This window comes from Bubalus kerabau, chromosome X, assembly GCF_029407905.1.
Source record: "Bubalus kerabau isolate K-KA32 ecotype Philippines breed swamp buffalo chromosome X, PCC_UOA_SB_1v2, whole genome shotgun sequence".
Lineage (NCBI taxonomy): Eukaryota > Metazoa > Chordata > Mammalia > Artiodactyla > Bovidae > Bubalus > Bubalus kerabau.
Window position 1 is genome coordinate 8,296,439 of NC_073647.1, and position 72,089 is coordinate 8,368,527.

The window sequence follows — 72,089 nt, forward strand, 5'->3', positions numbered from 1 at the left end:
GAACAGGGAGGGAGGAGGGAGGAGGGTTCCAGATGGGGAACACGTGTATACCTGTGGCGGATTCATGTTGATATATGGCAAAACCAATACAATATTGTAAAGTTAAAACATAAAATTAACTTAAAAAAATAAATAAAATGAAAGAAATGTAAAAAAATTTTTTTAAATAAATTAAAAATAAATAAATAAATATATATTTTTTTAATGGTTAATTTCATGTGAATTTCTTCTCAATCAAATAAATAAATAAGTTATAAGGGAAAAAATGTAGACATATCAACCAAAACAAAAACAGCAAAATTGAAAAAAAGATGTCTACAATTTCAAAAAACAGGGGGCAGGTAGGCAAAAATAAGGAAGGAGCAGGCTGATGTTAAGAATCCTTATCACATGTATAGCAACCTGTCTGAACCTAGTTAAGCCACACTTCTCTGCTCAGTGGTTATAGCTGCCAACTGGAAAGGTTCTTAACATGTAGCACAAAGACTGGAATTCTAGAACTGTCTGCTATTTCTCCTTCCTGGCCATTTCATCAGAAATTGGGGTCATGAATTCAATGGCCCTATTGATAAACCCAGATTTAGGTACATGCTCTGGTAAGTACCAAAAGTACCAAGTATATTCCCAGGGACAATGGATTCTGCTCAAAAATCCAGGACATTTAGCTGTTAAAAACTACAGCTCTCTTGATGATTATTATACTCAAGGGATCAAAAGAATTCATTTTCAGAGACTTTACATGTAAATATAGTAAAAGAATAACTGAATTTCATTGCATTTGAAAAATACAGTTCATTTTTAATTCTACCGTGCTGAATAGCTGAACAGGCTGCGGCATCAGTGATGCCTGCACTCCTTGGGATTAGAGGACTCCGGGTCCCGGGAGTGCCGGGACCTTTTGTGCCAGTGGGATTTATCTTGGTGCCTACTTCTACTCCTGTGACTACGCCCCTCAGAGAGCACCTGTCATGCCGCCCCTCAGAGCGCCTGTCATGCCATCTGGAATGTATGTCTGAGCTTCAGCCCCTGTCTCTCTCCCTGTGCCTGTCTTCTCTCTCTTCCCTTCTGCTTGATGACTTGTGTTCGTGCTTGGACTTCTCCGTTCTTGGCTCCCTCTCTCGGTCCTCCATTCTACCACGGCAGGTCTTCCTGACCTCAGGGGAACTGGGGTGGGACTTCCGCACCTCCCTGGACTCTGACTTCTGACCCTTCTCTGCCTTCTCTGAGTGCTTGCCACTGTGCTTTTTAGAGCCAGGGTCATCCTTTTCCTTTATCATCTTGCTTCTGGGCAAGGAAGAGGAGGCTGGCTACTCTGCCTGTACCTCCCGGCCAGTCTTCTGTCTTTCTTTTTTTTTCTTTTCTTCCGTTTTGTCTGGAGGAAAAGAGGGGCACAATCAGTAAGAAAAAGAAGATGGAAAAGATGGAGGATATACAAAAGAAAAGCATGCTTGGCAGCAGCATGAAACACTCACGGTCTCTACTTCTAGAAAAGTGCCTCCAAGAATCCAAGCTGGATGTCTGTCACCCTTAATATGTCAGGTTGCTATATAAGGCAACTCCAGCTCTTAATTCTCTCTCTAAAGACCCTACCTCCAAACAGTCACGTTAGGCACCAGAGGGTTAGGACTTCAACATACACATTTTGGTGGCCAGAATTTAGCCCACAGCATTAGTCTTCTGCTGATACTTCTTCTTTCCCAGTTAAGGTAAGGTTCCCCACACCTGCCCCCTTCACACTTGAGAACTGACTACCAAATCTCAGTGAAGGCTAAGAAGAGCAAACATTAAGCCTACCCAGTGTCTTCTCATAGGCCTTAACCATTTACCTTTTTTGTGTTTTTTTTTGGTGGGTTTGTCATCTTCAGAGCCCTCAGATGAACTTGGTGGAGGAGCATGAGTCCCACAGCCCCTCTCCTGCAGCTCTCTGGTCACCTCATCCATTTCTTCTGAGTCCTCAGGAAGTCGATAGTTAGATACATGATCCACTCAGATAGTTCTTCCTTTGATCTAAGACAGACAGGCAATGCTTTGGCAGATAGCTAACTATTTGCTACCAAACACAGCCTTCCATCTATTTGAACCCAGCTGCAGAAATCCATGGTTTGAGCCATTCCCATTATCCTCTTGCTAATTCTGTTTCTCAGAAAATCTCAAAAGCAGACCTGCTCAAGTGATGTGTCACAGCACACATCCCTACACATTCGCTCAACCCTGGGGGCAGTCAGGTAGAGCCTGGGGCAGCTGGAGATCCTGGGAGCCTCATCAGTTTATCCCAGAGTTCTATATAAATATCTCCATGTTATAAGTGTGCCATGAAGTGAAAGGAGCCTGGGAAGTACTGCCCCAAAGCATAAGCAGCATGGAAAACTGCAAGAGTTTAGATGCACAAACATGAATTACCTTCCATCTGTAACATTAATTTACAGTGAAACACACTGTTAAGAAGCCTGGAAGCTAAAGGGAATTCCTAAAACTCAGCTCAATGCTACAGCTGCTTTCTCAACACAAATGGATGAGGCCAAAGCGAACAACAGCTGGGAGGGGGTAAGGAATCTAGAAAGGACTACTTTCTTTTCTCTTAAGCCCTCACTCCTTGCTCCACCCCCACCATACTGGAACCACTGGCTCATGCTGATACTATCACTGCGAATCCCAACTCTCCAGGTGAACAACAAAAAATTAAACCTTCACTTAAAACAAAAACATTCGGGCAGATACAGACTTATTCTATAGGCAATGCCATCAGAAATGTGAAATGTCTGGCTTTTACTGTTCCATTCAAGAGCAAGTTTTTACTCTTACCCCTAAGCCTGAGTACTTTCACCTATCCCATTCCACCATAAAAGGTGGAATAAAGTCACCTTTTATGGTGACTTCCTTTCACTGCTGGTGCAATCAGTGACAGATTCTCCAAGTCAAGAGTCACCCCTCCAACCTGTGACAATGCTCATTCAATGGCAGTGCTTTTCCTAAATGAGCACAGGGAGCATGTGGAGCATAGGTAACCCTGACTTGCCCCATCCCCTTTTCATGCCTCACTCTCATGTCATCACTCACCGTCGCACTTACAAGGGTGGAGGAGAGAGAATAGAGGACAGAAACCTTCAGAATGAGTTACTTTCATAGACTTTGTCATAAGATTTTAACTAGAGAATTTTCATGGCCCAGTACTGCTAAGTCAATGGAGACATATGAGAGACATACATGGCTAGGTCCTCAGCCACGAAACCATGATAGAACCCCAAATTCCCTGATACAGGACAGCATAGAACAGCAGTGTTTGCTAGTCTCTTTGCCCTCCAATACAGCAGAAACGAGAGTGGAGTGTGAGGAAGAAAAGGTGAAAAACAGACGCCTGGTTGGGTGCAAGATGAAGGGGAGTGGGGGGTCATGGTACCTATGCTCCTGAGGACATAGCTTGCTAAGTGATGGGGAAAAGAAACGCATGTTGACAGGGTCATGAGCCAACGGAATTATGTCCTGGGGTCATTTCCCAGTCAGTATGTCCCCACACCTCTGCAACCCAGCTGACCAGTACTGCCCTTGAGCCTGTAGTCATCAGCTGGGAAATGAAACTGACACCCTACCCAATGGAAAAGTTCTGCTCAGTAAGCATACTCACCTTGATCCCATTAAAACTGTCAACAGCCAGAGTTGTGCTCCTCTGGTCTTCATAGCAGAGGAAACAGAATCCTTTGGATTTCCCAGTCTTCTTGTCCGGTACCAGATTAATGTTAACAATCTCCCTGTATCTATTTAATTTATAAAAGAGTAAGACACTATTGACTTAAAATGTAAAAACTTTCAGATTGCATGACAAAACAAAATTCAAATAATATAATCTGTACAGGAGACACGCTGAGAACAAGATGACAAAGAAAGGTTAAAAATCAAAAGTTAGAAAAAGATATATCAAGAACACCTGATTTTAAAAATGGGTGGTAGCATTAAGATCAAAGATGAATTCAAGGCCAACCAAAACAAGACATTTAAATGTGACTAAGAGGGCTCTTTTACACAGAAAAAGGTCCTAATACATAAGTCATGAAATTTTATACATAAATAACACATCCAAAATTTTAATTAAAAATACAAAGAGCAACTAAGAGTTCAAGTTATTAGAGATTTTAACACACCACTTTGAGTTCACAACACATAAAATTGAGAAAAATAAGTCAGAGGAATTAATATAAAATTATATAACTACAAATAAACATATACTTAATAATATAACACTTACATTGTTAAAAATATTAACATCAGACTAGTAGATATACAGATATATTCGACTGTACAGAGAGTTTCTTCTCAAGAATCCATGAAACACATATTAAAACTGACTGTAGACTAGATCTCAAAGTAAACCTGAATCATCGCCAAAAACAGCACAGACCATGTTCTCCAATCATAATGTGAAACAGCTGAGAACAATAATTTCAAAACAAAAAATGCCCTAACTAGAACTTGAAACCTGTTCTCCAGGCTAACTACTGGATGAAAGAGAAAGTGAAATAAAATAAAGAAATCATGGTAGACTATTTAGAAAACAACAAAAATGGGAATATATACCAAAACTTGGTGTCTGTGTGTGTTAGTCGCTCAGTCTTGTCCGACTCTTTGCGACCCCAAGCACTATAGTCCGCCAGGCTCCTCTGTCCATGGAATTCTCCAGGCAAGAACACTGGAGTGGGTTGCCATTTCCTTCTCCAGGGGATCTTCCTGAACCAGGGATTGAACCCAGGCCTCCTGCATTGCAGGCAGACGCTTTACCGTCTGAGCTACCTTTACCTTTACTGTCTGAGCCCACCAAAACTTACAGGATGTGGCTAAAACCACACTCAGGAAAATCTGTGACATTAAAGAATGTTATTGTCAAAAAGGAAAGGGGAATTCCCTGGCAGTCACAGTGGTCAGGACTTGGTGTTTCACTGCCAGGGTTCAGGTTCAAACCCTGGTCAGGGAACTAAGATCCCACAAGCCACAGGGGAGTGGGGGATAGTAAATCTTAGGAAGGTAGGGGGAAGTTAGTAAAGACATAATTTAATGAAAAAAAAAAGAAAAAATTCTACCTTACTCATTATATAAAAATTAATTCCAGAAAGCTTCATAAACTTAAAACTACAGTCATAAAAATACAATAGTAGCTGATGGAAATGTTATAACATGATCACATACATATACCTCAGCCCCAAATCTAGCATCTTACTTAAAAGAAAACACTAGAAATGATTCAACTATGGTATATGGTATTCAGCTATTTAACACTATTTAATATTGTAGGTATCGGCCCATGCAATTAGACAGGAGAAAACAGATATAAAAAAAGAGTAAATATATGTGTATGTATAACTGACACATTTTGCTGCACAGCAGAAACTAGTACAACACTGTAAATCAACTATACTCTAATTTTAAAAACTAATTTAAAAATGAAAAAGTAAAGCTATCTCTGTATGAAGATTATATATGATGATATATATAGAAAACCCAAGAGAAGCAATGAGAAACAGTGTTAAAAACAAACAATATAACAGATCTGTAGGATAACAGGATATAAAGACAACAAAAATAAACCACCCTCTTACAAACAATAATCATAAGATATAAGGAAAGAGGAGCCCTATTTGTAACAGCAACAACAAAAAGATAAAATACTTAGAAATAAATCTAACAACAAGGAATGTACAAGGTCTATGCAAAGAAAACTCTTAAAAACTGCTGAAAGACACAAACACAGTTTGCAATAAATATAAAGACACCTCTTTTTCTTGCATAAGATGACTCAACATTATAAAGATATCAAAATCACCTCCCAAGTTAATACTTATGTATAAGGGTGACACTCCAATTTTCTGGGGGTAAATATGGAGTTTTAAATAAATGCTGTTGGGACAACTAGATAGCCATTTGAAAAAATATGAAATTGGGTCCATATCTCACACTACACATCAGAATAACTCTAAATGGATCAGAGATTTCAATGCATAAAATTGAAACCATACAAGTATTAGAAGAGAACGTGGATGGGTGGGAAGAAATACTTTCTAATTATGACTCAAATCCAGAAGCAATAAAAGACTGATAAATTTGACCACTGCTGCTGCTGCTAAGTTGCTTCAGTCGTGTCCGACTCTGTGCGACCCCATGGACGGCAGCCCACCAGGCTCTGCCATCCCTGGGATTCTCCAGGCAAGAACACTGGAGTGGGTTGCCATTTCCTTCTCCAATGCACGAAAGTGAAAAGTGAAAGTGAAGTCGCTCAGTCGTGTCTGGCTCTCAGCGACCCCATGGACTGCAGCCTACCAGGCTCCTCCATCCATGGGATTCTCCAGGCAAGAGTACTGGAGTGGGGTGCCATTGCCTTCTCCAGCAATTAGAGGACAGACTATACAGGGACAGCATGAGGGAGTTTGGGGGATGATGGAAATGTCCTTCATCCTGATTGTAAGGATGATTACACAAATCTATTCAAGTACTAAAAAGAAAAATCTCATAGGACTGTACATCCCCTAAAAAGTCAATGTTACCATAAGATCATTTAAACACATGAATAAATGAACGCATAAAAATTTAAAAATAATAATTTTGCAAAGAAAAAAAAATCACAATAAACAAAGTCAAATGACAAACTAGGAGAAAACGTCTGCAATTTACATCACAGATTAAGGCTAGAAAGCCATTTTTTTTTTCCTTTTGCTATAAAGGACATTACCAGGACAACTGGAAGTCAAATAAAGTCTATAGATTAGATAACAGTGTAACAGTGTTGATTTCCTGAATTTGATCACTATCCTGAAGTTAAATGTCCCGGTATTTTGGGAAATACACACTGATGAATTTAGGGGTAAATGTGCATCGTGTCTGCAATTGACCCCCAAATGGTTCAGAAAAAAAATAATATGCATACAGGTGGAGAGAAATAATAAAGCAAATGTGATAAAATGCTAACATCTGGGGACTCTGAGTAAAGGGGATATAGGTATTCTTCATTCTATTTCATAACTTTCCTGTTTTAACCCAGAAATTTTTTCAAGTATTTCAAAATAAAAAGTAAAAGAAAAAAAGAATACAGGAGCTGGCTTGACAGGATAACTACAGACCAAACTGGGACAGTTTGAGCATCAAGAAATAATAATAATGGCAATGTAGTATAACACATCAAATTAAAAAAATAAGTCCACAGCAATACAATACATGATAAAGTGTTAAAAACAATAAGTTAATATCCTTAATACATGAAGGGCTCTTGTAAAATCAGTAAGAAAATGAGGAACACACTAACAGGGAAAAACTAGGCAAATGATCTTAAAAGACAACTTACAAAGAAAAAGAATAAGGGCCTATAAATCTACGAAGAGATGTTCAACCTCCCGGATGATGAAATAAAGGCAAAGTAAAATAATAATGAGAAATCATATGGCAATATTTTCTTAAAATAACCATTACTGATTAGGATTCAGGAAAATGAGCATTCCAGTCAGAGTGAAAACTGATACAACCTTTTCGGAGAGTAATTTGACAATGTTTATAAATTAATTTCATGAAGGAAACCATCAGGGAGGCAGACAAAGATGTATATATCACAATGTACACTGCAGTATAATTCATAACAGCAAAATATTGGAAATAATGCCCGACATTGAAAAGAAGACAATAGACTTAGGAGTCTTGGGGCAATGGCTATGTACTACTTGGCTTAGAATTAGTTCGGCATTAAATGAACTGATGTGACCGCGCTAGTGTGCATGATTTTTTTGAGGTAATGTTCCTCATCTATGAAATGGGGATAAGATCCACTCTGCCTTCCTGCGCTATGTATATAAATATTCTCCGGGCATGGTAGAGCCCTGAATAACTGAAAGATGAGATCAGAGTTCTTGTTTTGTGGGTAAATGTGCCTCTGGTGGAGGAGGTGGCACTTTCCCAGTGGGTGAGGGTTCAAAGGGGCTGAGGTTGTGAGAGGGACTGACTCTACTCTCAGAGTACCCAGAATTTCAACAAAACTAAGAGCTGATTGTGGACAGTGGGGTAGGCCTGCCAGAAGAGAACTTTCAGCAGCTATTGGAGCCAGACTACAGGCTACGTATGAAGAGGACTGGAGCTCAGGGAAGACGAAGAGCTCATCTGCATGTTTAAGAAATTGGAGGCTAAGATGGCGGAGGGATAGGACGGGGAGAACACTTTCTCCCCCACAAATTCATCAAAAGAACATTTAAACGCCGAGTAAATCCCACAAAACAACTTCTGAATGCCGGCAGAGGACATCAGGCGCCCAGAAAAGCAGCCCATTGTCTTCGAAAGGAGAGAGAAGAAATCCAGCTCCACCCACCAGAACACCGGCACAAGCTTCCCTAACCAAGAAACCTTGACAAGCCACCTGTACAAACCCACACACAGCGAGGAAACGCCACAATAAAGAGAACTCCACAAACTGCCACAGTACAGAAAGGAAACCCCAAACTCAGCAATTTAAACAAGATGAAGAGACAGAGGAATACCCAGCAGGTAAAGGAACAGGATCAATGCCCACCAAACCAAACCAAAGAGGAAGAGATAGGGAATCTACCTGATAAAGAATTCCAAATAATGATAGTGAAATTGATCCAAAATCTTGAAATCAAAATGGAATCACAGATAAATAGCCTGGAGACAAGGACTGAGAAGATGCAAGAAAGGTTTAACAAGGACTTAGAAGAAATAAAAAAGTCAATATATAATGAATAATGCAATAAATGAGATCAAAAACACTCTGGAGGCAACAAATAGTAGAATAATAGAGGCAGAAGATAGGACTAGTGAATTAGAAGATAGAATGGTAGAAATAAATGAATCAGAGAGGAAAAAAGAAAAACGAATTAAAAGAAATGAGGACAATCTCAGAGACCTCCAGGACAATATTAAACGCTACAACATTCGAATCATAGGGGTCCCAGAAGAAGAAGACAAAAAGAAAGACCATGAGAAAATACCTGAGGAGATAATAGTTGAAAACTTCCCTAAAATGGGGAAGGAAATAATCACTCAAGTCCAAGAAACCCAGAGAGTCCCAAACAGGATAAACCCAAGGCAAAACACCCCAAGACACATATTAATCAAATTAACAAAGATCAAACACAAAGAACAAATATTAAAAGCAGCAAGGGAAAAACAACAAATAACACACAAGGGACTACCCATAAGGATAACAGCTGATCTTTCAATAGAAACTCTTCAGGCCAGGAGGGAATGGCAAGACATACTTAAAGTGATGAAAGAAAATAACCTACAGCCCAGATTATTGTACACAGCAAGGATCTCATTCAAATATGAAAGAGAAATCAAAAGCTTTACAGACAAGCAAAAGCTGAGAGAATTCAGCACTACCAAACCAGCTCTCCAACAAATACTAAAGGATATTCTCTAGACAGGAAACACAAAAAGGGTGTATAAATTTGAACCCCAAACAATAAAGTAAATGGCAACGGGATCATACTTATCAATAATTACCTTAAACGTAAATGGGTTGAATGCCCCAACCAAAAGACAAAGACTGGCTCAATGGATACAAAAACAAGACCCCTACATATGTTGTCTACAAAAGACCCACCTCAAAACAGGGGACACATACAGACTGAAAGTGAAGGGCTGGAAAAAGAGTTTCCATGCAAATAGGGACCAAAAGAAAGCAGGAGTAGCAATACTCATATCAGACAAAATAGACTTTAAAACAAAGGCTGTGAAAAGAGACAAAGACGGTCACTACATAATGATCAAAGGATCAATCCAAGAAGATATAACAATTATACATATATATGCACCCAACACGGGAGCACTGCAATACGTAAGACAAATGCTAACAAGTATGAAAGGAGAAATTAACAATAACACAATAATAGTGGGAGACTTTAATACCCCACTCACACCTATGGATAGATCAACTAAACAGAAAATTAACAAGGAAACACAAACTTTAAACGATACAATAGACCAGTTAGACCTAATTGATATCTATAGGACATTTCATCCCAAAACATTGAATTTCACCTTTTTCTCAAGCGCACACGGAACCTCCTCCAGGATAGATCACATCCTGGGCCATAAATCTAGGCTTGGCAAATTCAAAAAAATTGAGATCATTCCAAGCATCTTTTCTGACCACAAGGCAGTAAGATTAGATCTCAATTACAGGAGGAAAACTATTAAAAATTCCAACATATGGAGGCTGAACAACACGCTGCTGAATAACCAACAAATCACAGAAGAAATCAAAAAAGAAATCAAAATTTGCATAGAAACGAATGAAAATAAAAACACAACAACCCAAAACCTGTGGGACACTGTAAAAGCAGTCCTAAGGGGAAAGTTCATAGCAATACAGGCATACCTCAAGAAACAAGAAAAAAGTCAAATAAATAACCTAACTCTACACCTAAAGCAACTAGAAAAGGAAGAAATGAAGAACCCCAGGGCTAGTAGAAGGAAAGAAATCTTAAAAATTAGGGCAGAAATAAATGCAAAAGAAACAAAGGAGACCATAGCAAAAATCAACAAAGCCAAAAGCTGGTTCTTTGAAAGGATAAATAAAATTGACAAACCATTAGCCAGACTCATCAAGAAACAAAGGGAGAAAAATCAAATCAATAAAATTAGAAATGAAAATGGAGCGATCACAACAGACAACACAGAAATACAAAGGATCATAAGAGACTACTATCAACAATTATATGCCAATAAAATGGACAACGTGGAAGAAATGGACAAATTCTTAGAAAAGTACAACTTTCCAAACCACGACCGGGAAGAAATAGAAAATCTTAACAGACCCATCACAAGCATGGAAATTGAAACTGTAATCAAAAATCTTCCAGCAAACAAAAGCCCAGGTCCAGACGGCTTCACAGCTGAATTCTACCAAAAATTTAGAGAAGAGCTAACACCTATCCTGCTCAAACTCTTCCAGAAAATTGCAGAGGAAGGTAAACCGCCAAACTCATTCTATGAGGCCACCATCACCCTAATACCAAAACCTGACAAAGATCCCACAAAAAAAGAAAACTACAGGCCAATATCACTGATGAACATAGATGCAAAAATCCTTAACCAAATTCTAGCAGTCAGAATCCAACAACACATTAAAAAGATCATACACCATGACCAAGTGGGCTTTATCCCAGGGATGCAAGGATTCTTCAATATCCGCAAATCAATCAATGTAATACACCACATTAACAAATTGAAAAATAAAAGCCATATGATTATCTCAATAGATGCAGAGAAAGCCTTTGACAAAATTCAACATCCATTTATGATCAAAACTCTCCAGAAAGCAGAAATAGAAGGAACATACCTCAACATAATAAAAGCTATATATGACAAACCCACAGCAAACATTATCCTCAATGGTGAAACATTGAAAGCATTTCCTCTAAAGTCAGGAATGAGACAAGGGTGCCCACTTTCACCATTACTATTCAACATAGTTTTGGAAGTTTTGGCCACAGCAATCAGAGCAGAAAAAGAAATAAAAGGAATCCAAATTGGAAAAGAAGAAGTAAAATTCTCACTGTTTGCAGGTGACATGATCCTCTACATAGAAAACCCTAAAGACTCCACCAGAAAATTACTAGAACTAATCAATGATTATAGTAAAGTTGCAGGATATAAAATCAACACACAGAAATCCCTTGCATTCCTATATACTAATAATGAGAAAACAGAAAGAGAAATTAAGGAAACAATTCCATTCACCATTGCAACGGAAAGAATAAAATACTTAGGAATATATCTACCTAAAGAAACTAAAGACCTATATATAGAAAACTATAAAACACTGGTGAAAGAAATCAAAGAGGACACTAATAGATGGAGAAATATACCATGTTCATGGATTGGAAGAATCAATATAGTGAAAATGAGTATACTACCCAAAGCAATTTATAGATTCAATGCAATCCCTATCAAGCTACCAACAGTATTCTTCACAGAGCTAGGAAAAATAATTTCACAATTTGTATGAAAAAAACAAAAAACCTCGAATAGCCAAAGCAATCTTGAGAAAGAAGAAGGGAACTGGAGGAATCAACCTACCTGACTTCAGGCTCTACTACAAAGCCACAGTTGTCAAGACAGTATGGTACTGGCACAAAGACAGAAATATAGATCCATGGAACAAAATAGAAAGCCCAGAGATAAATCCACGCACATATGGACACCTTATCTTTGACAAAGGAGGCAAGAATATACAATGGATTAAAGACAATCTCTTTAACAAGTGGTGCTGGGAAATCTGGTCAACCACTTGTAAAAGAATGAAACTAGACCACTTTCTAACACCATACACAAAAATAAACTCAAAATGGATTAAAGATCTCAACGTAAGACCAGAAACTATAAAACTCCTAGAGGAGAACATAGGCAAAACACTCTCCAACATACATCACAGCAGGATCCTCTATGACCCACCTCCCAGAATATTGGAAATAAATGCAAAAATAAACAAATGGGACCTAATAAAACTTAAAAGCTTCTGCACAACAAAGGAAACTATTAGCAAGGTGAAAAGGCAGCCTTCAGAATGGGAGAAAATAATAGCAAATGAAGCAACTGACAAACAACCAATCTCAAAAATATACAAGCAACTCCTGCAGCTCAATTCCAGAAAAATAAATGACCTAATCAAAAAATGGGCCAAAGAACTAAATAGACATTTCCCCAAAGAAGACATACAGATGGCTAACACACACATGAAAAGATGCTCAACATCACTCATTATCAGAGAAATGCAAATCAAAACCACTATGAGGTACCATTTCACGCCAGTCAGAATGGCTGCGATCCAAAAGTCTACAAGTAATAAATGCTGGAGAGGATGTGGAGAAAAGGGAACCCTCTTACACTGTTGGTGGGAATGCAAACTAGTACAGCCACTATGGAGAACAGTGTGGAGATTCCTTAAAAAAAAAACTGGAAATAGAACTGCCTTATGATCCAGGAATCCCACTGCTGGGCATACACACTGAGGAAACCAGAAGGAAAGAGGCATGTGTACCCCAATGTTCATCGCAGCACTGTTTATAATAGCCAGGACATGGAAGCAACCTAGACGTCCATCAGCAGATGAATGGATAAGAAAGCCATGGTACATATACACAATGGAGTATTACTCAGCCATTAAAAAGAATACATTTGAATCAGTTCTAATGAGGTGGATGTAACTGGAACCTATTATACAGAGTGAAGTAAGCCAGAAAGAAAACCACCAATTCAGTATACTAACGCATATATATGGAATTTATAAAGATGATAACAATAACCCTGTATACGAGACAGCAAAAGAGACACTGATGTATAGAACAGTCTTTTGGACTCTGTGGGAGAGGGAGAGGGTGAGATGATTTGTGAGAATGGCATTGAAATATGTATAATATCATATATGAAACGAGTCGTCAGTTCAGGTTCGATGCACGATACTGGATGCTTGGGGCTGGTGCACTGGGACGACCCAGAGGGAGGGTATGGGGAGGGAGGAGGGAGGACGTTCAGGATGGGGAACACGTGTATGCCTGTGGCGGATTCATTTCGCTATATGGCAGAACCAATACAATATTGTAAAGTTTAAAAAAAATAAAATTAAAAATAAAAAAAAGAAAAAAATAATATTATGTATGTTAGTTAGATCTCCTAAGCAATGGTGGGTGTTTTACACGTTAAGCTTCATTTAATTCAAAAGAAAATCTACGAGGAAGGTGTTGTCAATATTCCCATTTTACAGATGAGGAAACTGAGGCACAGAGGCAGTAATGCAGTTACAAGAAGTGAAATGGATGATGTCTTTGAGACTGTATTTATCGACACTCAATAAACTTTGTGGGAAAGGGCATTGTCTATCTAGATTGTTGGAGAAAAAAACTCAATTTCAACTCTCTCTTCTAAAAAAAAGAAATGAAGTATTTTACTTAGATCTACTAAGTAACATTCTGGATGTGTCATATGCTCTGTTTCATTTAATTAAAAAGAAAAATACCACTCCCATTTTGTAGATGAGTAAACTGAGTCACAGAGGCATTCAGGAAGTGACTAATAAGTGAACGAGATGCTTTATGGTGAGAGTATTTATGGACACAGTAAAATTTGCAGAAATGGCACTGTTTGTAGATTGTTGGTGAAAAAGCTCAATGTCAACTCCATCTATTAGGAAAAAAACAAAATTAGGTATGATACTTAGATCTACCAAGCAAAGTCTGTCTTCTTTTACCTGCTTGCCTGCATTTAATTCAAAAGAAAAACTACACAGAAGGTGGAATCAATGTTCCCATTTTATATACGAGGAAACTGAGGCCCAGAGGTATTAATGAAGTAACTAGAAAGTGAAAGAGATGCTTCTTGGTGAGTGTACAGTCTATAATTAGGAAACTTTGTGGGAAAGTGCACTGTTGGTCCAGATTATTGGGGAAAAATCTAGATTTCAACTCATTCTTCCAAAAAAAAAAAAAAATTAAGTGTGTTACTTCGACTGCTAAGCAATGTCCTCGGTGTTTAGAAGGTCTGCTTCATTTAATTGAAAACAAAATCTATGAGGAAATTGTTATCAATATTCCCATTTATACTTCAGGAAGCTGAGGCATTAATGAAATTGTTAGTAAGTAAGAGAGATGCTTTTGCTAACCGTATTTATCTATAGTTAATAAACTTTATGGGTAAGGCCTCATCTGTCTAGAATGTTTAGGGGAAAAACTTGATTTCAATTCTATTAAAAAAAAATTAAGTATGTTACTTAACTCTACTAAGCATGTCCTCAGTGTTTTTCATGCTCTGCTTCATTTATTTTTTTAATTTAAATTTATTTATTTTGATTTGAGGCTAATTGCTTTACAAAGAAAATGTAGGAGGAAGCTGTTATCAACATTCCCATTTTATAGATGAGGAAACTGAGACACATAGACAATACTGTTGTTACTAGTTAGGGAAATACATGCTTTTTGTTGAGCGTGTTTATCTATTTAGTAAACTGTGTGGGAAAGGGCATTGTCTGGGTAGAATGTTGGGGAAAAAACCCAATTTCAATTCTCTGTATTAAAAAAAATTAAGTGAGTTGCTTAGATCTTCTAAACAATGTCCTGGTTGTTTTGCATGCTTCTCTTCATTTATCAAAAAGAAAATCTACAAGTAAAGTGTTATCAACATTCCCATTGTATATATGAGGAAACTGAGGCACAGAGGCTTTAAGAAAGTAATTAGTAGGTGAAAGATGATGTATCAGTGAGCCTGTTTATCTATACTTAATAAACTTTTGACAAGGGCATGGTCTGTTAGATTCTGGGGGAAAAGAACTCAATTTCAATTCTCTTAAAAAAATTAAGTATGTTACTTAACTCTACTAAGCATGTCTTGTGTATTTTACATGCTCTGTTTCATTTAATGAAAAACAAGAATCAGTAAGGTAAAAGAAAATCTACAAGGCTGTGGGGTAAAAATAAAGATTTTAACACTCTTAAAAGAAAAAAACCAATACTATGTATGTTAGTTAGATCTCCTAAGCAATGGTGGGTGTTTTAGACATTAAGCTTCATTTAATTCAAAAGAAAATCTACGAGGAAGGTGTTGTGTTGTCAATACTCCCATTTTACAGATGAGGAAACTGAGGCACAGAGTCCGTAATGAAGTTACAAAAAGTGAAACGGATGATGTCTTTGATAGTGTATTTATCAACACTCAATAAAGTTTGTGGGAAAGGGCACTGTCTATCTATATTGTTGGAGAAAAAATCGCTATTTCAACTCTCTCTTCTAAAAAAAAGAAATGAAATCTTTTTCTTAGATCTACTAAATAACATCCTGGATGTGTCATATGGTCTGTTTCATTTAATTAAAAAAAAACAGAGCAGACCAATTTTATAGATGAGTAAACTGAGGCACAGAGGCATTAAGGAAGTGACTGATAAGTGAAAGAGATGCTTTATGGTGAGAGTATTTATGCACACAGTAAAATTTGGAGAAATGGCACTATCTGTAGATTGTTGGTGAAAAAAGCTCAATGTCAACTCCATCTACTAGGAAAAAAACAAAATTAGGTATGATACTTAGATCTACCAAGCAAAGTCTTTCTTGTTTTACTTGATTGCCTGCATTTAATTCAAAAGAAAAACTACACAGAAGGTGGAATCAACGTTCCCATTTTATAGATGAGGAAACTGAGGCCCAGGGGTATTCATGAAGTTACTAGAAAGTGAAAGAGATGCTTTTTGGGGAGTGTACAGATCTACACTTAGGAAACTTTGTGGAAAAGTGCATTGTCAGTCCAGATTATTGGGGAAAAATCTCAATTTCAACTCATTCTTCTGAATGAAAAAACAAAATTAAGCGTGTTACTTAGACTGCTAAGCAATGTCCTCGGTGTTTTAGACGGTCTGCTTCATTTAATTGAAAACAAAATCTACGAGGAAATTGTTGTCAGTATTCCCATTTATACTTCAGGAAGCTGAGGCATTAATGAAATTTTTAGTAAGTGAGAGAGATACTTTTGCTAACCATATTTATCTATATTTAGTAAACTTTGTGGGTAAGGCTTCATCTATCTAGAATGTTTAGGGGAAAACTTGATTTTAATTCTATTTAAAAAAAAAAAACAAATTAAGTATGTTACTTATCTCTACTAAGCATGTCCTCAGTGTTTTACATGCTCTGCTTCATTTATTTTTTTTTTTCATTTAAATTTATTTATTTTGATTTGAGGCTAATTGCTTTACAAAGAAAATGCACAAGGAAGGTGTTATCAACATTCCCATTTTATAGATGAGGAAACTGAGAGACATATTACTGTCATTACTAGTTAGGGATATACATGCTTTTTGTTGAGCGTGTCTATGTATTTAATAAACTGTGTGGGAAAGGACATTGTCTGGCTTGATTGTTGGGGAAAAAACCCAATTTCAATTCTCTGTACTAAAAAAAAAAATTAAGTGAGTTGCTTAGATCTTCTAAGTAATGTGTTGGTTGTTTTGCACTCTCATGTTCATTTAATCAAAAAGAAAATCGACGAGTAAAGTGTTATCAACATTCCCATTTTATATATGAGGAAACTTAGGCACAGAGGCTTTAAGAAAGTAATGAGTAGGTGAAAGATGATGTATCAGTGAGCGTATTTATCTATACTTAATAAACTTTGTTGATAAGGGCATTTCTGTTAGATATTTGGAAAAAAACTCAATTTCAATTCTCATAAAAAAATTAAGTATGCTACTTAACTCTACTAAGCATGTCCTATGTATTTTACATGCTCTGTTTTTTTCATTTAATGAAAAATAAGAATCCATAAGATAAAAGAAAATCTACAAGGCTGTGGGGTAAAAATAAAGATTTTAACACTCTTAAAAGAAAAAAAAACAATATTATGTGTGTTAGTTAGATCTCCTAAGCAACGGAGGCTATTTTACATGTTAAGCTTCATTTAATTCAAAAGAAAATCTATGAGGAAGGTGTTGTCAATATTCCCATTTTGTAGATGAGGAAACTGAGGCACAGAGGCAGTAAGGCAGTTCCAAGAAGTGAAACGGATGATGTCTTTGAGAGTGTATTTATCTACACTCAATAATACCGGGGTCCAGCCCCAGCAGGATCTAGGGATACCCTTAGGATGAACAGCGTCGGCGAGAGAGATGAAAGTAAAAGGAGAGAGAAAGAGGCTGATATTCTTTGGCGCCCAACGTGGGGCAAAGATTCAGAGCACCTTTTCTCCGGAGTGAAGACGCAGAGCGCCTTTTCAATTGGGTCTTAGAAGCCCAGGCAGAAAAGTGAACTCAGAGAGCCTCTGTGCTCCAGGGAATAAGCCTGAAAAAAAGAGATAGAGAAAGAGAGAGAAAGAAAGAGAGAAAGAATGACACGGGGAGGCCAAGCTCTGATGAAGCCGGGTCTGCAGCTTTATTTTTAAAGGGAGCTTTTATACCCTGAGTTACACATTTCCAGACATGAAAGATACAAAGTCATGTAGAGTCAGCTCAACATTAGAGCAGTTTGACCTTCATTGGCACCAGGATGTTTTCTGCATACCTTTTCATTTACAAGGGTCTTTGTGTTATGTACATTATCTTTTGGCCCAGAGGCCTATTAACATATTTGTGACTCTTTCTTGATAAAGGTTGGTCAACCAGAAAACCTGCTTTCCCTTTATCTTTCCGGTCTGCAGTCCCCCTCAGGAAACACAGCTACATTCTTATGGAGCAAAGGTGCAGTGGGTTACAACAAAGAAAGAATGTATTAACTCAAGGGTCTTATGTTGTTAATTCCAAGGCTACTGCTTGTTTTTCTTGCATACCAACTATACTAGCTAATGCACTCCCAGGCGCACATTGGGTAAAGACAAGGAAACTCAGTAACAAACATTGGCTCAACAATGCTGTATTGTTTAATAAAGCTTTTTTATCGCTCGAAGGTTATGCTTGGGGTGTTGTGAACAATCCTGTGTGTTAGTTGCAAGAGTGTGGATAAACCTGCCAAGCAAACTAAAATAGTAACTGAGGGGTTAAAGTTAAAATACTCCTTTTAAGACCAGGACACTTATTAACTAGATCCTTAAGTTGATTTTCTTCAGAGAAAGGTGGTCGGAGTTAGCACCCTGTTAACGTCAGAAGAGTTGGTGAAAGGCATAATACAGTAAACAGTAGACAGACAGACTTTGCTTTGGGGGTCGATGCTCGAGCAGGTCCAGGCAGTCCCTCGAGTCCTGATCCGGCTTGCCTGTCAGGTCTCCTCAGCATGACCTTGTCATGGGTGGGATCTCCCGTGTTGGCTCCTGACACAATAAACATTGTGGGAAAAGGCATTGTCTATCTAGATTGTTGGAGAAAAAAAAACTCAATGTCAACTCTCTCTTCTAAAAAAAAGAAATGAAGTTTTTACTTAGATCTACTAAGTAACATCCTGGATGTGTCATATGCACTGTTTCATTTAATTAAAAACAAAGAGCACTCCCATTATGTAGATGAGTAAACTGAGGCACAGAGGCATTAAGGAAGTTACTAATAAGAGAACGAGATGCTTTATGGTGATCGTATTTATGCAGAGTAAAATTTGCAGAAATGGCACTGTCCATAGGTTGTTGGTGAAAAAAGCTCAGTGTCAACTCCATCTATTAGAAAAAAAAATTAGGTATGATACTTTGCTCTACCAAGCAAGGTCTGTCTTCTTTTACCTGCTTGCCTGCATTTTATTCAAAAGAAAAACTACACAGAAGGTGGAATCAACCTTCCCATTTTATAGATGAGGAAACTGAGGCCCAGAGGTATTAATGAAGTTACTAGAAAGTGAAGTAGATGCTTTTTGGTGAGTGCACAGATCTATACTTAGGAAACTTTGTGGGAAAGTGCATTGTCAGTCCAGATTATGGGGAAAAAACTCAATTTCCAGTTATTCTTCTAAAAAAAAAACAAAATTAAGTATGTTACTTAGACTGCTAAGCAATGTCCTCGGTGTTTAGATAGTCTGCTTCATTTCAATGAAAACAAAATCTACAAGGAAATTGTTGTCAGTATTCCCATTTATACTTCAGGAAGCTGAGGCATTAATGAAATTGTTAATAAGTGAGAGAGAAGCTTTTGCTAACCATATTTATCAATATTTGGTAAACTTTGTAAGGCCTCATATCTAGAATGTTTAGGGGAAAAACTTGATTTGAATTGTATTAAAAAAACAAATTAAATATGTTACTTAACTCTACTAAGCATGTCCTCAGTGTTTTACATGCTCTGCTTCATTTATTTTTTAATTTAAATTTATTTATTTTGATTTGAGGCTTTATTTACAAAGAAAATGCACGAGGAAGGTGTTATCAACATACCCATTTTATAGATGAGGAAACTGAGACACAGAGACATGACTGTCGTTACTAGTTAGGGAAATACATGCTTTTTCTTGAGCGCGTTTATCTATTTATTAAACCGTGTGGGAAAGGGCATTGTCTGGCTAGAATGTTGGGGAAAAAACCCAATTTCAATACTCTGTATTTAAAAAAATTAAGTGAGTTGCTTAGATCTTCTAAGCAATGTTCTGGTTCTTTTGCACGCTCCTCTTCATTTAATCAAAAAGAAAATCGACGAGTAAAGTGTTATCAACATTCCCATTTTATATATGAGGAACTGAGGTGCAGAGGCTTTAAGCAAGTAATTAGTAGGTGAAAGATGATGTATCGGTGAGCCTATTTATCTATACTTAATAAACTTTGTTGATAAGGGCATTGTCTGTTAGATTTTTGGGGACAAAAACTCAATTTCAATTCTCTTAAAATAATTAAGTATGTTACTTAACTCTACTAAGCATGTCCTGTGTATTTTACATGCTCTGTTTCATTTAATGAAAAACAAGAATCAGTAAAGTAAAAGAAAATCTACAAGGCTGTGTGGTAAAAATAAAGATTTTAACACTCTTAAAAGAAAAAACACAACATTTTGTATGTTAGTTAGATCTCCTAAGCAATGGTGGGCGTTTTACACATTAAGCTTCTTTTAATTCAAAAGAAAATCTCAGAGGAAGGTGGTGTCAATATTCCCATTTTACAGATGAGGAAACTGAGGCACAGAGGCAGTAATGCAGTTACAAGAAGTGAAATGGATGATGTCTTTGAGAGTGTATTTATCTACACTCAATAAACTTTGTGGGAAAGGGCATTGTCTGTCTAGATTGTTGGAGAAAAAAACTCAATTTCAACTCTCTCTTCTAAAAAAAAGAAATGAAGTATTTTACTTAGATCTACTAAGTAACATCCTGGATGTGTCATATGCTCTGTTTCATTTAATTAAAAACAAAGAGCACTCCCATTGTGTAGATGAGTAAACTGAGGCACAGAGGCGTTAAGGAAGTTAGTAATAAGTGAAAGAGATGCTTTCTGGTGAGCGTATTTATGGACACAGTAAAATTTGCAGAAAAGGCACTGTCTGTAGATTGTTGGTGAAAAAAGCTCAATGTCAACTCCATCTATTAGAAAAAAAACAAAATTAGGTATGATACTTAGATCTACCAAGCAAAGTCTGTCTTGTTTTACCTGCTTGCCTGCATTTAATTCAAAGAAAAACTACAGAGAAGGTGTAATCAATGTTCCCATTTTATAGATGAGGAATCTGAGGCCCAGAGGTATTAATGAAGTAACTAGAAAGTGAAAGAGATGCTTTTTGGTGAGTGTACAGATCTATACTTAGGAAACTTTGTTGGAAAGTGCATTGTCGGTCCAGAATATTGGGGGGAAATCTCGATTTCAACCCATTCTTCTGAAAGGAAAAAAAAAACAACACAAAGTTATGTGTGTTACTTAGACTGCTAAGCAATGTGGTCGGTGTTTTAGATGGTCTGCTTCATTTAATTGAAAACAAAATCTACGAGGAAAATGTTGTCAATATTCCAATTTATACTTCAGGAAGCTAGGGATTAATGAAATTGCTAGTAAGTGAGAAAGATGCTTTTGCTAACCGTATTTATCCATATTTAGTAAACTTTGTGGGAAAGGGCATTGTCTATCTAGAATGTTTGGGGGAAAAACTTGATTTCTATTCTATTGAACAAAAAAACCCAAATGAAGTATGTTCCTCTACTAAGCATGTCCTCAGGGTTTTACATGCTCGCCTTAATTTCACTAGAAAGAAAATGCATGAGGAAGGTGTTCTCAGCATTCCCATTTTATAGATGAGGAAATTGTGACACAGAGATATTACTGTCGTTACTAGTTAGGGAAATACGTGCTTTTTGTTGAGCGTGTTTATCTATTTAGTAAACTGTGTGGGAAAGGGCATTGTCTGGCTAGAGTGTTGGAGGAAAATCCCAATTTCAATTGTCTGTATTAAAAAAAAAAAATTTGACTTGCTTAGATCTTCTCAGCAATGTCCTGGTTGTTTTGCACGGTTCTCGTCATTTAATCAAAAAGAAAATCTACGAGTAAAGTGTTATCAACATTCCCATTTTATATATGAGGAAACTGAAGTGCAGAGGCTTTAAGCAAGTAAATAGTGGGTGAAAGATGATGTATCGGTGAGCCTATTTATCTATACTTAATAAACTTTTGACAAGGGCATGGTCTGTTAGATTCTGGGGGAAAAGAACTCAATTTCAATTCTCTTAAAAAAATTAAGTGTGTTACCTAACTCTACTAACCATGTCCTGCGTATTTTACATGCTGTGTATCATTTAATGAAAAACAAGAATCAGTAAGGAAAAAGAAAATCTATGGTCTTAAGATTACTTACGGTCTTCTCTGGTGGTCCAGTGGTTAAGAATCCACTTTCCAATACAGGGGATGCAGGTTTGATCTCTGGTCAGGGAACTAAGATCCTACATGGCTCGGAGCTACTTAGCCACATGCGCCCACAGCTACAGAGCCCGTGTGCCTTAATGAATTATCCCACATGCCGCAACTAAGACCTGACATAGCCAAATAAATAAATAAATAAGTATTTTTTAAAAGATTACTTCACAACCATGAATCATGTGCACAGTATCCATCAAGGGCCAATAAGAGGCCAGTAACTGTCCTGAGCTGACCAAGACACTGGGGCTCCCTGGTTCATCTCCAGATTCACCAGCAAAGGTGAAATCCAGGGCCATCACCATGCAGACTCTAGTGGGACTCTGCCAGGCTCCTCATAATCTGCTTCCTGACCCCAGATTAGAGTTCCTTAGCGGGGATAGCCCATGAATCTCCCTTGAGGCCCCGGGATTGAGTGAGTAGACCCAGAGATGTCTTTGGGAAAGCCCTTGCCCAGATTGCCCAGAAGAGGGCACCTGAATACCATTTTCATGTTATTCTTTCCGTTGGTCTGTGCTGTGCTGAGTTACTCAGTCCGGCCCTTTCCGGGCCCCCCCCCCCCACCAGGCTCCTCTGTCCATGGGGATCCTCCAGGCTAGAATACTGGAGTGGGTTGCCATGCCCTCCTCCAGGGGATCTTCCCAACCAGGGATCAAACCCAGCCTCCCACATTGCAGATGGATTCTTTACCATCTGAGCCACCAGGGAAGCCCATGAATATTGGTATGGGCAGCCTATCCCTTCTCCAGGTTATCTTCCTGATCTAGAAATTGGTCTGGGGTCTCCTGCACTGCAGGTGGATTTCTTTTACCAACTGAGCTACCAGGGAAGGCCCAACTTTTGCCACTTCTTCAGGAACTTTTTTTTTTTTTCTCCTTCTGTGGCCAGGAAGAGGGGAAAATTCTGGTTTGGGGCCTGCTGTGGCACCAGAGGTTCATAGCAGTGGATCTGATGGGCTCTGTGGGATTCAGGCAAGTGAGCAGAACTGAGGCCAGTCTCCAGCATCAGCAATATTCATAGCTCTGGAGTGCGTGTGCTCACCAGTGAGGGGCCATGCAAATCCTCCTTCTTTCGTGGCTGCCTGGCATTGACCCTAGTGAGGGAGAGCTCAAGACACATCGGTCCTTGTGGCACTGAGAAAATTCTCCCCGCTTCTGGGAAGCAGTGGGCTCTTTTTATTCCTCTACTTCTTTGTTCTGTCTGCTGTATTAGTGTCTTCATCATCTTCATGGTAGCAAATGTTTATTGAACACCTACATCTTGCCATGTTTTCTTCTGAGTGCTCCACGTGAGTCTCTTCATCTTCTTTTCAGCTCTATGAACTAACTACTATTAAGATCCCGTTGTACGGATGAGGTTCAGAAAGCTTGAACCAATCTGTTCAAAGTCACAGAGCCAGTCCATTGCAGAGCTCTGATTTGATTCTGAGTCCACAGTTTGTCTTCTTCCTAGGAAGCCAGCTGCCTCTCACACTTCCTCCTCCCCACCCACATGCCTCTCCCTCTCCAGGTCGTCTCAGCGGCACAGTCTCCGTGTGGGTCCTGGGTTTGTGTGCTGTCCTCCAGGCAGTGAGCTCAGAGATGGCACTTAGCCAAGCTCTTCCCTTTCTTTGTTGGGACGGAGGCATTTGTCTTAACGGGAGAAACCAGCCACTCCATATACAAGCACCATGGTTAAGGGAAGGGGCTCCAAACCTTGAAGGTTTCACAGACTAGTAATATTAGTAAAATAAAACTGGGTGTGGACAGAGGTCATAATCTTTTCATTTTACCAATTAAGACCTTGTCATTCTCCTCTTCCTACTAATATTAATAACAGAAATAATATCTGAAGCATATAGAGAAAGATTACCATGTACCATATACTATTCTCAAACTTTCAATGAATTACCTGATATTATCCTCACAAAAATCATATTCAGTAGGCATTGTCGTTTTCCCCATTTTGGAGGCAAGGAAAGTGACAAAAAGAAACGTTTTGTAACTTACTCCTGACTCTGCTGAAAACCATTATAGTATATTGTCTCTCATGTGTGTTTGATAATAGATATTTTTAAAAGAAACCATCAAAGTACTTCCCTGGTGGTCCAATGGTTAAGACTCTGCACTTCCACTGCAGGGGGCATGGGTTCAATTCCTGGTTGGGGAGCTAAGATCATGAGTGCCACAGGGTGTGGCAAAAAAAAAAAATAAGAAGAAGAAAAGAAAAACATTAACCATCAAGCACAGCCAGAGGCCCTGATCTCAGAATTTAGGAATAACCAACTAAAAGCACAGATGGTTCAGGGTTTGTCTTGGGCAAAGCAAATGCTGTCTCTCTCTCTCTCTCTCTCTTTTTGCATTTTAATGTGAAAGTACTAATATGTGCTTTGAGAAGTAAACGTCTAGATAAATACTGAGACCTTAACCCAGTGACTAGCACATAAGAATACAGTACATACCAGCTGCGACATTTATCATTGTAATTCCCTGTGGCACAACCCTGCAAACTAACCTCTTGCTGGGAGGAAACTGAGCAAGGCAACTCTAGACTCTTCCTGTTACTGAGGTCAGGTTAAGTTTCTGTAACTGACGACACCCTCCTTCCCTCAGCTGTCTCCAATTTCCCATCCTTGAATGAACTGAAGCAGAGGAGTTTTACTTCCCATTGATTGATACTGCTGTTGCCATCAGTTCTGTTCAATTGCTCAGTCGTGTCCGACTCGTTGCAATTCATGGACTGCCGTAACCGGGCTTCCCTGTCCATCAAGAACTCTTGGGGCTTGCTCAAACTCATGTCCATCAAGTCGGTGATGTCCCCTTCTCCTCCTGCCTTCAATCTTTCCCAGCATCAGGGTCTTTCCAATGAGTCAATTCTTCCCATCAGGTGGCCAAAGTATTGGAGCTTCAGCTTCAGCATCAGTCCTTCCAATGAATATTCAGGACTGATTTCCTTTAAGATTGACTGGTTTGACCTCTTTGCTGTCCAAGGGATTCTCAAGAGTCTTCTCCAACACCACAGTTCAAAAGCATCAATTCTTCAGAACTCAGCTTTCTTTACAGGCCAACTCTCACATCCACATATGACTTCTGGAAAAACCAGAGCTTTGACTAGATAGGTCTTTGGCAACAAAGTAATGTCTCTGCTTTTTAGTATGCTGTCTAGGTTGGTCATAGCTTTTCTTCCAAGGAGCAAGCGTCTTTTAATTTCATGGCTGAAGTCACCATCTGCAGTGATTTGGAGCCCCAAAAGATAAGTCTGTTACTGTTTCCATTGTTTCCCCATCTATTTGCCATGAAGTGATGGCATGCTCTTCCTTTTGTGATTGTTGAGTTTTAAGCCCGCTTTTTCACTCTCCTCTTTCGCTTTCATCAAGTGGTCTTCAGTTCCTCTTCACTTTCAGCCATAGGGGTGGTGTCATCTGCATATCTGAGGTTATTGATATTTCTCCTGGCAATCTTGATTCCAGCTTGTGATTCATCCATCCTGGCATTTCGCATGATGTACTCTGCATATAAGTGAAATAAACAGGGTGACGGTCTACTCGTTTCCCAATTTGGAACCAGTTCCCTGTTCCATGTCTGGTTCTAACTGTTGCTTCTTAATCTGCCTACAGATGTCTCAGGAAGCAGGTAAGGTGGTCTGATATTCCCATCTCTCGAAGAATTTCCCCCAGTTTGATGTGATCCACACAGTCAAAGGCTTTGGCATAGCCAATAAAGCAGAAGTAGATGTTTGTCTGGAATCCGCTTGCTTTTTCTATGATCCCACGGATGTCGGCAATTTGATCTCTAGTTCCTCTGCCTTTTCTAAACCCAGCGTGAACATCTGGAGGTTCTCAGTTCACATACTGTTGAAGCCTAACTTGGGGAATTTTGAGAAATACATTGCTAGCATGAGAGATGAGTGCAACTGAGTGGTGGTTGGAACACTGTTTTGGGTTGCCTTTCTTTGAGATTGGAATGAAAACTGACCTGTTCCAGGCCTGTGGCCACTGCTGAGTTTTCCTAATTTGCGGGTGCATTGAGTGCAGCACTTTCACAGCATCATCTTCAGGATTTGAAATAGCTCAGCTGTTGCCAGAGCAGAACTCAAACTTTCCATCTGAAAACCCTAGGGAACAGGGAGTCATAAACTCCTTCTGAGGCTTCTGCTGCAGCTGCTTGCAGGTTGGATGGCCACTCAGGTATTAATTTATTCATTTTTCACTGAAGGATAATTGCTTTACAGGATTCTGTTGGTTTCTGCCCAACATCAACATGAATCAGCCATAGGTGTACATATGTCCCCTCCCTCTTGAATCTCCTTCCCACTTCCCTCCCCATTCCACCCCTCTAGGTTGTTACAATGCCCCTGTTTGAGTTCCCTGAGTCACACAGCAAATTCCCAATGGCTATCTATTTTACATATGGTAATATATGGTTCCATGTTCCTCTCTGTACGCATCATGCCTTCACTAAGGTATTGAGGGTTAGTAAGAGAGGGCTCCTCAAAAGTCATCTGCAGTGGTTCTCCCCATTCATCACCCAGACCCCAAGCTTGACCATGCTCTTGACCTTTCACACCCATTCTGCCAAATAGCCTCTCATCGGGAAGGTAAAGGGAGAAAAGGAACTAGGAAAGGACAGGGCGTGCTGCTGTGCTAAGTCGATTCAGTCGTGTCCAACTCTCTGTGACGCCATGGACTGTAGCCCAGCGGGTTCCTCTGTCCATGGGATTCTCCAGGCAAGAATATTGGAGTGGGTTGCCAGGCCTTCCTTCAGGGCATCTTCCTGAGCCAGGGATGGAACCCCAGTCTCTTATGTCTCTGGGAGAGTTCTTTACCCCTAGCGCCACCTGGGAAAGGCCCTTAGGAGAGAGGATCAAGAATGATTTCTCTCACTCATATGTGAGAATAAAATCCCAGCCCTTTCCTTCTCATGTTGGAGCACGGGGCTCCACGGAGGGGGTTCTAGATAGGACCTTTGCATAAATAAACACTCTGCCTCATTAGCTTGGCCTTGGACGTCTTGGATTTGGCTCCAAGTCAATTCATCAAAAGCCATCCTTTTACCAAAAGTCAAGACACAATGACCAAATGAATAAGTGTGTCATTCTTTGAAGGATTAAGTTATTATACATGACTAATGTGCCAGAGCTTACCAAACTTACCGACCTACCGAAAACTTTATTGTTGCTTTATATATTTATTTCAACTTGCTACATAACATACAAAAATGCACATATTTAATGTATATATTTGGACAAGTTTGGACATATATACTGGAGAAGACAATGGCACCCCACTCCAACTCTTGCCTGGAAAATCCCATGGAGCCTGGAAGGCTGCAGTCCATGGGGTTGCTAAGAGTCGGACACCACTGAGTGACTTCACTTTCACTTTTCATTTTCGTGCATTGGAGAAGGAAATGGCAACCCACTCCAGCGTTCTTGCCTGGAGAATCCCAGAGACGGGGGAGCCTGGTGGGCTGCCGTCTATGGGGTCACACAGTTTCGGACATGACTGAAGAGTCTTAGCAGCAGTAGCAGTAGCAGGACATATGTACAAAACCATGATACCATCACAATGTTCTTATTTGTTTTAAGAGAAGAAATAATCTGTTTAAAATATTCTACTTATTTTTCCACGCTGGGTCTTTGTTGTGGCAGGAGAGATCTTCCATTTCTTTGCAGTGTGTGGGCTCTTTAGTTGCAGCATGTGAACTCTTAGTTGCTGTGTGTGACATCCAGCTCCTTGACCAGTGTTCCAACCCGGGCCCCCAGCACTGGGAGTGCAGAGTCCCAGCCACTGAACCACCAGAGAAGTCCCAATGCTGTTATTTTTAAATCCAGAGTTTAATGTGGTTTTCTTTGGGCAAATTGGCATGGCCAAGGGCTGGAGAGAGCCAGTTCCATAAGGTTCTGGGCCTGGACACTCCCCTTCCCCATTCTTTAGTCCCTCCTTCCTCTGGGATGGGCAACTGGAGGAGACTCTCTTCCTCTGCCAGCAAATGATCCCCTCCTCCACCCCAACCCCCAGCTACAACCCCAACCCCCAACTTGGCTGATAGCCTGCTCCTTCTCCTCACATACCCTTTCCTGGGTGGTTTCCACCTGGGAATTCCATTTGAAGAAGAAAGGCAAGGTCTTCCTGCTTCTTTTAAATAATGTGATTATCCTGCATCAGTGCTCAAGGGACCACTCTCCCTGGCTTGAGGCAGCAGACAACCAAGTGCCTTCTTTGCAGTATTAAATTAGCTGGAACCCAGGTTCTCCCCAGGATGTTGAAGGTGACAAAATATATCTGAAGGCCACATGATCAACTCTGAGCTGGGGAAGGAGGGCTAAGTTTCCACCTCTGGGAGAGGGGGAAAGTCGCACACTGGCCTAGACAGAGTTTCCTCTTGCATTTCCTCTACAGAGCCAGGAACTCCCCCTGCTGCTGGGGTAGTTTCTATCTGTGCCCCCACCCACCCCGCATATCCTCCGCAAAAGGGAAGGTGGTGAACAGAACTGGGAGAGAACCAGATGAACACCCAGCTCCCTCTCCTCCATAAAGCCCTATGAGCAGCCCCTGTAGAAGTGGCCCTTGGGGTCCTTGCCTCTGACCTCAGCACCATGAATGTGACTCAGGCCTGCCTTGGAACACACTCTCCTCCCTTGGAGACCCAAGTGACCCGTCTTGCACATCTAGGTGGTCCCAGTGCTGCAGGGTGGGGGAAGGATGGGTGTTGGAGATGAGGGTGGAAGCGAATGGATGGGTCTCGGTACACCCCTCCTGGGCACCTGGGATACTTCAGAGATGTGTGTGGTCTACTGATGGTGACTGTGGATCAGCAGTTTCCATCAGATGCAATAACCCCATGTGACACACAGAACAAATATGCAGAGAATTCACAACTTTATTGAAAACACAGAAAACGTGCCCTAAAATAGTGGGTCAATGACTCGGCACGTGTATGTAGCACACTTGGCAGGCACTTGGCAGGCCCTGTGTGCTTGATGCTGAGATATCAGAACTTCAATCTGGCTCAAAGGCACTTTCGACAAAGCTGTCATGGAGACCATTCAAGAGGAAACGGGGCTACAGAAAGGCCACTGGTGGTAGGGGACCAGGCAAGGCCGTGAGGGCAGCTGGAGTGAATGGAGGGTGGTAGAATCCAGGGCAGAGGAGGCAGAAACAGAGGGGGTAAGGGCAGCATGGGCATCAAGGGCGGCACAGGCAGCATCAAGGGGGGCACGGGGGGCACGGGCGGCAAGGGCATCAGCTCCAGGGTTATCGGCTCCAGAAGGACCCAGACACAATTCAGCTCCTGAATGAGGACGGTGTTGCAGGGTCCACCCCTGTTGCTGACCACACGGTGGGCCGGGAGCAGGGGCGGCGCATCTCTGAACCTCAGTGCTCTCTGATATTTCCTCCACTTGGCCCTTCTATGATTAAACCACACCTCCAGTCAGAGAGAAAAAGGGGGCTGGGTTAGTACATGGACCAGTTAATATCAGACAGGAAAAAACGGAGCAGGGAAATCTTGGTGACTTGAAGATGGGAAACTACACCAGGAGGAGAAGCTATTTCCTTCTGGTTAAAATTTTTTAGGACATTTACTTAAAGGCCCTCCCATCAGCTCCCCCACCCCCCACCCCCCGCAAGTGAGCACTGATGATGTGCCTGGCTCTGGACTGGCTTCTCGCCTTGTCTCTCCTCCCACCTATTACTATTCCTGGCACTAACCCCACTCACTAGGCAGGCGCACCTTCGTGATGGGGGAAGTTGAGCACATGATAAAGTGGGTGCCTTTTAAAATCATACTGAGAGGAACGGGACCCATTTTGAATGACCGGTCTCTGGTGCACAGTAAATAATCAATAGGCACGGGCTGGGTTTGTAAATAAAAGCTGTCCCCAGGGACTGCTGTGACGGTTCTAGAGACGGAGCTGGTGTTGCCAGTGAGGTTTGGTCGTGGGGGCCCAGGGACTCTGTGGCTCGTCTGCTGACACCAGTGGAGTTGAAGCCCTGGACACAGCCTTAGTACCGGACTGCAGATCAGAGAGGTTTATACCGCTGCTGCTTAGTGACTTCAGTCTGTCCGACTCTGGGCGACCCTATGGACTGCAGCCTGCCAGGCTCCTCTGTCCATGGAACAAACTCGGCCCAAATTGACTAACATTCTTAAAATCTCGGCCAGCCAAGAGATGGCGGGGAGGACGCAACCACCGTTGCCTTTCTCAACTCTGCACTCTCCACCCTGCCCCACCCTCCAAATTTGCCCAGGCTCAGGACCCAGTCAGCTCCCTCTGCTCTGGGTGTGGCTGCAGGACCTTGGACCAGAGTCTCTTGTGCCCCATAGCCCTGCTCTCTGGGCGCTGCCTCTCAACCAGGAGAGCCTCATTGTCCCCTCATGATTAAGGCAAGAGCATGCAACCTGCATATTAGGAAGAGAATTGATAAACACGTCGGTCAGGATTCACAAAATGGCTCCTTCCGAAATATGAGCCAACTTTCAACAACTGAAAGAAAAACCTGTGCTGTGGGTGCCACTGCTCCCTCAGCATCCCAGTTGTTGGAATTACATCATATTTAATGTTTTTGGATGTTTTCACTCTGCAAATTTTACATGAAACCAAAGGCCTCCTCTCTCTATCGCCTCATTTTTCCTCTCCCATCTTAGTATCTGGGCCCTTCTGATGCATGAATAGGTAGTCTTAAGGAGCCACGTTAATAAAGCTCACTTTGGAGCGGGGGATAGAGTGTACCAGGGATCAAATCTGCATAAAGATAAACAAGATGTAAAACTGGCTAACTGAAGTGCTGGCGGCTACTACTTCCATATTCCCAGTACTGCTTTCATAGAGTAACTCTTGCTGTGTGTGAAAACAAGGGGAGGTGTCCATTAAATATTTCTTTGGGAAATTCGTGCCATAGAATTTGGAAATAGATGGGAACATTCTCTCTTTTCCCTTATTTGTTTCCTGTGGGTCCTGTTCCCCTTCAGAACTCCACTAAGAGACCACTATGTGAACCCCGGAGGAGCATGTCACCAGGTTTTCTCTCCCAGTGAGCTTGCTTTGCCTTCATGAGAGAGCAGAGGCCCGGGCCTCCCAAGCCCTGGCCAGACCTGACTGTGAGCCCAGCCCCTGGCCTTAGGCTCCCAGCCTTGCTTTGCAGACCCCCACCCCCACCCCCACCCCGACCAGGTCTGCAGCCCGCATCCATCACTGCCCTCACACAGGGGCTCGGCAGCAAAGCAAATAATAAAACCTTCCTGATTTTTCTTCCTTTCTTTCTTAATTTTCTACTTTGAAAAAATATTCCCTTGATACAACTTACTCTGTTCAAAGAACAAATATTCACTTTCTGTGCCTGGAGGCACCAAGCAGTCATTACCATCTAAGTAAATGGGCGAGTACTTCAAATTAACACAAGTAAGCTACTGGCTGAGAGCCATGGACCATGGACAATCAGAGAGAACTTCTTCAAAACCAATCCCTGAAAACAGTATGAAAAGGGCAGGAAAAAATCCTTACACATAAGAAATTGCTAAAAATAATATTCACTCATATATCTGGTAGTTTCATAATGCTGCATATATGCAGTATCTCCAATAAATATATTAATAGTGCCCAATTTTCTCAGACTCAACTTTAAAATATATATCGACAAATTCCTAAGGGTTGCAAACCTTTCCTTCATCTCCATCATAATGCACAACCTACTATGTTAGCAATGTTTTCAGGCTGCACTTCAAACAATTTCAGAAAATTAAAATTTACAGCTGAAACTCTACACTGTTGTGAGTGTGAGTATGTGTGTGCTCAGTTGTGTCTGACTCTTTGCAACCCCACAGAGCCTGCCAGGCTCCTCTGTCCATGGTATTTTCCAGGCAAGAATGCTGAAGCAGGTTACCAATTCCTACTCCAGGAGGTCTTCTTAAAATAGGGATGGACCCCACGTCTCTTGTGTCTCCTGCGTTGCTCTACCAAACACACAAAAACAACAGCAGGAGGATCCAGCACTTGGAATTTTAAATGATGCCCCTCCCCATCAGTCTCAGCTAAACTAAACGTACATTTGTTGCTCATATGTTCCGTCCTGAGGTGAATTATTCCCTTACCCAAATGGCTGAATACTTGAAAATTCACTCCTTGCAGAAAGAGCTGATGCCTGGCTTAAATACTTTAAATAATTTACTATACTTGGACCCCCTTGCATGCTTAGTCGCTCAGTCGTGTCCGACTCTTTGTGACCCCATGGACTGTAGCCCACCAGGCCCCTCTGTCCATGGGGATTCTCCAGGCAAGAATATTGGAGTGAGTTGCCACTCAAGGGGTGGACCCCCTTAAAACCCAGCTATTTGGTGCATTAATTTGAATAATTCCCAAGTCAGACTCAGCCCCAACATGAGTCCACAGAGAATTGCCCCCTGAAGGGTATCAGTGTTAGAAAGAGTTTACTTTACTGAAGAGGTATCTATTCTGGCCCCAGAGTCCAGAAGTTCCAATCTTTCTTTCCAAACATAGTGAAGGCTACAAACACAAACCAATGTGAGAATGTCCAGGACAAGGTATCCAGTTCCCGAAGTGGGTTTTAGAATGGCTGTTACGCCAAACTGCTTTTTTCCAGTTTACTCACCTGCATTCTATCTTCAGTCACTCCCATGCGTCTTGCAAGCTCCTGTCTGAGGGGGAAGAATTACAAATATTCAGCATTTGACATTATGCATGAAATGAAATAATGTTGTACATGTCTCACTATCTAAGATATTTACTCAGAGAGTAGCCAAGATAACAGCATAAGAAAACTCTGAGCTTACTTCCTCCCTTGGGCACACCAAAATTACAACTATATACAGAGAAGCTATTGATGAGAATGACCTGAAAGATGAGCAGACAAGATCTTCCACAACTACAGATATGAAGAAGGAGACACGGTAAGATGGACAGGAAGGGTGGAGAAGGGGTATAGTCAAGACTCACACCCACAGGTCGGCAACCCATATGTCCTGGGCTTAGTCGCTCAGCTGTGTCCCACTCTTTGGGATGCCATGGACTGGAGCCCACCCTGCTTCTCTGTCCATGGCGATTCTCCAGGCAAGAAAACTGGAGTGGATTGCCAAGCCCTCCTCCAGGGGATCTTCCCAACCCAGGAGTCAAACCCAGGTCTCCTGCATTACAGGTCGATTCTTAACCATCTGAGCCACCAGGCAACCAGTATACAGGAGGATAGAAGAAAATGGCAACCCACTCCAGTATTCTTGCCTGGAGAATCCCATGGACGGAGAAGCCTGGTAGGCTACAGTCCATGGGGTCACAAAGAGTCAGACACGACTGAGTGACTTCACTTACTTACTTACTTACTTATAATTGACGAGATTCACCACAAGAAGCAAGGAGTCTGAGCACACTAGATTTCCTAGCCTGGGGTCCTGAGCTGGGAAGATAATCCCTCGGAACATTTGGCTTTGAAGGCCAGCAGGGCTTCCTTTCAGGAGACCCAGGAGCTGTGAGAAACTGAGACTCCACTCTGAAAGGGTGAACCCAAAATCTCACATGCTCCGGGACCCAGGGCAGAAGCAGTGATTTGAAAGGAGCCTCGGTCAGACCTACCTGTTGATCTGGAGAATCTCCTGCAGAGGCAGGAAACAACTACAGCTCACCCTGGGGACACAGATGCTGGCAGCAGCCATTTAAGGTGCTCGTTGGACCGTGAGCACTCTGCTGCTGGCAAGGGCCAGTTTGAAATCCTCCCTCTAGATTATTAGCACTGTGACCCAGCCCTCTCACCAGTCTATTGGCACTAATCCTGGCACACCCCAAACCAAGCAGCTAGCCAGGCAGGGACACAGCCTCACTCACCAACAAGTCATTTGCCATAGGAGCTTCTGAGTCCCCAGTCACCCAAGAACCACACTTGCCCACCAGAGGTCCCAGGACCCAGCCCCAAACACCGGTGGGCCAGCAGCCTATGCACTAGGCAATGCCTGGTAACCAACAGACCAGGGGTCCACCCATGGTCCTCAGCCCACCACAACAGAAGGGCTCATGCAGCCCATATAGAAAACACCCCTGGAGCATATAGCTCTGATGACCAGAGGCAGTGACAGAGTATATTTAATGTGATCAAAGGGGAAAAATCTACAGCAAAGAATACTCTACCTGGAAAAGCTATCATTCAGAGTTGAAGAAGGGATAAAGACTTTTAGAGACAAGTAAAAGCTAAGTGTTCAACACCACAACACATGCTTTACAAGAAATGTTAAAGGAACTTGTCTAAGCGAAAAAGAAAAGGCTATTAACACAAATAAGAAAAGAATAAAAAGTAAAGTTATAAGCTTTTACACAGCAAAGGAAGCCATAAAGAAAACGAAAGTCCATAGGTTTACGGAATAGAACAAAGTCTTCGCGAATGATGCCATTGACATGAGCTAAATTTTCAAAATATGCAAACAGCTCATACAACTCAATAACAACAACAAAAAACAACCCAATCAAAAAAATGAGAAGACCTAAATAGACATTTCTCCAAAGAAGACATGTGTGCATGTGTGGGCACATATGTGCTCTATCGTGTCCAACTCATTTTGAATGTATGGGACTGTAGCCTGTCAGGCTTCTCTGTGTGTGGAGTTTCCAGGACAAGAATTCATGTGGTCACAAAGAGTTGGACACAAATGTGCACACACACACACATGTCTTCTTTGGAGAAATCTCTGTGTTGGTCTTCTGCCCCTTTTTTGATTGGGTTGGGTTTTTGTTGCTGTTGTTATTAAGTTGTATGAGCTATTTCAGTAGTTTGGAAATTATGCCCAGACATTTTTTCAAAGAAGTCATATAGATGGCCATCAAGCACATGAAAAGATTCTCAACACTGCTCATCCCACATCTGGGCATAGATCTAGAAAAGAGCAAATTCTAATTAAAAAAGATACACATACACCAATGTTCACAGTGGCACTGTTTACAATAGCTAAAACATGGACGCACTCTAAGTGTTCATCAACAGATGAATGGATAAAGATGTGGTATGTATATACAATGGAATATTACTCAGCCATAAAAAGAATGAAATTCTGCCATTTGTGACCATGTGGGTGCACCTGGATAGTGTTAGGCAAAGTGAATTAATTCCAACAACGACAAACATTATAAGGTATCACTTACATGCAGTATCAAAAAACAGTAAAATGAACTCTTTTACAAAACAGAAACAGAATCACAGTGGTAGAAAACAAATTTATGGTTATTGAGGAGAGGGAATAAATTGGGAGTATGGGATTAACAGATGCACACTACCATATAAAAAATAGATAAACAAGAAGGATTTACTGCATAGCACAGGGAAGGTTATTCAGTATCTTATAATAAACTGTAATGGAAAAGAATGTGGACGAGAATACATATACAAACATATGTATATTTAACTATAACCGAATACACTAGCTATATAAACCGCATGGTAACCACAAACCAAAAATCTATAATGGACACACATACAACAAAAGAGAAAGGAATCCAAACATTACACTAAAGAAAGCCATCAAATCACAAAGGAAGAGAGCAAAGAAGAAGAAAAGAACAAAAAGAAAAGAATGAGCAAAATGGCAGTGAATATATACCTACCAATAATTACTTTAAATATACATGGAATAAATGCTTCAATTAAAAGACACAGAGTGGCTGACTCGACACAGAAACAAATTCCACATACAGGCTGCCTACAGGAGTCTCCCTTCAGATCTAAATACTCAGACCAAAAGTGAGAGGATGGAAAAAGGTATCCCATGCAAATGTAAATCAAAAGAAAGCTGGGGTAGCAACACTTGTATCAGATAAACTAGTCTTTCAAACAGAGACCATAACAAGAGAGAGACATTATATAACGAACATAGAATCAACTCAAGAAGATGTAACAACTGTAAATATATAGGCACCCAACGTAAGAGCACCTAAAATACATACAGTAGGTACTAACAAACATAAAGGAGAAACTGACAGTAAACACGATATTCAGGACTGTGACACCCCACTTACATCACCGGGCAGATCATCCAGACAGAAAATCAATAAGGAAACACTGACCTCAAATGACATATTAGACTTAATGGACTGATAGAGCATCCCATCCAAAAGCAGCAGAATACATGTTGACATTTTAGGAATCCGTGAACTAAGGTGGACTGGAATGGGTGAATCTAGCTTGGATGACCATTGTATCTACTACTGTGGGCAGGAACCCCTTAAAAGAAAAGGAGTAGCCATCACAGTCAACAAAGGAGTCCAAATGAAGTACGTGGATGAAATCTCAAAAATGACAGCATGATCTCTGTTCATTCCCAGGGCAAACCATTCAATATCACAGTAATCCAAGTCTATGCCCCGACCAGTAATGCTGAAGAAGCTGAGGTTGAACGGTTCTATGAAGACCTACAAGACCTTCTAGAACTAACACATCCAAAAAGATGTCCTTTTCATTATAGGGGACTGGAATGCAAAAGTAGAAAGTCAAGAGATACCTGGAGTAACAGGCAAGTTTGGCCTTGGAGTACAGAATGAAACAGGGCAAAGGCTAACAGAGTTCTGCCAAGAGAATGCACTGGTCATAGCAAACACCCTCTTCCAACAACACAAAAGAAGACTCTACACATGGACATCACCAGATGGGCAATACCAAAATCAGACTGATTATATTCTTTGCAGCCAAAGACAGAGGAGTTCTATACAGTCAGCAAAACCGAGACTGGGAGCTGACTGTGGCACAGGTCATAAACTCCTTATTGGCAAATTCAGACTTAAATTGAAGAAAGTAGGGAAAAGCACTACACCATTCAGATATGACCTAAATTAAATCCCTTACAATTATACAGTGGAAGTAACAAATAGATTCGAGGGATTAGATCTGATAGACAGAGTGCCTGAAGATCTATGGACAGAGGTTCATGCTATTGTACAGGAGGCAGGGATCAAGATCATCCCCAAGGAAAAAAAAATGAAAAAGGCAAAATGGTTGTCTGAGGAGGCCTTAGAAACAGCTATTAAAAGAAGAGAAGGGAAAGGCAAAGGAGAAAATGAAAGATATACCCATTTGAATGCAGAGTTCCAAAGAATAGCAAGGTGAGATAAGAAAGACTTCCTCAGCAATCAATGCAAAGAAATAGAGGAAAACAATAGAAGGGGAAAGACTAGAGCTCTCTTCAAGAAAATTGGAGGGGGCGGTCCTGACATGGCAGAGGAATAGGACGGGGAGACCACTTTCTCCCCCACAAATTCATCGAAAGAACATTTGAGAGCCGAGCAAATTCCACAGAACAACTTCTGAATGCTGGCAGAGGACATCAGGCACCCATAAAAGCAGCCCATTGTCTTCAAAAGGAGGTAGGACAAAATATAAAAGATAAAAAGAGAGACAAAAGAGGTAGGGATGGAGATCCGGCCAGGGAAAGGAGTCTTAAAAAAGAGAGAAGCTTCAAAACACCAGGAAATACTCTCTCCAACGGGTCTGTGGCGAGCCTTAGAATCTCAGAGGGCAAAATAACCGGGAGGAAAAATAAATCAAGAATTAAAACCCACAGATTATGTGCCTAACAGCAACTCCCAGCGGTGCAACAGCCCAGATGCTCACATCCTCCACTAGCAAGCAGGGGAGGGACAGGGAGGAGTGGGCAGCATTGCTTAGGATAAGGACCGGGCATGAATGCCCTGAGGGCAATCTGAGGGAACTAGCTTGAGATAGCCACCCAGACTGTGGGATAGCTATCCCGCGAAAAGTCCTAACCACCACCAGGCACGCTCACAGAACAACGTACTGAGCAGAGCTAGCCGGCTGCGGACTGTCCCATCCCCCTGCTGGAGACAGGCAGGCAAGGGCAGCCAGAGCCGGAAGGGGGCAATCACGGCCACAGAGAGGCATCCTTTACCAACCTGCAAAGAGACTTTGTTGCTAACCAAGACTTCTTGGGATGCTGGAAGGTCGACATCTGCTGGGAGGGTCGCAGCCAGAGATCAGCTTCCCAGAAGAGAGAAGGCCCGCCCGTTGTACACCCAGAATACCCAGTGGCTGGGACGGGGGAGGGGATAAGTTGCAGCCTTCAACTGGGGGCGACTACGCGCGCCAAGGACCTGGTCACCTGAGCTGCTCGGACCTGCGACAGGTGCAAAACGCAGGCCCAACCAAGTCTGCACCTTTGCAGAGTACCCGAGAACCTGAACCTGAACAGCTTAGACCTGGGAAGTGCATGCAAACCAGGGCCCACATCAAGACAGTTCCCATCAGAGCAACCCAGAACTGAGCAGTGTAGACTGGGAAAGCACACATGCCATGAGTGGAGCAAACCCAGTGTGGCTGAATCACTGTGAACACACGCAGTGATATTTGTTTGCAGTGTTCTTCCCTCCCCAAAGAATGACTGAACAAGCGAGCCTAAAAAAAAGTGGCCACCACCGCGTCCCTTGTGTCATGGTGGAAATTAGACAATGAAGAGACCAGCAAACAGAAGAAGCTAACATAAACAGAGGGAACTGCTTTGGAAGAGGCAGGTGCAATAGACTGAAACCCTGTAGTTAGCACCGACTACATAGGAAGGGGCCTACAGACAGTGAGAAGTACAAGCCGGACGAAGGAACTATCTGAAAATGAACTGACCCCACCCTGTCCACTAGAGCTCCAGGGAAAGTCTTAGATATATTTTTACTATTATCATTTTTTTTAATTAAAAATTTTTTTTGTTTTATTTTATTTTTTTTTGTTATTTTTAAGTCCCCATGACTCCTTTAATTTTCAATTTTATAATCTATTACTTTGCAAAAAAAAAGAAAGACCCTATTTTTAAAGCAAACTTCATATATATATATATATATATAAATATTTTATAATTTCTGTGACTTTTTCTTTTGTTTTTTGTTTTTTTTTTTGGGTTTCTTTTTTTTTTTTTTTTTTTAAATATTGTATTTTTGAGGATCTAACCTCTACTCAAGATTTTTAATCTTTGCTTGTTGGTATTTGTTATCAACTTTGTACCTTTAAGAACCCAATCTTCAGTACCCATTTTTACTTGGGATCGAGATCACTGGCCTGATTGCTCTCTCCTTCTTTTGACTCTCCTTTTTCTTCACCAGGTTGCCTCTATCTCCCCGCTCCCCCTTTGCTTCTCTACCCAACAAGGTGAATCTCTGTGTGTGTTCTGGGCTGTGGAGAACACTTCAGTTCAGTTCAGTCACTCAGTTGTGTCCGACTCTTTGCAACCCCATGAATCGCAGACACCAGGCCTGCCTGTCCATCTCCAACTCTCGGAATTCAATCAGACTCACATCCATCGAGTCGGTGATGCCCTCCAAACATCTCATCCTCTGTGGTCCCCTTCTCCTCCTGCCCCCAATCCCTCCCAGCATCAGAGTCTTTTCCAATGAGTCAACTCTTCGCCTCTTCGCATGAGGTGGCCAAAGTACTGGACTTTCAGCTTTAGCATCATTCCTTCCAAAGAAATCCCAGGGCTGATCTCCTTCAGAATGGACTGGTTGGATCTCCTTGCAGCCCAAGGGACTCTCAAGAGTCTTCTTCAACACCACGGTTCAAAAGCATCAATTCTTCAGCGCTCAGCTTTCTTCACAGTCCAACTCTCACATCCATACATGACCACTGGAAAAACCATAGCCTTGACTAGACGGACCTTTGTAGGGAACGGATTACTGGCTGGATCTGTCTCTCTCTTTTTGATTCCCCCTTTTATCCTCCTGGCCACCTCTGTCTCCCTCCTGCCTCGTGTCTTCTCTATGTAACTCCTTGAACATCTCTGAGGGATCCAGACTGTGGAGAGCATATAGGGAAGTGATTACTGGCTAGCTTGCTCTCGCCCTTTTTGATTCCCCCTCTGTCCTCCCGGTCACCTCTATCTCCCTCCTCTCTCTTCTCTTCTCCTTTTAACTGTGTACCACTCCAGGTGTCCTTCACTGTGAAGAAACTTTTCATCATTTACCTAGACATTTTATCATCGGTGCTGTATAGATGGAGAAGTCTTGAGGCTACTCTAAGAATAAGACTAAAAACCGAGGCAGGAGGCTTAAGTCCAAATCCTGAGAACACCAGAGAACTCCTGAATCCAGGGAACATTAATTGATAGGAGCTCATAAAACACCTCCATACCTACACTGATACCAAGCACCACCCAAGGGCCAACAAGTTCCAGAGCAAGACATACCACACAAATTCTCCAGCAACACAGGAACAGAACTGTGAGCCTCAATATACAGGCTGCCCAAGTCACACCAAACCCACTGACATCTCAAAACTCTTTACTGGACACTTCATTGCACTCCAGAGAGAAGAAATCCAGCTCCACCCACCAGAACACCGACACAAGCTTCCCTAACCAGGGAACCTTGCCAAGCCACCCATCCAGCCCCACCCACATGAGGAACCTCCACAATAAAGAGGAACCACCAACTGCCAGAATACAGAAAGGCCATCCCAAACACAGCAATATAAACAAGACGAAAAGGCAGAGAAATTCCCGGCAGGTAAAGGAACAGGATAAATGCCCACCAAACCAAACAAAAGAGGAAGAGATAGGGAAACTACCTGATAAAGAATTCTGAATATAGTGAAAATGATCCAAAATCTTGAAAACAAATTGGAGTTACAGATAAATACCCTGGACAGAAGGATCGAGAAGATGCAAGAAAGGTTTAACAAGGACCTAAAAGAGTCAATATATAATGAATAATACAATAAATGAGATCAAAAACACTCTGGAGGGAACAAACAGTAGAATAACAGAGGCAGAAGACAGGATAAGTGAGGTAGAAGATAGATAGTGAATAGTGATCGTGAAATCGCTCATTCGTGTCAGACTCTTTGCGACCCCACGGACAGTAGCCAACTGGGCTCCTCCGTCCATGGGATTTTCCAGGCAGAATTCTGGAGTGGGCTGCCATTTCTGGTAGAAATAAATGAAACAGAGGAAAAAAGTAAAATGAATTAAAAGAAATGTGGACAACCTCAGAGACCACTGGGACAATGTGAAATGCCCCAATATTCGAGTCATAGGAGTCCCAGAAGCAGACGACAAAAAGAAAGACCATGAGAAAATACTCGAGGAGATAATACTTGAAAACTTCCCTAAAATGGGGAAGGATAATCATCCTAGTCCAAGAAACCCAGGGAGTCCCAAACAGGATAAACCCAAGGCAAAACACCCCAAGACACATATTAATCAAATTAACAAAGGTCAAACACAAAGAAGACATATTAAAAGCAGCAAGGGAAAAACAACAAATAACACAAGGGGATTCCCATAACAATAACAGCTGATCGTTCAATAGAAACACTTCAGGCCAGGAGGGAATGGCAGGACATACTTAAAGTGATGAAAGAAAATAACCTACAGCCCAGATTACTGTACCCAGCAAGGATCTCATTCAAATATGAAGGAGAAACCAAAAGCTTTCAGTTCAGTTCAGTCACTCAGTCGTGGCCCACTCTTTGCCACCCCATGAACTGCAGCACGCCAAGCCTCCCTGTCCATCACCAACTCCCAGAGTTCACTCAGACTCACGCCCATCGAGTGGGTGATGCCATCCAGCCACCTCATCCTCTGTGGTCCCCTTCTCCTCCTGCCCCCAATCCCTCCCAGCATCAGAGTTTTTTCCAATGACTCAACTCTTCACATGAGGTGGCCAAAGTACTGGAGTTTCACCTTTAGCATCATTCCTTCCAAGGAACACCCAGGACTGATCTCTTTTAGAATGGACTGGTTGGATCTCCTCGGAGTCCAAGGGATTCTCAAGAGTCTTCTCCAACACCTCAGTTCAAAAGCATCAATGCTGGACAGGGTGTGGAGAAAAGGGAACCCTCTTTCACTGTTGGTGAGAATGCAAACTAGTACAACCACTATGGGGAACAGTGTAGAGATTCCTTAAAAAATTGGAAACAGAACTGCCATATAACCCAACAATCCCACTGCTGGGCATACACACTGACGAAATGAGACTCGAAAGAGACACGTGTACCCCAATGTTCATCGCAGCAGTGTTTATAATAGCCAGGACATGGAAGCAACTTAGATGTCCATCAGCAGATGAATGGATGAGAAAGCAGTGGTACATATACACAATGGAATAGTACTCAGCCATTAAAAAGAATGCATTTGAATCCGTTCTAATGAGGTGGATGAAACTGGAGCCTATTATACAGGGTGAAGTACGCCAGAAAGAAAACCACCAATACAGTATACTAACGCATATATATGGAAGTTAGAAAGAAGGTAACGATAATCCTGTATGTGAGGCAGCAAAAGAGACACAGATGTATAGAACAATCTTTTGGACTCTGTGGGAGAAGGTGAGGGTGGGATGATGTGGGAGAATGGCATTGAAACATGTAAAATATCATATGTGAAACGAATCTCCAGCACAGGTTTGATGCATGATACAGGGTGCTCGGGGCTGGTGCACTGGGATGACCCAGGGGGATGGGATGCGGAGGGCGGTGGGAGGTGGGAGGGGGGTTCAGGATGGGGGACTCATGTACACTCCTGGCGGATTCAAGTCAGTGTATGGCAAAACCAATACGATATTGTAAAGTAAAATAAATTAATTTAAAAAAATAACTTGTCATGGGGATATAATATACAGCACAGGAATTGTAGTTAATATTATTGTATTACTTTGTATGGTGGCACAGGATAACCAAACTTATTGTTGTAGTCACTGCACAATGTATACAAATGATGAATCATGAGTTGTACACCTAAAACCAGTGTAATAGTCTATGTCAACTATACATCAATAACATTACAAACAAAAATAACAAAATTAAAAGAAAAGAAAATTAGAGATACCAAGGGAACATTTCATGCAAAGATGGGCACAATAAAGGACAGACATGGTGGGGACCTAACAGAAGCAGAAGATATTAAGAAGTGGCAAGAATACACAGAAGAACTATACAAAAACGTTCTTCATGACCCAGATAACCACGATGGTGTGATCACTCACCTGGAGCCAGACATCCTGGAATGTGAAGTCAAGTGGGACTTAGGAAGCATCGCTTCCTACAAAGCTAGTGTAAGTGATGGAATTCCAGATGAGCTATTTCAAATCCTGAAAGATGATGCTGTGAAAGTGCTGCACTCAATATGCCAGCAAATTCGGAAAACTCAGCAGTGGCCACAGGACTGGAAAAGGTCAGTTTTCATCCCAATCCCAAAGAAAGGCAATGCCAAAGAATGCTCAAACTACCACACAGTTGCACTCATCTCACACGCTAGTAAAGTAATGCTCAAAATTCTCCAAGCCAGGCTTCAACAGTGCATGAATGATGAACTTCCAACAAGAGATCAAATAGCCAACATCCGCTGGATCATCAAAAAAGCAAGAGAGTTCCAGATAAACATCTATTTCTGCTTTAATGACTATGCTAAAGCCTTTAACCGTGTGGATCACAATAAACTGTGGAAAATTCTTCAAGAGATGGAAATACTAGACCATCTGACCTGCTTCCTGAGAAATCTGTATGCAGGTCAGGAAGCAACAGTTAGAACTGGACACGGAACAACAGACTCGTTTCAAATCGGGACAGGAGATTGTCGACGCTGTATATTGTCACCCTGCTTATTTAACTTATATGCAGAGCACATCATGAGGAACACTGGGCTGGATGAAGCACAAGCTGGAATCAAGACTGCCAGGAGAAATATCAACAACCTCAGATATGCAGATGACACCACCCTTATGGCAGACAGTGAAGAAGAACTAAAGAGCCTCTTGAAGAAAGTGAAAGAGGAGAGTGAAAAAGTTGGCTTAAAACTCAACATTCAGAAAATTAAGATCATAGCATCTGGTCCCATCACTTCATGGCAAATAGATGGCGGACAGTGGAAATGGTGGCAGACTTTATTTTTCGGGGCTCCAAAATCACTGCAGATGGTGATTTCAGCCATGAAATTAAAAGGCGCTTGTTCCTTGGGAGGAAAGTTATGACCAACCTAGACAGCATATAACAAAGCAGAGGCATTACTTTGCCAACAAAGGTTCATCTAGTCAAAGCTCTGGTTTTTCCAGTAGTCGTGTATGAATGTGAGAGTTGGACGATAAAAGCTGAGTGCAGCAGAATTAATGCTTTTGAACTGTGATGTTGTAGAAGACTCTTGAGAGTCCCTTGGACTGCAAGGGGATCCAAGCAGCCCATCCTAAAGGAAATCAGTCCTGAATATTCATTGAAAGGACTGATGCTGAAGCTGAAACTCCAATACTTTGGCCACCTGATGGGAAGAACTGACTCATTGGAAAAGACCCTGATGCTGGGAAAGATTGAAGGCAGGAGGCGACGGGGATGAAAGAGGATGAAATGGTTGGATGGCATCACTGACTCAATGGACATAAGTTTGAGTAAACTCCGGGAGTTGGTGATGGACAGGGAGGTCTGGCGTACTGCAGTCCATGGGATTGCGAAGAGTCAAACACGACTGAGCAACTGAACTGAACTGAACTGAACACATTCTCATGTGCACATGGAACATTCTCCACAAAACAAGCCTCAATACATTTAAGAAAACTGAAATGGTATCAAGCATCTTTTCCAACTACAATGCTGTGAGACTAGAAATCAACTACAAGGAAAAAAGCTTCAAAAAAACACAAACACGTGGAGGCTAAACAAAATGCTACCGAACAATGAATGAGTCACTGAAGGAAAAATATAAATAAATAAACGGCAACAAACGAAAATGAAAACACAATAATCCAAAATCTATGGGATGCACTAAAAGCAGTTTTCAGAGGGAGGTTTGTAGTAATTCAAGCTTTCCTCAGGAAATAAGAAAAATCTCACATAAGCAACCTAACTGCACACCTAAAGGAACTAGAAAAAGGAGAACTAACAAAACCCAAAGTTAGTACAAGGGAGAAATCACAAAAATCAGAGAAGAAATAAATGAAATATATTTTAAAATATATAAAATAGCAATGCAAATAAGAGTTGATTCTTTGAAAAAGGAAATAAAATTAATAAATCTTTCGCCAGACACATCAAGGAAAAGAGGGTCCAAATCGATAAAATCAGAAATGAAAAAGAAGTTACAACCAATGCCACAGAAATACAAAGGATCATAAGAGACTACTATGAACAATTAATAAGACATCAACAAAATGGATAACCTAGAGGAAATTAACAAATTCCTAGAAATGTAGAGTCTACCTAGACTGGAGCAAGAAGAAATAGAAAATTTGAACAGATCAATTACTAGTAATGAAACTGAATTGGAAAATTAAAAAGGATTTATTTAATTTAGCAGCAGCAATATAGCCAATATCTTATAATAACTTTAAATGAAGAATAACCTATAAAAATTTTCAGTCGGTATGTTGCACATCTGAAACTAATAGAATATTTGAAATCAACTACACCTCAATAAAACAGACATCACTAATCACGAGAGAAACGCAAACCAAAACTACAATGAGATATCACCTCACACATGCCAGAATGGCTAACATCAAAAAGACTACAAATAGCAAATGTTGGTAAGCTTGTGGAGAAAAGAGAACACTTGCACACTGTTGGTGGGAATGTAAATTGGTGCAGCCACTGCAGAAAACAGTATGGAGGTTTCTCAAAAACTTAAAAACAGAACTACCGTAAGACCCCGAAATTTCAATCCCGGGTATATATCTAAAAAAAAAGAAAAACTAACCCCAAAAGATACATGCACCCCAATGTTCATACCAGCATTATTCACAACAGCCAAGATATGGAAGAAACGTAAGTGTCCATCAACATAGGCATGGATAAAGAAGATATGGTATGTACATACTCAACGTTAAAAAGAATGAAATACTACTCAACATTAAAAAGAATGAAATTTTGCCATCTGCAACAACATGGATGGACTTGGAGGGTATTATGCTCAGTGAAATAAATAAGTGGGACAGAGAAAGGCAGATAGTGTATGATGCCACTTATATGTGGAATCTAAAAATGAAAACAAACTATTGAATATAACCAAAAAAGAAGCCTCACAGATATAGAGAATAACCTAGTGGTTACCAGTGAGGAGAGACAGGAGAGAGGGACAAGATAGGGGTAGTGGCTTAATAAGTACAAACTACTATGTATAAAATAAATAAGCTACAAGGATACATTGTACAGCACAGGGAATACAGCCAATATTTCATAAGAACTATAGTGGAGTACAACCTTTAAAAACTGCGAATCACTATGTTGTACACCTAAAACATATAATATCGTATATCAACTATTCCTCAATTTTTTAAAAAAGATAACTTTAAAGTCTCCACCAAAAATCTATTAGAACTAATAAATGAATTCAGTACCGTTTCAGGATTCAAGATTAATATATAGCAATGTGTTGCTTTTTTTCTATACACTTAATAATAAGCTATCAGAGGAAGCAAGAAAACAATCCCATTTACAATAGCATTAAAAAGAATAAAATTTTAAATAGCATTATACCTAAGAATAATCTTAACCAAGGAGGTTTGGTTTCACCAAAGGAAGTGAAATAAACTTTCACCAAGTGAAAGATCTATACTCTGAAAACTATAAAACACTGCTGAAGGAATGTAAAAATTATACAAAGAAATGGAAAGATAATCTATGTTCTTGGATTGGAAGAATTAATATCGCTAAAATATCCATGCAACCCAAAGCAATCTACAGATTTAATGCAAGCCCTATCAAAATACATGACAGGGAAGGAAATTTAAAAAAAGAGAGGGGCTATGTGTATATGTATAGCTCATTCATTTTGCTTTACTGGAGAAACTAATACAACATTGTAAAGCAACTATACTTCAATAAAAATTAATTAAAAAAAAAAGAACCTACAAAAAAGTGAAATATATGACATTGTTTACCCAACAATAAATTCACCCAAAGAATAAATAATCCTGAAATTTATGTGAAACCACAAAGGACCCCCAAATGGCCAAAGTCATCTTGAGAAAAAAGAACAAAGCTAGAGGTTTCACACTCCCTGGCTTCAGACTATACCACAAAGCTATAGTCATCAATGCACTTCCCTGGCAGTCCAGTGGTTAAGACACCTGACACTGCCCTTTCACTACAGGGGGCTTGGGTCAGATCCCTGGTCAGAGATGATTCTGAATGCCATGGGGTGTAGCAAAAAAAAAAAAAAAAAAAACAACAAACTCAATATGGTACTGGCATTAAAAACAGGCACACAGATCACGAGAACAGACTAGAAAGCTCAGAAATAAACCCAAGTACTTATCGTCAATTAATCTATGACAAAGCAGGTAAGAATATACAACAGGGAAAACAGTCTCTTTAATAAGTGGTGCTAGGAATACTGCACAGCTGCATGTAAAAGAAATTAGAACAATTTTCTCACAGAACATTAAAAAAATAAGCTCAAAATGGATTAATGACCTAAATGTAAGCCTACCAGGCTTCTCCCTCCATGGAATTCTCCAGGCAAGAGTACTGGAGTGGGTTGCCATTTCCTTCTCCAGGGGATCTTCCCGACCCAGGGATCGAAACCAGGTCTCCCGCATTCCAGGCAGACGCTTTAACCTCTGAGCCACCAGGGAAGCCCAAATGTAAGACTAGATACTATAAAACTCCTAGAGGAAAACATAGGCAGAACACTCTTTGACATGAATCACAGCAATACTTTTAGGGAACTGTCTCCTAAGGCCAAAAAAAAAAACAAAAAACAAAAACAAACAAATGAGATCTAATTAAACTTAGAAGCTTCTTGCACAGCAAGGGAAACCATATACAAAACAAAAGGACAACCTACTGGACGAGAGAAAATTTTTGTAAAGGATATTACTGACAAGGACTTAATATCCAATTTTTACAAAACACGTCGGGCTTCCCTCATAGCTCAGTTGGTAAAGAATCCGCCTGCAATGCAGGCAACCCTGGTTCTATTCCTGGGTCGGGAAGATCTGCTGGAGAAGGGATAGGCTCCCCACCCCAGTATTCTTGGGCTTCCCTTGTGTGGCTCAGCTGGTAAAGAATCCGCCTGCAATGCAGAAGACCTGGGTTCGAGCCCTGGATTGGGAAGATCCCCTGTAGAAGGCATAAGGCTACCCACTCTAGCATTCTGGCCTGGACACGACTGAGTGACTTTCACTCCACTTCATACAACTCAGTATCAAAAAACAAAGAACCTAATGCAAAAATGGGCAGAAGACCTGAATAGACATTTTGCCCAAGAAGATACACAGATGGCCAACAGACATATGAATAAAAAAAGCTCAACACTGTTAATCGTCAGAGAAACGCAAATCAAAACCATAATGAGATCACCTCATACCTGTCAAATGGCTATCATCAAAAGGATAACAAATGTTGGCAAGGATATGGAGAAAAGGGAATCCTACACTGTGGGAATGTAAACTGGTGCAGCCACTATGGAAAACAGTATGGAGGTTTCTCCAAAAACCTAAAAATAGAACTATCGTACGATCCAGCAATTCCGCTCTTGGGTAGATATCAAAGAAAACGAAAACAGTAATTCAAAATGATATTTGCACCTCAAAGTTCACAGCAGCATTATTTACAACAGCCAAAATATGAAAGCAACCTAAGTGCCCAGTAACAGATACATGGATAAAGAAGATGTGGTATATATATACAATGGAATACTTCTCAGTCATACAAATGAATGAAATTATGCTATTTGTAACAATGTGGATGGACCTAGAGAGTATTATGTTTAGTGAAATAAGTCAGACACAGAAAGACAAACACTGTATGATTTCACTTACATGTGGAATCTAATAAATGAAACAAATGAACAAATGTAACTAAACAGAGACATAATTATACATACAGAGAAAAAAAAAACAGGTGGTTGTCTGAAAGGAGGGGTGGGGGAAGGAGAGAAATAGGTGAAGGAGATTAAGAGGTAAAAACCTCCAGTTGAAAAATAAATGAATAACTGGTATGAAATGTACAGTGTGGGGAATATAGTCAATAATTATAGAATATCTTTTATGGTGACAGACTCATGGTGATCATTTTTACATGTATAGAAATAATGAATCACTATGTTGTAGAACAGGAACTAACATATTGTTGTAGGTCAATTATACTTCAAAAGGAAACAAACTAAAAAAAGAGAGATTAGATTGGTGGTTACCAGAGGGAGTCAGGTGGGGGACCTGGGTGAAGGCAGTCAAAAGGTATAAATGAGATGTAGGCAGTTCTAGACACCCAAATCAAGGGGCATCTTGACTTTGACACTTGAGAAAGGGAGAAATTGGGCTGATTCTTAGAATTATCACACAGCAAAAGCCAACCGAACTTGGAGTAATCTGAACAAACTGAACAGAAAATACTGAGCCAAAGTTGATGCTATTTACCATCCCTTCTCATTAAATCATCTACCACCATGGAGGTTTCCATGATATGGTTTGCCTACAGGCTCGCCAATCAGTCCCTCTCTGTCTCTTGCAAATTTCTGTCACTCTTTCAATATGCCCTAGCTCAGTGAGTATACCACCCGCCATTCAGTTGGGCAAATCAGAAATTCAGATATTTTTCTTAATCATTTCCTTTTACTCCTATGTCCAAACTACCATGAACTGCTGTCAATTTACCTTCTAAATACCTCTTTAACCTGTTCACTTCTATCCATTACCACTACCTGGACCAACACACCATCACCTCTGGCCTTGCCTACTGAACAGCCTCCTAAGATCAAATCTCAGCCACATCCCAGCTGTGTGGATCTTGGGCAAGTCTCTTCACGTCTCTGGGCTTCAGTTTTTTAACAGGTGAAGCGGGGATAAAAAACAGTAGCTACCACATTCATATAGGGTTGTGAAGATGCAATGACAATCTGTAGAAAACCCTTTAGGACCAGTGCGTAACACAGTGAGTGCAACGTAAATGACAGCTTTTAAAATTTTATCTGCATTCACAGACACTCAGCAATCCATTCATTCTCCACCCTGTAGCTTGCTTTAGGGACAGTTCTACCTCAGGCACAAACTTTAAGGGTAACTAAAAATTCAGTAATTAAGATAAAGGATGTTTTAGCGTAGTAGTCCCTGGTGGCTCAGAGGGTAAAGCGTCTGCCTGCAATGCAGGAGACCTGGGGTCGATCCCTGGGTCAGGAAGATCCCCTGGAGAAGGAAATGGCAACCCACTCCAGTACTCTTGCCTGGAAAATCCCATGGACAGAGAAGCCTGGTAGACTGCAGTCCCTGGGATCGCAAAGAGTCGGACACGACTGAGCGACTTCACTTCCACTTTTCTTTCAATGTAGTATTTGAAAGGCTTCCCTGGGGGCTCAGCTGGTGAAGCATCCTCTTGCAATGCAGGAGACCTGGGTTCGATCCCTGGGTTGGGAAGATCCCCTGGAGAACGGAACTGCTACCCACTCCAGTATTCTGGCCTAGAGAATTCCATGGACTATACAGTCCATGGGGTCCCAAAGAGTCTGACACGACTGAGCGACTTTCACTTTCACGTTCAATGTAGTCTTTACATTAATGCAAATATAATCCATGAATAACTGATGACCAATATTTCAAATCAAAGTAGAATCCAACCGTGCACGTACTCCACCATGCCTCAGGTGACTCATTTGTTAACTGTGGGCCGACAGTTTCCCGACGTGACTTATTCAAACTCCCCACCGTAATACTGCCTCGATTCCCACCGGGCAGAGGAGCCCCCGCCCCCGCCCCACGCCCTGGGGTTTTCAACTCCGGAGCTGAGGACAAGGACCCGCTCGCCTCAGCCGACGCCCCCAGAGCTGCCCGCTTACTGCATGGCCACGTTGAGATACGGAGTGCGGTGGAAAACTGCCTCCAGCTCCCGCAGCTGCTCCAGCGTGAAGGTGTGCCGGGAGACTCGGTGGCGCCTGTCTGCCGCCTTCCGAACCTCGACGGCGGCTCCCGGGCGCTGCTCCTCCCCGCCCTTCTCTCCACCTTCGCCGCCGCTCGCGCCCGCCTCAGCCTCTACCTCAGCCTTGGCCTCGCGGCTTTCCCCATCCGGGGGGCCCGCATCTCCCGCGCCCACATCGCCGCCTTCCTTTTCTTCTCCTTCATATCCCGTCTCTTTCCCCTCCGCGGCTGCTCCCTGCTCAGGTTCGGACTGAGCCTTCGGCTCCTCTCCCCTCTCTCCAGGAAGCGAGACCTTCGCGGGCTCGGCCTCTGCAAGAGAAGAAACCCAAAGCCAAAGATCAGGCCGTCGAGCGAGCCCGCTGAGGAAGAGGCAGGAGCCCGCTGAGGAAGAGGCAGGAACCCGCCGCGTCTGAGGAGGAATCCTCCCGCTCGCCCCTCCCTAGGGAAATTCGTTTCCAGGAACCCTGTGAACCGAGCGCCCAGCCTGCCACTGACCATGAGCTTCTTCCCGATTCTCCTTGACCCCCAGCCTGAGGAAGCCCACGACGGCCGCGTCGGTGTTGGCATCGGCATTGTGGCCACGCTGCGGCTGAGGCTTCATGTTCCGACCGCTGTCCAGGAGGCTGTGCCTTCAGCGGAGGCTGTCCTGGATCTCCCGAGACCCCGGCTCTGGACTCCGGGCTAGAAGCGGCGGCCCGCAATGTGGCACCGTTAGGGCGACTCTGGCGTCGGGTCAGGACTTGAGTCCGGATACACGCTCTCTGGGGGTTTATCACCGGCTGCTGGGGGTGGGGTCAGCTGAGGTGCGCATGCGGCAGGAGCTTGGCTGTCCTGGGGGCCGGGGCGGGGATGGGCAGGAGGTGCGGGGGCGGGGGAGACTCCAGGTGCGCACCACGGGGGGCGCTGGTAGGGAGCATGAGTGAGAGCAGAACTCAGGCCCCCAAGTTGCAACTTGGCTGACCAAGGACTGCGCCCTTGGTCTGGCGTCTTCCCAGACCAAGGGCCTGTGCCTGATTTGTGGACGGGAAGAGCAGGCCCTCACCCTAGCTCCGTAGACCTTGGAGAAACGTTTGGGGACTATCTCCTGGCTCAGCCCGCCATATCCAGCAGCCAGTACTAAGGAGAAGCAATCGAACTAATAGGTTCACCCCTTGGTGTCGCCAGGGACTGGTTCCGGGACACGCCGGCGATACCAAAATCTGCGCATGCTCAAGTCCCATAGCTGGACCTCCGCATCTGCGGATGTGAAACCCACAGATACGGAGGGCCGTCTGTTTGTCTACAGAAAAAAACAAACAAACAAACAAAAAAAAACCAACAAAAAAAAACCCGTGTATAAGTGGACCAGCTAGGCCTTTGCTTGCTCTGAGTTTTTGCAGTGAGGCCGAAGTCCGAGTCTGCCATACTCCAGCAGTCTCCAGGAGCAGGAGTACAGGGTTGGGTTTTCTGAGCAGGTGGAGTGCTCAGATGCACTATGAAAACAAAACAAAACCCAGCCCACCCCCTTAAGAAAGGACGTTAGCCTATTTTAGTAACGAATCCACATCAAATTGCAAGTGTAGAAACCTGCACAGTGTTTAGAACACTCAAGAATGCTTATGGGGTACAGAGAGAGCCCCTTCCTTTTGTTTTTGCCTTTGTTGCAACTATGTATCGAGCTACATCTTTATAAACAGTTCCTATTCCTTCTGGCTGTAAATCCTCTATAGGGGTATACATGTCCCCTGTGGTGGACCCCTGTGGACATGGCTAAATTACCTGGTTTCTTGCAGCTGCCTCCCCCACCCCCTTATCTCGCCTCATTATGTTTTCTAGAAACCTTCCTGAGCCCTTGCTGAGGAATAAATAAATTTTATTTATTGTCAAATAAAAGAGAGCCAGGCCAGATTGCAGGCTCTATGATTTTTCCTTGAAGAAGTGTTTTACGGAGGCCCCAAGGCAACCCACTCCAGTACTCTTGCCTGGAAATTCCCATGGACGGATGAGCCTGGTAGGCTGCAGTCCATGGGGTCACTAAGAGCCGGGCACGACTGAGCGACTTCACTATCACTTTTCACTTTCATGCATTGGAGAAGGAAATGGCAACCCACTCCAGTGTTCTTGCCTGGAGAATCCCAGGGACGGAGGAGCCTAGTGGGCTGCCGTCTATGGGGTCGCACAGAGTCGGACACGACTGAAGCGACTTAGCAGCATCAGCAAGACTTGTTAATATCCTAAATACTGAAAATAACTTCTAACAGTGGGCCCTATACTTGAAAATGTACCTATCTTGTGTTATCTTACACAACCGTTTTTGTCCACCCCATTTGAGATCAGAATCAAAATCATTTTTGTAGACTCCTAAATGTATCGTGGGACCGGGTCATCTCACCTACAGTGCCTAAGGCATAATGCCTTCTGCTTCATGTTTCTGGAGAGTGGGTAAGAAATTAACTAAAAAAGGGTTTGGGGACCAATTCTTTTTCAAAAAGATGGTAAGAGATGGCAATCTGATACCTCTTCCTGATTTTAACCAAGACGTTTCCTCCTCATGTTGGCCCTGGTTGAGTTCAGCAGGCCTCTGCCTCTCTTGGCTTGATAGCCTATGCGCAATTTTGGCTTAATATTAGTTATCTCATGAGAGACCTATTAGAGTTTTCATCATGATTTGCATTAGACTGCCTGAGAATTCTATGACAGCTCAGGAAGCGTGTCCCTTCACAGCTCAGATTTCCACAGTGAATGTGTGTTTTCCCAACTGTAGTAACCCATGTGACCCTTGACAAACGTTGCCTTACTTTGGCATCAGGCATGGTAGTGTTTTTCTTTAAATTTTACTTAACTGCACACTTTTAAAACCTTAAATACTGAATGGAGCCTCAAGTCATAACCACAAATCATGGTTTGATGTATTAGATTTATGGGAGTGAGGGGCCCTGGAGCCAGATTGTTGGCATCTAAATCCTGGCTGTGCTAACCATTTGCTAGCTGGCTAAACTGTTAGGTTTACTTATTCTCACTTAATCTTGGTCTCTACATCTGTAAAACGAGGATAGCAATAGGAACTACGTCACCAGGGTATTGTGAGAATTAATTGAGATGATAAAGACAAAACGCTAGCAATGGCCATACTATGCTGTCCTACGTTTCTGACTGTAGTCAATTGTGTGGTTTATTTATTTATTCACAAAGGTCCATGAAAGAAGAGAGATGATGGTTATTCTCTGGAAGTTGGCAATGAGGACAGAGAGTTTTCTTGTGAACATGTCGCTGCCATGTTTTCGTCCCTATGTATGCTTCAGTCGCTGAGGAAGGCTATCTTATATCTTATATCTGGGTATATCTTTCCTTTTCTCCTTTGCTTTTCGCTTCTCTTCTTTTCACAGCTATTTGTAAGGCCTCCTCAGACCTCAGCGATCAATGCAAAGAAAGAGAGGAAAACAATAGAATGGGAAAGACTAGAGATCTCGTCAAGAAAATTAGAGATACCAAGGGAACATTTCATGCAAAGATGGGCTCAGTAAAGGACAGAAATGGTATGGACCTAACAGAAGCAGAAGATATTAGGAAGAGGTGGCAAGAATACACAGAAGAAATATACAAAAAAGATCTTCACGACACAGAAAATCACGATGGTGTGATCACTCACACTCAGCTAGAGCCAGACATCCTGGAATGTGAAGTCAAGTGGGCCTTAGGAAGCATCACTATGAACAGAGCTAGTGGAGGTGATGGAATTCCAGTTGAGCTATTTCAAATCCTGAAAGATGATGCTGTGAAAGTGCTGCACTCAATATGCCAGCAAATTTGGAAAACTCAGCAGTGGCCACAGGACTGGAAAAGGTCAGTTTTCATTCCAATCCCAAAGAAAGGCAATACCAAAGAATGCTCAAAGTACCACACAATTGCACTCATCTCACATGCTAGTAAAGTAATGCTCGAAATTCTCCAAGCCAGGCTTCAGCAATACGTGAACTTCCAGATGTTCAAGCTGGTTTTAGAAAAGGCGGAGGAACCAGGGATCAAATTGCCAACATCTGCTGGATCATCGAAAAAGCAAGAGACTTCCAGAAAAAACATCTATTTCTGCTTTATTGACTATGCCAAATCCTTTGACTGTGTGGATCACAATAAACTGTGGAAAATTCTGAAAGAGGTGGGAATACCAGACCACCTGACCTGCCTCCGGAGGAACCTGTATGCAGGTCAGGACGCAACAGTTAGAACTGGACATGGAACAACAGACTGGTTCCAAATAGGTAAAGGAGTACGTTAGGGCTGTATATTGTCACCCTGCTTATTTAACTCATATGCAGAGTACATCATGAGAAACGCTGGGCTGGAAGAAGCACAAGCTGGAATCAAGATTGCCGAGAGAAATATCAACAACCTCAGATACGCAGATGACACCACCGTTATGGCAGAAAGTGAAGAAGAACTAAAGAGCCTCTTGATGAAAGTGAAAGAGGAGAGTGAAAAAGCTGGGTTAAAGCTCAACATTCAGAAAACTAAGATCATGGCATCTGGTCCCATCACATCATGGCAAATAGATGGGGCAACAGTGGAATCAATGGCTGACTTTATTTTCTGGGCTCCAAAATCACTGCAGATGGTGATTGCAGCCATGAAATTAAAAGACCCTTACTCCTTGGAAGCAAAGTTATGACCAACCTAAAAAGCATATTAAAAAGCGGAGACATTACTTTGTCAACAAAGGTCCGTCTAGTCAAGGCTATGGTTTTTCCAGTGGTCACGTGTGGATGTGAGAGTTGAACTATAAAGAAAGCTGAGTGCCAAAGAATTGATGCTTTTGAACTGTGGTGTTGGAGAAGACTCTTGAGAGTCCCTTGGACTGCATGGCGATCAAATCAGTCCACCCTAAAGGAAATCAGTCCTGAATATTAATTGGAAGTGCGATGCTAAAGTTGAAGCTCCAATACTTGGGCCATCTGATGTGTAGAGCCAACTCACTGGAAAAAACCCTGATGCTGAGGAAGATTGAGGGCAGGAGGAGAAGGGAGTGACAGAGGATGAGATAATTGGAAGGCATCACCGACTCAATGGACGTGAGTTTGAGCAAACTCCAGGAGATAGTGAAGGACTGGGAAGCCTGGCATGCTGCAGTCCAAGAGTCACAAATGGCTGGACACAACTTAGCAAGTGAACAGCAACAATAACCCTTAATAGAGCAGCTTTCACCCTTTCTGTGTTTGCAGTGGAAAATGGAGTATAAAGATTTCAGCCATTTAGGCCTAGTCACTTTCTCCCTCCCTGTTCCCCTTTCTGGTTTGTTTTCCCTTTGAGAACAAATAAGAAATTTAATGCAGTTGACCAAAGCAAGTTGGCCTGAGAAATGAGAGGAAGAATGGAATTTTGGAGAGGTTGGGGGAAAATGGCATCATAGCCAGAAAAAAAAAATATATATATATATATAGATAAGGAAAATCTCTTCTCAGTCATGAAGGAGGAGGGCTCAATGTAGCAACTTAGAGGCCCTAGTCTTTACCTTGACATTAGCATCAGGAAGTGTGCTATAGGACAGGGGTCCTGTAATTTTATATATAAATTCATGATACTTTTGTGCTCAAGTTTCTGGTCCATATTTAAATCCCTAACATGAATCAAGGATGTAGCATCCCAAGCTAGCTGGAAATTTTCCAGAAAAACAGAAGCTTAAGCCTTTTAAAGATTTGGTAGTAATAGGCCCTATATGTAGTTATCATCTCTATAATTTTTCATTTCAAAAGGAAGTTGAGGAAATAGATTTTCTCTTCTTTTGAGTGATAGCTGTATTTGTAAAATTACAGTATACCAAGAGCAAGGAACCTGCTTGGGTTTTGGAGCTTTAATTCCAGCTCCATTTATTAACTGAGTTTCTGCACCCACATTTTCTCATTTGTCAAAGGAGAATCTGTTTTAAAGTAATCAGTGGGCATGATACTTCTGTTTGAACTAAAAAGAAATAATCAGAAGAGAAGAAGGATGGTATATAAGAGAGACAGACACCTTTCTGAGATCCTCAAATATTCCACATATATGGTCATTCACTCTGCTTGCTCTGGCGGCACTCATATGGAAAAAAAATATGGACTACTAGAGGTGAGGTTGAATGAATTGGAAATACAGGAAGAGAACCCAGATGTCCAGGAAGAGAACCCAGATGTTATTATACCATAGGCAGAGAGGTTCTTAAAAATTCTTTCACCATAACCCACAGCAGCACTGACTGAGGACTTGGTGTGGGAAGTGTACTGTACCTAGTGCTCTGCAGAGTGGCACTGGAATAAGTTCTTTTAGGGGTTGTGGTCCTAACAAACTTTTTAAATGGTAGTGGAAGCAAACAGTAAGCCAAATAATAAAAAACTAAATACAAATAATAGATAACAGTAAATAGATTAAAGAATATGTAGTTAATTACTCTGGAAAGGAATAATAGCTCAAATTTATTGAGCACATACTATAGGCTAGGCACTGAGCTATACTGTTATCTTCCCAATCTCTTATATAGTTCGAAACAAGCCTTTTCAAAGATTCAACTGACAGCAGTGGCTCTAAGCCAGCTCTTCTTTTTGTGTAGGTCCTTTAAAGGAAGCCCCTTGCTTTGTTATCTTATACGAGTCCAGATACCACGTACATGAGCAATAAATATTGAATTGGATCATCAGGGACCTTACCAAATACGAATCTCAACCAGAGATCTGTCGGATCATAGTAAAAGCAAAAGAGTTACAGAAAAACATCCAATTCTGTTTTATTGACTATGCTAAAGCGTTTGATTGTGTGGATCATAACAAACTGTGGAACATTCTTAAAGAGATGGGAATACCAGACCACCTCACCTGCCTTCTGAGAAATCTGTATGCAGGTCAAGAGGCAACAGTTAGAACCAGACATGGGACAATGAACTTGTTCCAAATTGGGAAAGGAGTACATCAGTGGACATGAGTTTGAGTAAGCTCTGGGAGTTGGTGATGGACAGGGAGGCCTGGCATGCTGTGGTTCATGGGGTTGGAAAAAGTCGGACACAACCGAGTGACTGAACTGAACTGTACCTGCAAAGCATTAGTACTTTTCAAGAATTTTGTACGTATGTCATCTTTCATAAATGACTGTGTGGCAGTAAAAAGAAAATAAAGATGAGTGAAATATTTGATGTCTTAATTACTGTCGAGAAATTTTTCTATACACCCCAATCCAATACTTAGCATTCTTAATTATATTTATCAGTCCTTCCCACTAGACCAGTACTGTCCCATAGAAATATAATGTAAGCCCCATATGCAATGTAGAATTCTCTAGTAGAGACACTTAAAACGTAAAAAGAAACAGGTGAAGTTATGTTAGTATATTTTATTAAGTTGTGTCCAAATTATTATTTTGACATGTCATCAGTATACAAAGTTAGTAATGAAATATTTGACATTTCTAACTAAATCTTCAAAATCTGTTATGTACTTTTATACTCATAGCACATCTCAATTCAGACTAGCCACATTTCAGTTGGTTAGTAGTGACACGTATATAGTGGCTACCATACTGACCAATGGACTTCTTAAATATCCTTGAAATTTACTGTGTAGGAACTTAGAAAACCCTTGTATCCCCAACCCCAGCTCAGAGCCTAGCAGATAATTAAATAAATCAAATACATTCTTATGTTATTACTAATTGCCTTATCAAGTATAATAAGATCCATTTTAGGTATTATGGAAAGGAACAAAAATGAAGAGGAAAGGACAGGAATAAATATTTTATATATGTGTATGTGTCTCCTCTATATAAAATATTTATTCCTGTCCTTTCCTCTTCATTTTTGTTCCTTTCCATAATACCTAAAATGGATCTTATTATACTTGATAAGGCAATTAGTAATAACATAAGAATGTATGTTATTCATTTATTTAATTATGTGCTAGGCTCTGAGCTGGGGTTGGGGATACAAGGGTTTTCTAAGCTCGGGGAAGGCAATGGCACTCCACTCCAGTACTCTTGCTTGGAAAATCCCATGGACGGAGGAGCCTGTTAGGCTGCAGTCCATGGGGTAGCTAAGAGTCAGACACGACTGAGCGACTTCACTTTCACTTTTCACTTTCATGCATTGGAGAAGGAAATGGCAACCCACTCCAGTGTTCTTGCCTGGAGAATCCCAGGGACGGGGGAGCCTGGTGGGCTGCTGTCTATGGGGTTGCACAGAGTCGGACATGACTGAAGTGACTTAGCATAGCATATGTGTCTCCTCTAAGGTCTTGGGAGGGCAGTGAGATGGCCACCGTTACCCTGTTTCTACCATTTTGGAATCTAAAATGGCAGATAGAAGAAATTCTTCTGGAATTTTCTACTTTGGTTATGTACAATATGTTCTTGTAGTTTTTTTTTAACCTCTACTACATAATAGGAGAAGGAAATGGCAACCCACTCCAGTATTCTTGCCTGGAGAATCCCAGGGACAGAGGAGCCTGGTGGGCTGCCGTCCATAGGGTTGCACAGAGTCGGACATGACTGAAGCGACTTAGCATGCATGCATGCATGCATTTGAGAAGGAAATGACAACCCACTCCAGTATTCTTGCCTGGAGAATCCCAGGGACAGAGGAGCCTGGTGCTCTGTGGGGTCGCACAGGGTCGGACACGACTGATGCGACTTAGCAGCAGCAGCAGCACCTACATAATAGGGGCATTTGAAGACAGTATCCCTTTATGGTTCATCTTCTTATCCCCTACTATATGAACAACAGACTACTCACTCCATGAAGATTTGTGCCATTCTTTAGAGTAGGTTTCCTCAGGTCTGCCTTTTCCCTGAGAGTTTATTGACTATAACTATGTGGAATCTGCCTGCTGCTGGCATAGTTCTCAAAGGTGGTTAGCTTCCTTAAGATAACATAGTGCCAAAAATGCAATTTTCATGAAAAGCATATGTAAATAAAAGGTGCCAGAGGAGGTTTTTGGGAAACTGTATGGAACAGAAAGGCAAAGTCACTAAAGCCATGTATTCATTTTTGTCGGGTCTGTACTATTCTTGGAAATAAGATGATTAGAAAATATTTTGTGTTCTCCTTTACGTTCATGTCTTTGAACTAAATGTATTTTTACATGAAGAGTGAGGACAAGTATAAATAGAATCCTTAACTACAGTGATTTACTCTCTTCTCTCCAAGTTAGTAAAAATTCCTTTCTTGGTTTGTGTGTTTACTTGCTTATTGCCTTTCACTCCCACCAAACTGTAGTGCCCATAAAAACGAGTGATCATATCTTTCTTATTAATCAGTGTGTACCCAAATGGCAATCCACTCCAGTACTCTTGCCTGGAAAATCCCATGACAGAGGAGCCTGGCGGGCTATAGGCTATGGGGTCGCAAAGAGTCGGACACGACTGAGCAATTAAACAACAATAACCCAATGTAGTACTATGTTGGGCATGTAGAAGGTGCTCAATAAATAATACTGGATTAATGAGAAAGAAAGAAAGTGCTAAGTCATGTCCGACCCTTGTGACCCTATGGACTGTAGTCTGCCAGGATCCTCTGTCCTTGGGATTGTCCAAGCAAGAATACTGGAGTGGGTTGCCATTTCCTTCTCCAGGGGACCTTCCTTGGGCTTCCCTGGTGACTCAGCTGGTAAAGAATCCACCTTCAGCCCGGGAGACCTGGGTTCGATCCCTGGGTTGGGAAGATCCCCTGGAAAAGGGAAAGGCTACCCACTCCAGTATTCTGGCCTGGAGAATTTCATGGACTGTATAGTCCATAGGGTTGCAAAAAAAAAGTCAAGCAATACTGAATTAATGAAAGAATGGGATATTTATTACACTGCAATAATATTCATGATTTTTACAAATGGATGATCAAAATTTAAGTGAGAAGTAGGGAAAAACACAAAGTGTCATGATTTTTGAAGGTGTTTTTTGTGTAAATAAACATGATTTACTGAATATTGTTTCTCAAATGACTCTGAAGAATCTGCTGAATTTCTGATTAACTTCTATTTGCTTTGTATCCATCATCTATGGAACTAAATAAACCCTATCCAATTATTTTTCATTCACTATATATAATAACACATTGCTCAAAAAAAGAGATGAAGATGGGACTTCATATTTTACTTTGGAAGCATAAGGCTTGGTTTTGTTTTGTTTGTTTGTTTTGCATGTAAGCTAGAACTTCACTGACCTACTTAGATGAAGTTGAGCTAAAATTTAACCATGAGAAAAAAAGAAAGGAACTGTATTAAGCAAAGTTCTCTAGAGCAGTTGGCGATTGGAGACATAGGAGAGCTGATGCTATAGTTCCACTGTGAGTCCAAAATTTTGAGAACTAGGACAGTTGATAGTTTAGTTCCAGTTTGATTCCAAAAGCCCAAGATCCAGCAGAGCTGATGCTGTGAGTTCCAGTCTGAAAGCCAACAGGCTCAAGACCCACGAAGAGCTGATGTTTCAGTTCTAGTCCTAAGGCATGAAAAGATCCATGTCCCAGATCAAGTGGTCAGGGAGGAAGAGTTCCCTCTTTTCAAGATAGAAGCGTGTTCATCCTTTTTGCATTAGGGAAAGCAAACAGCGTTGCTCAATCTACCCATTCAAACCTTCATCTCATTCAGAAAACACACTCACGAACACACCCAGTATAATGCTTGACCAATATCTGAACACCCTGTGGCTAGGTCAAGTTGTTTAATAAAATAAGTCATCACAGCTACTCCCAGAAAGGATCTCTTGAGATATTATAGATGGAGATTTTTATTGTTGCTGCATTGTTCTGTTTAGCTCAGTTATATCTTGAATCTTTGTTAAAACTACCTTGTAAATCTGGTAAAGTGATCTAGTGGTTCTATAGAGTCTAGCTAAGGTTATCCACAAAGAATAGTGTGATTATGTACTATGATAATTGGGGGAGGGTTTAGAAAGAGCTGTTGCATAATTGGTTAGAAAAGAGCCACTGCATGATTACATAATTTCTTAACATCTAGTAAATTATGGAACTCCCTTACCTGAACCTTCTCTTCAGTTTACTTCAGTCACTCAGTCGTGTCCAAATCTTTGTGACCCCATGAACCACAGCACGCCAGGCCTCCCTGTCCATCACCAACTCCCAGAGTCCACCCAAACCCATGTCCATTGAGTCGGTGATGCCATCCAGCCATCTCATCTTCTGTCATCCCCTTCTCCTCCTGCCCTCAATCTTTCTCAGCATCAGGGTTTTTTCCAGTGAGTCAGATCTTTGCATCAGGTGGCCAAAGTATTGGAGTTTCAGCTTCAACATCAGTCCTTGCAATGAGCACCTAGGACTGATCTCCTTTAGGATGGACTGGTTGGATCTCCTTGCAGTCCAAGGGACTCTCAAGAGTCTTCTCCAACACCACAGTTCAAAAGCATCAATTCTTCGGCACTCAGCTTTCTTTATAGTCCAACTCTCACATCCACACGTGACCACTGGAAAAACCATAGCCTTGACTAGACGGACCTTTGTTGACAAAGTAATGTCTCCGCTTTTTAATATGCTTTTTAGGTTGGTCATAACTTTGCTTCCAAGGAGTAAGGGTCTTTTAATTTCATGGCTGCAATCACCATCTGCAGTTATTTTGGAGCCCAGAAAATAAAGTCAGCCATTGATTCCACTGTTTCCCCATCTATTTGCCATGATGTGATGGGACCAGATGCCATGATCTTAGTTTTCTGAATGTTGAGCTTTAACCCAGCTTTTTCACTCTCCTCTTTCACTTTCATCAAGAGGCTCTTTAGTTCTTCTTCACTTTCTGCCATAACGGTGGTGTCATCTGCATATCTGAGGTTGTTGATATTTCTCTCGGCAATCTTGATTCCAGCTTGTGCTTCTTCCAGCCCAGCGTTTCTCATGATGTACTCTGCATATGAGTTAAATAAGCAGGGTGACAATATACAGCCTTAACGTACTCCTTTACCTATTTGGAACCAGTCTGTTGTTCCATGTCCAGTTCTAACTGTTGCGTCCTGACCTGCATACAGGTTCCTCCAGAGGCAGGTCAGGTGGTCTGGTATTCCCACCTCTTTCAGAATTTTCCACAGTTTATTGTGATCCACACAGTCAAAGGATTTGGCATAGTCAATAAAGCAGAAATAGATGTTTTTCTGGAAGTCTCTTGCTTTTTCGATGATCCAGCAGATGTTGGCAATTTGATCCCTGGTTCCTCCGCCTTTTCTAAAACCAGCTTGAACATCTGGAAGTTCACGTATTGCTGAAGCCTGGCTTGGAGAATTTCGAGCATTACTTTACTAGCATGTGAGACGAGTGCAATTGTGTGGTACTTTGAGCATTCTTTGGTATTGCCTTTCTTTGGGATTGGAATGAAAACTGACCTTTTCCAGTCCTGTGGCCACTGCTGAGTTTTCCAAATTTGCTGGCATATTGAGTGCAGCACTTTCACAGCATCATCTTTCAGGATTTGAAATAGCTCAACTGGAATTCCATCACCTCCACTAGCTCTGTTCATAGTGATGCTTCCTAAGGCCCACTTGACTTCACATTCCAGGATGTCTGGCTCTAGCTGAGTGTGAGTGATCACACCATCGTGATTTTCTGTGTCGTGAAGATCTTTTTTGTATATTTCTTCTGTGTATTCTTGCCACCTCTTCCTAATACCTTCTGCTTCTGTTAGGTCCATACCATTTCTGTCCTTTACTGAGCCCATCTTTGCATGAAATGTTCCCTTGGTATCTCTAATTTTCTTGACGAGATCTCTAGTCTTTCCCATTCTATTGTTTTCCTCTCTTTCTTTGCATTGATCGCTGAGGTCTGAGGAGGCCTTACAAATAGCTGTGAAAAGAAGAGAAGCGAAAAGCAAAGGAGAAAAGGAAAGATATACCCAGATATAAGATATAAGATAGCCTTCCTCAGCGACTGAAGCATACATAGGGACGAAAACATGGCAGCGACATGTTCACAAGAAAACTCTCTGTCCTCATTGCCAACTTCCAGAGAATAACCATCATCTCTCTTCTTTCATGGACCTTTGTGAATAAATAAATAAACCACACAATTGACTACAGTCAGAAACGTAGGACAGCATAGTATGGCCATTGCTAGCGTTTTGTCTTTATCATCTCAATTAATTCTCACAATACCCTGGTGACGTAGTTCCTATTGCTATCCTCGTTTTACAGATGTAGAGACCAAGATTAAGTGAGAATAAGTAAACCTAACAGTTTAGCCAGCTAGCAAATGGTTAGCACAGCCAGGATTTAGATGCCAACAATCTGGCTCCAGGGCCCCTCACTCCCATAAATCTAATACATCAAACCATGATTTGTGGTTATGACTTGAGGCTCCATTCAGTATTTAAGGTTTTAAAAGTGTGCAGTTAAGTAAAATTTAAAGAAAAACACTACCATGCCTGATGCCAAAGTAAGGCAACGTTTGTCAAGGGTCACATGGGTTACTACAGTTGGGAAAACACACATTCACTGTGGAAATCTGAGCTGTGAAGGGACACACTTCCTGAGCTGTCATAGAAATCTCAGGCAGTCTAATGCAAATCATGATGAAAACTCTAATACGTCTCTCATGAGATAACTAATATTAAGCCAAAATTGTGCATAGACTATCAAGCCAAGCAAGGCAGAGGCCTGATGAACTCAACCAGGGCCAACATGAGGAGGAAACGTCTTGGTTAAAATCAGGAAGAGGTATCAGATTGCCATCTCTTACCATCTTTTTGAAAAAGAAGTGGTCCCCAAACCCTTTTTTAGTTAATTTCTTACCCACTCTCCAGAAACATGAAGCAGAAGGCATTATGCCTTAGGCACTGTAGGTGAGAAGACCCGGTCCCATGATACATTTAGGAGTCTACAAAAATGATTTTGATTCTGATCTCAAATGGGGTGGACAAAAACGGTTGTGTAAGATAACACAAGATAGGTACATTTTCAAGTATAGGGCCCACTGTTAGAAGTTATTTTCAGTATTTAGGATATTAACAAGTCTTGCTGATGCTGCTAAGTCGCTTCAGTCGTGTCCGACTCTGTGCGACCCCATAGACGGCAGCCCACTAGGCTCCTCCGTCCCTGGGATTCTCCAGGCAAGAACACTGGAGTGGGTTGCCATTTCCTTCTCCAATGCATGAAAGTGAAAAGTGATAGTGAAGTCGCTCAGTCGTGCCCGGCTCTTAGTGACCCCATGGACTGCAGCCTACCAGGCTCATCCGTCCATGGGAATTTCCAGGCAAGAGTACTGGAGTGGGTTGCCTTGGGGCCTCCGTAAAACACTTCTTCAAGGAAAAATCATAGAGCCTGCAATCTGGCCTGGCTCTCTTTTATTTGACAATAAATAAAATTTATTTATTCCTCAGCAAGGGCTCAGGAAGGTTTCTAGAAAACATAATGAGGCGAGATAAGGGGGTGGGGGAGGCAACTGCAAGAAACCAGGTAATTTAGCCATGTCCACAGGGGTCCACCACAGGGGACATGTATACCTCTATAGAGGATTTACAGCCAGAAGGAATAGGAACTGTTTATAAAGATGTAGCTCGATACATAGTTGCAACAAAGGCAAAAACAAAAGGAAGGGGCTCTCTCTGTACCCCATAAGCATTCTTGAGTGTTCTAAACACTGTGCAGGTTTCTACACTTGCAATTTGATGTGGATTCGTTACTAAAATAGGCTAACGTCCTTTCTTAAGGGGGTGGGCTGGGTTTTGTTTTGTTTTCATAGTGCATCTGAGCACTCCACCTGCTCAGAAAACCCAACCCTGTACTCCTGCTTCTGGAGACTGCTGGAGTATGGCCGACTCGGACTTCGGCCTCACTGCAAAAACTCAGAGCAAGCAAAGGCCTAGCTGGTCCACTTATACACGGGTTTTTTTTTGTTGGTTTTTTTTTGTTTGTTTGTTTGTTTTTTTCTGTAGACAAACAGACGGCCCTCCGTATCTGTGGGTTTCACATCCGCAGATGCGGAGGTCCAGCTATGGGACTTGAGCATGCGCAGATTTTGGTATCGCCGGCGTGTCCCGGAACCAGTCCCTGGCGACACCAAGGGGTGAACCTATTAGTTCGATTGCTTCTCCTTAGTACTGGCTGCTGGATATGGCGGGCTGAGCCAGGAGATAGTCCCCAAACGTTTCTCCAAGGTCTACGGAGCTAGGGTGAGGGCCTGCTCTTCCCGTCCACAAATCAGGCACAGGCCCTTGGTCTGGGAAGACGCCAGACCAAGGGCGCAGTCCTTGGTCAGCCAAGTTGCAACTTGGGGGCCTGAGTTCTGCTCTCACTCATGCTCCCTACCAGCGCCCCCCGTGGTGCGCACCTGGAGTCTCCCCCGCCCCCGCACCTCCTGCCCATCCCCGCCCCGGCCCCCAGGACAGCCAAGCTCCTGCCGCATGCGCACCTCAGCTGACCCCACCCCCAGCAGCCGGTGATAAACCCCCAGAGAGCGTGTATCCGGACTCAAGTCCTGACCCGACGCCAGAGTCGCCCTAACGGTGCCACATTGCGGGCCGCCGCTTCTAGCCCGGAGTCCAGAGCCGGGGTCTCGGGAGATCCAGGACAGCCTCCGCTGAAGGCACAGCCTCCTGGACAGCGGTCGGAACATGAAGCCTCAGCCGCAGCGTGGCCACAATGCCGATGCCAACACCGACGCGGCCGTCGTGGGCTTCCTCAGGCTGGGGGTCAAGGAGAATCGGGAAGAAGCTCATGGTCAGTGGCAGGCTGGGCGCTCGGTTCACAGGGTTCCTGGAAACGAATTTCCCTAGGGAGGGGCGAGCGGGAGGATTCCTCCTCAGACGCGGCGGGTTCCTGCCTCTTCCTCAGCGGGCTCCTGCCTCTTCCTCAGCGGGCTCGCTCGACGGCCTGATCTTTGGCTTTGGGTTTCTTCTCTTGCAGAGGCCGAGCCCGCGAAGGTCTCGCTTCCTGGAGAGAGGGGAGAGGAGCCGAAGGCTCAGTCCGAACCTGAGCAGGGAGCAGCCGCGGAGGGGAAAGAGACGGGATATGAAGGAGAAGAAAAGGAAGGCGGCGATGTGGGCGCGGGAGATGCGGGCCCCCCGGATGGGGAAAGCCGCGAGGCCAAGGCTGAGGTAGAGGCTGAGGCGGGCGCGAGCGGCGGCGAAGGTGGAGAGAAGGGCGGGGAGGAGCAGCGCCCGGGAGCCGCCGTCGAGGTTCGGAAGGCGGCAGACAGGCGCCACCGAGTCTCCCGGCACACCTTCACGCTGGAGCAGCTGCGGGAGCTGGAGGCAGTTTTCCACCGCACTCCGTATCTCAACGTGGCCATGCAGTAAGCGGGCAGCTCTGGGGGCGTCGGCTGAGGCGAGCGGGTCCTTGTCCTCAGCTCCGGAGTTGAAAACCCCAGGGCGTGGGGCGGGGGCGGGGGCTCCTCTGCCCGGTGGGAATCGAGGCAGTATTACGGTGGGGAGTTTGAATAAGTCACGTCGGGAAACTGTCGGCCCACAGTTAACAAATGAGTCACCTGAGGCATGGTGGAGTACGTGCACGGTTGGATTCTACTTTGATTTGAAATATTGGTCATCAGTTATTCATGGATTATATTTGCATTAATGTAAAGACTACATTGAACGTGAAAGTGAAAGTCGCTCAGTCGTGTCAGACTCTTTGGGACCCCATGGACTGTATAGTCCATGGAATTCTCTAGGCCAGAATACTGGAGTGGGTAGCAGTTCCGTTCTCCAGGGGATCTTCCCAACCCAGGGATCGAACCCAGGTCTCCTGCATTGCAAGAGGATGCTTCACCAGCTGAGCCCCCAGGGAAGCCTTTCAAATACTACATTGAAAGAAAAGTGGAAGTGAAGTCGCTCAGTCGTGTCCGACTCTTTGCGATCCCAGGGACTGCAGTCTACCAGGCTTCTCTGTCCATGGGATTTTCCAGGCAAGAGTACTGGAGTGGGTTGCCATTTCCTTCTCCAGGGGATCTTCCTGACCCAGGGATCGACCCCAGGTCTCCTGCATTGCAGGCAGACGCTTTACCCTCTGAGCCACCAGGGACTACTACGCTAAAACATCCTTTATCTTAATTACTGAATTTTTAGTTACCCTTAAAGTTTGTGCCTGAGGTAGAACTGTCCCTAAAGCAAGCTACAGGGTGGAGAATGAATGGATTGCTGAGTGTCTGTGAATGCAGATAAAATTTTAAAAGCTGTCATTTACGTTGCACTCACTGTGTTACGCACTGGTCCTAAAGGGTTTTCTACAGATTGTCATTGCATCTTCACAACCCTATATGAATGTGGTAGCTACTGTTTTTTATCCCCGCTTCACCTGTTAAAAAACTGAAGCCCAGAGACGTGAAGAGACTTGCCCAAGATCCACACAGCTGGGATGTGGCTGAGATTTGATCTTAGGAGGCTGTTCAGTAGGCAAGGCCAGAGGTGATGGTGTGTTGGTCCAGGTAGTGGTAATGGATAGAAGTGAACAGGTTAAAGAGGTATTTAGAAGGTAAATTGACAGCAGTTCATGGTAGTTTGGACATAGGAGTAAAAGGAAATGATTAAGAAAAATATCTGAATTTCTGATTTGCCCAACTGAATGGCGGGTGGTATACTCACTGAGCTAGGGCATATTGAAAGAGTGACAGAAATTTGCAAGAGACAGAGAGGGACTGATTGGCGAGCCTGTAGGCAAACCATATCATGGAAACCTCCATGGTGGTAGATGATTTAATGAGAAGGGATGGTAAATAGCATCAACTTTGGCTCAGTATTTTCTGTTCAGTTTGTTCAGATTACTCCAAGTTCGGTTGGCTTTTGCTGTGTGATAATTCTAAGAATCAGCCCAATTTCTCCCTTTCTCAAGTGTCAAAGTCAAGATGCCCCTTGATTTGGGTGTCTAGAACTGCCTATATCTCATTTATACCTTTTGACTGCCTTCACCCAGGTCCCCCACCTGACTCCCTCTGGTAACCACCAATCTAATCTCTCTTTTTTTAGTTTGTTTCCTTTTGAAGTATAATTGACCTACAACAATATGTTAGTTCCTGTTCTACAACATAGTGATTCATTATTTCTATACATGTAAAAATGATCACCATGAGTCTGTCACCATAAAAGATATTCTATAATTATTGACTATATTCCCCACACTGTACATTTCATACCAGTTATTCATTTATTTTTCAACTGGAAGTTTTTACCTCTTAATCTCCTTCACCTATTTCTCTCCTTCCCCCACCCCTCCTTTCAGACAACCACCTGTTTTTTTTTTCTCTGTATGTATAATTATGTCTCTGTTTAGTTACATTTGTTCATTTGTTTCATTTATTAGATTCCACATGTAAGTGAAATCATACAGTGTTTGTCTTTCTGTGTCTGACTTATTTCACTAAACATAATACTCTCTAGGTCCATCCACATTGTTACAAATAGCATAATTTCATTCATTTGTATGACTGAGAAGTATTCCATTGTATATATATACCACATCTTCTTTATCCATGTATCTGTTACTGGGCACTTAGGTTGCTTTCATATTTTGGCTGTTGTAAATAATGCTGCTGTGAACTTTGAGGTGCAAATATCATTTTGAATTACTGTTTTCGTTTTCTTTGATATCTACCCAAGAGCGGAATTGCTGGATCGTACGATAGTTCTATTTTTAGGTTTTTGGAGAAACCTCCATACTGTTTTCCATAGTGGCTGCACCAGTTTACATTCCCACAGTGTAGGATTCCCTTTTCTCCATATCCTTGCCAACATTTGTTATCCTTTTGATGATAGCCATTTGACAGGTATGAGGTGATCTCATTATGGTTTTGATTTGCGTTTCTCTGACGATTAACAGTGTTGAGCTTTTTTTATTCATATGTCTGTTGGCCATCTGTGTATCTTCTTGGGCAAAATGTCTATTCAGGTCTTCTGCCCATTTTTGCATTAGGTTCTTTGTTTTTTGATACTGAGTTGTATGAAGTGGAGTGAAAGTCACTCAGTCGTGTCCAGGCCAGAATGCTAGAGTGGGTAGCCTTATGCCTTCTACAGGGGATCTTCCCAATCCAGGGCTCGAACCCAGGTCTTCTGCATTGCAGGCGGATTCTTTACCAGCTGAGCCACACAAGGGAAGCCCAAGAATACTGGGGTGGGGAGCCTATCCCTTCTCCAGCAGATCTTCCCGACCCAGGAATAGAACCAGGGTTGCCTGCATTGCAGGCGGATTCTTTACCAACTGAGCTATGAGGGAAGCCCGACGTGTTTTGTAAAAATTGGATATTAAGTCCTTGTCAGTAATATCCTTTACAAAAATTTTCTCTCGTCCAGTAGGTTGTCCTTTTGTTTTGTATATGGTTTCCCTTGCTGTGCAAGAAGCTTCTAAGTTTAATTAGATCTCATTTGTTTGTTTTTGTTTTTTGTTTTTTTTTTTGGCCTTAGGAGACAGTTCCCTAAAAGTATTGCTGTGATTCATGTCAAAGAGTGTTCTGCCTATGTTTTCCTCTAGGAGTTTTATAGTATCTAGTCTTACATTTGGGCTTCCCTGGTGGCTCAGAGGTTAAAGCGTCTGCCTGGAATGCGGGAGACCTGGTTTCGATCCCTGGGTCGGGAAGATCCCCTGGAGAAGGAAATGGCAACCCACTCCAGTACTCTTGCCTGGAGAATTCCATGGAGGGAGAAGCCTGGTAGGCTTACATTTAGGTCATTAATCCATTTTGAGCTTATTTTTTTAATGTTCTGTGAGAAAATTGTTCTAATTTCTTTTACATGCAGCTGTGCAGTATTCCTAGCACCACTTATTAAAGAGACTGTTTTCCCTGTTGTATATTCTTACCTGCTTTGTCATAGATTAATTGACGATAAGTACTTGGGTTTATTTCTGAGCTTTCTAGTCTGTTCTCGTGATCTGTGTGCCTGTTTTTAATGCCAGTACCATATTGAGTTTGTTGTTTTTTTTTTTTTTTTTTTTTGCTACACCCCATGGCATTCAGAATCATCTCTGACCAGGGATCTGACCCAAGCCCCCTGTAGTGAAAGGGCAGTGTCAGGTGTCTTAACCACTGGACTGCCAGGGAAGTGCATTGATGACTATAGCTTTGTGGTATAGTCTGAAGCCAGGGAGTGTGAAACCTCTAGCTTTGTTCTTTTTTCTCAAGATGACTTTGGCCATTTGGGGGTCCTTTGTGGTTTCACATAAATTTCAGGATTATTTATTCTTTGGGTGAATTTATTGTTGGGTAAACAATGTCATATATTTCACTTTTTTGTAGGTTCTTTTTTTTTTAATTAATTTTTATTGAAGTATAGTTGCTTTACAATGTTGTATTAGTTTCTCCAGTAAAGCAAAATGAATGAGCTATACATATACACATAGCCCCTCTCTTTTTTTAAATTTCCTTCCCTGTCATGTATTTTGATAGGGCTTGCATTAAATCTGTAGATTGCTTTGGGTTGCATGGATATTTTAGCGATATTAATTCTTCCAATCCAAGAACATAGATTATCTTTCCATTTCTTTGTATAATTTTTACATTCCTTCAGCAGTGTTTTATAGTTTTCAGAGTATAGATCTTTCACTTGGTGAAAGTTTATTTCACTTCCTTTGGTGAAACCAAACCTCCTTGGTTAAGATTATTCTTAGGTATAATGCTATTTAAAATTTTATTCTTTTTAATGCTATTGTAAATGGGATTGTTTTCTTGCTTCCTCTGATAGCTTATTATTAAGTGTATAGAAAAAAAGCAACACATTGCTATATATTAATCTTGAATCCTGAAACGGTACTGAATTCATTTATTAGTTCTAATAGATTTTTGGTGGAGACTTTAAAGTTATCTTTTTTAAAAAATTGAGGAATAGTTGATATACGATATTATATGTTTTAGGTGTACAACATAGTGATTCGCAGTTTTTAAAGGTTGTACTCCACTATAGTTCTTATGAAATATTGGCTGTATTCCCTGTGCTGTACAATGTATCCTTGTAGCTTATTTATTTTATACATAGTAGTTTGTACTTATTAAGCCACTACCCCTATCTTGTCCCTCTCTCCTGTCTCTCCTCACTGGTAACCACTAGGTTATTCTCTATATCTGTGAGGCTTCTTTTTTGGTTATATTCAATAGTTTGTTTTCATTTTTAGATTCCACATATAAGTGGCATCATACACTATCT

General features: G+C 41.9%; 1 pseudogene; it reads right to left on the reverse strand.

Annotated features, from left to right (window-relative positions):
- Window positions 1–246: 246 nt before the first annotated feature.
- LOC129639521 (RNA-binding motif protein, X-linked 2-like) lies at window positions 247–51,655 on the reverse strand (annotated as a pseudogene).
- Window positions 51,656–72,089: the final 20,434 nt, after the last annotated feature.